The following is a 72,089-nucleotide window of genomic DNA, read 5'->3' as shown; positions in this document are numbered from 1 at the left end:
AGTGGTCTCTTCTCTCTCCCACCTGCCTTTCCCCCAGCACATGGGATTGACTTCCAAGCCATGGAGCGATCCTCCTGGCCATTATCTCTACTATCCTTAGGTGTTATTCTCCTATTATTTTATATTTTATATCCCACAAATGAGTGCAGTCTTTAGCCCACTCTCTTGCTGCCTGTATCAACCTTACCCCTTGTGAGAGCCCATGCAGAACCTTTGTGCTTGCTAGATGGGGCACTACCAGACTCATCACAATCACAAATCACAAATCATCCTGTTAATCGTCGATTGCCTCGAGCAGGGCCCAGTAACGTCGCCTTCATCCTAGCCCTGAGATTATATTCAAGGCTCTTTAGGAGAATGAGACCCATCATTGTTACTGGTATTTGGCATATTGGGTACAACACAGGGAGTTTGCCAGACTCTGCCGTGTGGGCAGGCTGCATTCGGTAGCCTGCCAGTTTGGCAGGCAACCAGACTCATAAAGCTGTTATAATCGCAACCAAGGAGACCTTTGAATTTATTCTGGTACATTTTTTTTTAACACCACCAAGAGAGATATCACTTACCACTGCATTAGAATCTATAGTAGCAAATGATCTTCAATAAATGAATAATACCAAATATTAAAATAATTGTCAAAATTGTACATTATATTTATAATTTGTTTCTGGACTGTACTAATTGTAACAGTATTATTTGATCACCGTAAAATCAATGGATTTCAATAAGCAAAAGATAAGGCAGAATTAGGAATGAATACATGAAAAATGTTGTTAACTCCCTGCATTCTAATTTCTTCTAAGTCCTTTGAATATTGGGACTGGATCATTCTCGATTGTGGGTCACGAATTCTCTACTCAACACTCAAGTTCCAATACTTCTTGGAATCTGTTGAGGATTAGCAGTTATTCTTAGGTATTAACTTCTTTGAAGAGACAAAATTTTTCTTTCTCATTCTGACAGCACACTCCAGAATACTATTGTTACCAGCAAACAATGGGCCTGGCCATTCTTCCTACTGGGTAGAAATTCGGAAAGAATTGAACAGATTAACTTGGATCAAACCAGGCTCTTTATTGTCTGTGCTTATTCATAAAAGGAGACAGTCATGAGACTCGTCTCAAGATGCTACTTAACCAGAGAGTTTTGGGATTTTGCCTTGTAGTAAGTGGGATTCTGAATGTCTGTCAAATGTACCTGTCACTGCACGTACAGCAGAGTCTATCCTGCACAAGGCATACTTTTTGCCTTCATGCCAACACACAGTCTCCTTCCAGGAGCAGATTTTTCAGTATTACTATCATCAGGGTTAGTCACAAGTGTATATGGAGTTGGGAACTCCTTTCAGAAAGAAACAAGTTTTGTAATTTAACCTTCCCTGTGGTGGGTCTCTGTCAGTTGTCAGAAGACACTGGGTAGCGAGCATATCCTGGACATTACCTATCATTATATTTTATTCAAATTATAATTTAAGGATCTTTTTTATGACAAAAGCTACCCTGGATGTTACTGTATACCTCTTTCTGTAAAGGTGTGAGTGTAGGTTGTTTTCAGAGTTTCTGAAACACTTCTGTGGGTTGGGTTTTACAGAATATATTACATGCTCAGGAAAACTTCATTTACTTGACAGTTGAAAAAGATAATAAAATATTTCAATTGATCATTTCAAAAAGTGTGTTAAAAAAGCTGGGGTAGCCATCCTAATATCAGACCACATCGATTTCAGAGTGAAGAAGGTCACAAGAGACAGTAAAGGCCATTTCTTATTGATCAAAGGATCTGTATACAACAGGAAGAACTTACAATACTAAATGTATATGCACCTAATGAGGGACCAGCAAAGTACTTAAAACAACTATTCACAGATTTGGAGAAAGACATCAATAGCAACACAATACTAGTGGGAGACTTCAACACCACTTTATCACCTCTTGATAGATCAACCAGACTCAAGCTTAGCAAGGACATACTTCATCTGAGGGAAACAATGGAAGAAAGGGACTTAGTAGATATATACAGGACACTTCATCCTCAAAAAGCTGAATACACATTCTTCTCAAGCGTACATGGAACATTCTCCAAGATAGACCACATGCTGAGCCACAAAATATACCTCCATAAAATTAAGAAGATAAAGATTGTATCAACAATCTTCTCAGACCATAATGCACTGAAATTAGAAGTAAATCACACACAAAAACAGAAAACTAAATCAAAGACCTGGAAATTAAACAGTGCACTATTGAACAAGGAGTGGCTTAGAAAGGAAATCAAAGAGGAAATCAAAAGATTCCTAGAAACGAATGAAAATGAGGACACGAATTACCAAAACTTATGGGATACAGCAAAAGCTGTGCTAAGAGGAAAGTTTATAGCTCTACAAGCATTCCTCAGGAAGGAGGAGCGAGCACACATAAGTAACCTAACCTCACAGCTTAAGAGCTTGGAGAAGGACCAAAAAAGGAGCACAACCCAACAGGAGGAAGGAAATAATAAAACTCAGAGCAGAGATTAACGAGATGGAAACCCCCCAAAAAATCCAAAAGATCAATGAAACCAAGAGCTGGTTCTTCGAGAAAATTAACAAGATCGATAAGCCTCTAGCAAAACTCACAAAGAAAGGGAGAGAGAAAACCCTAATAAACCGAATCAGAAATGAAAAGGGGGTCATTACAACAGAAACTACAGAAATCCAAAGGATCCTCAGGGAATACTTTGAGAAGCTTTATGCCACGGAACACAAAAACCTCGAGGAAATGGACAAATTCCTAGACTCCTACAGACTCCCAAGGCTGAACCAAGAAGACCTGGAATACCTGAACAGACCTATCACCATCAAGGAAATTGAAATGGTAATAAAAAGTCTCCCCAAGCACAAAAGTCCTGGCCCGGATGGATTCACTAGTGAATTCTTCCCAACCTTTAAAGAGGACTTATGCCCAATCCTCTTAAAGCTTTTCCACGAAATTGAAATATCAAAAACACTTCCGAACAGTTTCTACGAAGCAAATATTACCCTGATACCAAAAGCAGACAGAAATACCACAAAGAAAGAAAATTACAGGCCAATATCCCTGATGAACACAGATGCAAAGATTCTCAACAAACTATTAGCAAATAGAATCCAATGACTCATCAAAAAGATCATACACCATGACCAAGTAGGATTCATCCCAGGGATGCAAGGATGGTTTAACGTTTTGAAATCAATCAACATAATCCATCATATCAACAAAAGGCCCTCCCGTTGATCGTCGATTTGCTCGAGCGGGCCCAGTAACGTCTCCATTGGAGACTTTGTTGTTACTGTGTCTGGCATATCGAATACTCTCGGTAGCTTGCCGGGCTCTCCGAGAGGGGCGGAGGAATCGAACTCGGGTCGGCCATGTTGGCCGCGTGTAAGGCGAACGCCCTACCCGCTGTGCTATCGCTCCAGCCCCATATCAACAAAAGAAAAGATAAAAAGCACATGATTATATCAATAGATGCAGAGAAAGCATTCGACAAGATCCAGCACCCGTTTATCATGAAAACCCTAGCCAAAATGGATACAGAGGGGACTTTCCTCAACATAGTTAAAGCCATCTACCACAAGCCTACAGCAAGCATCATCCCCAATGGGGAAAAACTGAGAGCCTTCCCTCTAAGATCAGGGACGAGACAAGGATGCCCACTCTCTCCACTGTTGTTCAATATAGTACTGGAAGTACTTGCAATAGTGATTAGGCAAGAAAAAGATATTAAGGGCATTCAGGTAGGAAAGGAAGAAATTAAGCTCTCACTATTCGTGGATGATATGATACTATACTTAGAGAACCCTATAACCTCCACCAAGAAACTCCTAGAAACAATAAACCTGTATAGTAAAGTTGCAGGCTATAAAATCAATACTCAAAAGTCCATGGCTTTCCTATATGCAAACAGTGAGAGAGAAGAACGTGACATGAAAAAAAAATCCCATTCACAATTGTGCCCCAGAAAATCAAGTACTTAGGAATCAGTTTAACTAAGGAAGTAAGGACCTGTACAAAGAAAACTACAAAACACTACTTCAGGAAATAAAAGAGGACATGAAAAAATGGAAAGATATCCCTTGCTCAAGGGTTGGAAGAGTTAACGTTGTCAAAATGGCAATACTTCCCAAAGCATTGTGCAAATTCAATGCAATCCCTATAAGGATACCCATGACATTCTTCAAAGAAATGGAGCAAACACTCCTGAAATTCATATGGAACAATAAGCCCCCACGAATAGCTAAAGCAATTCTTGGGAAAAAGAAAATGGTAGGAATAAACCTCCCTAACTTCAAACTCTATTAAAGAGCAGTAATAATTAAAACAGCATGGTACTGGAACAAAGGCAGAGCTGCAGACCTATGGAACAGGGTTGAATACACTGACATCTCCCCTCAATCAGATGATCATCTAATCTTTGATAAAGGTGCAAGAAATGTGAAGCTGAGCAAGGAAATCCTCTTTAACAAATGGTGCTGGCAAAACTGGACGGCTACATGCAAGAAAATGGGCTCAGAACTCTGCCTAACACCATGTACAAAAGTAAGATCAAAATGGATTAAAGACCTCAACATCAGACTGGAAACCATAAGGTACATTGAAGACAAAGTTGGCGAAACCCTCCATGACGTTAAAACTAATGGTATCTTCAAAGATGTCACTCCACTGGCCAAGCAAGTGAAAACAGAGATAGATAAATGGGACTATCTTAAACTAAGAAGCTTCTGCACCTCCAAAGAAACAGTGACCAAAATACAAAGACAGTCTACAGAATGTGAAAGGATATTCGCCGAATACCCATCTGACAAGGGGTTGATATCAAGGATATATAAAGTACTGGTTGAACTCCACAAGAAGAAAACATCCAACCCCATCAAAAAATGGGGCAATGAAATGAACAGAAACTTTCTCAAAGAAGAAATCCGAATGGCAAAAAAGCACATGAGAAAATACTCTACATCGTTAATCATCAGGGAGATGCAGATCAAAACCACAATGTGATACCATCTCACACCTCAGAGACTGGCCCACATCCAAAAGAACAAAAGCAACCAATGCTGGCACGGATATGGCGAGAAAGGGACATTTCTTCACTGTTGTTGGGAATGCCGACTGGTTCAGTCCTTTTGAAAAACAGTATGGACGATTCTCAAAAAAATAGAAATTGAGCTCCCATTTGACCCAACAATTCCACTCCTGGGAATATATCCCAGAGAGGCAAAAATGTATAGTCGAAGTGACATCTGCACTTGTTTGTTCATTGCAGCACTCTTTACAATAGCCAGAATCTGGAAAAACCCTGAGTGCCCAAGAACAGATGACTGGTTAAAGAAACTTTGGTACATCTACACAATGGAGTACTATGTAGCTCTTAGAAAAGATGAAGTCATGAAATTTACATACAAGTGGTACTACATGGAAAGTATCATGCTAAGCAATATGAGTCAGAAAGAGAGGGATAGACATAAAAAGATTGCATTCATCTGAGGGACATAAAGTAACAAAATAGGAGATTAATACCCAAGAATAGCCTAGATCAGTACCAGGAGGATTACTCCATGGCTTAGAGGCCAGCCAGGCATTCTAGGGGAAAGGGCAGCTCAGATAGGGAAGGGAGCACCAAATAAAGGGTGTTTGGAGGATCCTCCCAGGAGGGGAGATGCATGTTGAAAGTAGACTATGGACTGAACATGATTGCCACTCAATGCCTCTTTTTCAGACCACAACACCCAAAAGGAGAGAGAACAAAAGGGAATGCCCTGCCACAGAGGCAGGGTGGGGTGGGGGAATGGGGGGTGGGAGGGATACTGGGATCCATGGTGGTGGACAATGGGCACTGGTGGAGGGATGGGTATTTGATCATTGTATGATCGAAACCCAAGCACAAAAATTTGTAAATCTACAACTGTACCTCATGGTGTTTCACTAATAAAAAAAATGTGTTAAGGGACTTAAAAATTAGCTAAGTTCACATCTGTTCACTGGTGGTTTAAACAAAAAGCAAATGTGTCTCACAAGTATTGACTTAGCTATCATTCTCACATTTTATCCCAGACACACTTCAAAGAACTTTTTCTCTTTACTTCTCTTACTTGGATATTCCAATTTTTATCATATCTTGACAGGGACCAGGGAGAGGATTACAACAAAAACTGCAACGGGACGGAAGTCTGAATTAAGGCATTGTCCTAGTGTTGACAGAACCAAGTTTGCATGCTTGCTGCTCAAAAACCAGTTACTTGAGACAAGCGTTGGCGTGAAAAAAGCAGGTTTATGAATGTGCTAGTAACCCCAGAAGGTGGTGGACATATCTTCAAAACCACCTTACTCCATCTCTCTCTCAGAGTAGGGCTGGTTAGGAAAGTACCTAAGCTATGAAGCAGGAATACTGGTCAGGGAAGGGAAGTCGCTCTGTCTCAAAGCAGGCAACTGTGGTTCACGAACCGCAGAGAATAGTTGTCTGTTCCTTGTAAAACTTTGAGCTCATATGGTTGAACAACAATTATCTCTGGTGCTTACGTCATATTCCACAGCAACCTTCCCAGAAGATCCATTGTTTGCTCTTTCCCTGCTTCATTTGTAACCGGACCTGGTTTAACATTGAACATGCAATGATTGAGAGCATCCTTTTAGCATCGGCAAAGGTCAAGGTGGATTAAGAGGTTATAAGAAGTGAATACGTGGAGAACATCATGGAATCTCTAAAGCTTGCTCATTTATACAAAGGAAGAGTAAGGATTTAGATAAGCTGTTACATTTTCAAAGAGACTAGTTATCTCCCTGAAATGAAATGCATAAAAAAAACCTAAAACTAACTCTACATTAACTTGGTTCCTACAGCACCATGAAGCAAAGACATAAAAAAAAAGAAAGAAAGACATAATATGGTACTCAATCATTGCATGTTTATGCTTAGAGCGCCCTGGCGAAACAAGCACATTTTCAGATTTCTTATCTTCCTCAAATGTCAGTTCAAATGTCTGACTAAAAAATTACGTGTCATTAAAATGATAATATATAAGAGCAGAGAGATAGTGCAGGGGTTAAATCAGTTGCCATCTATGCTGGATTGATCTTCAGCATAGCATACGGTCCCTGAACACAGCTGGGTGTGATTTTCTGAGCACAGAGTCAGGAGTTATCCTTAATCATTGCTAGGTATAGACCCCACACCAGAAAAACAAAATAGAATATATGGAGAAGTTTTTTGGATGATATTTTTCAATAACTAAGATACTATGGGTAAGCTGTGTTTTATTTAAATGCAGCAGATTTAAAAGAAGCAGAATAAAAACGTGACGAGGACTGTGTAGTGATGTCACATGGAATCTTGTTAGTGCCCTGGGTTTGCTGTGCCCTGGTTTTATGAGTCTGTAGAGTTAACACGAGACTCTCATGTAAAGTAGATGGAGGAAAAAAACCTTTTTCATAGTTTGTTGTACAATGTGGTGTCTGTCAAGGAATGATCTCAATAATCTCAGCAAGAGATTATTGAAGATCATTATATTTAACATTTAGCTAATATTATATTAAATTTTATATTGGCTGAGCATTTGCTGTGCAGCACACTCATCTCCAGGGGTTACGACATAGTAGTGAGTGAGTTAACAAGTGCTAAGAATTGCTAAGGTTTGACTACAACTCAGGCAATGACGTGCTAACTGCAGTATATACGGACACTCTTCCAGCCCACAACAATTTATTGGTATAAAAGTATTATCACATTATAGATGAAGAAACTGGGAAAGAGTTCATCATTTATGAGCAGCAGAGACTTTTTGTCTTCTTTATTTTGTACATCACTCCCATGAAATAAGAGCATAAGTAGGAAGAACGAAGGAAAGCAAGGGTGGGGGGGGGGAATAAAGATAATATGAACGGATAGCTCAGCATCTGCTATCTAGGATGCTGTGTACTGTCACATAGAAGCTTTGAATTTGTGAAATTAATCCATTAGAAAACTATATTCAACTCCTTCCCTCCCCACTGGCTAGTAAGAAGTTCAAAGACAAGTTGTAACTCCTTGAAACTCCAGATTCTCATGATTTGAGTCTCAAATTAGACCAGTAATTCTTTTACATGATACCACTCAGTATTTTAAAATGTAGATCTAAATAGAAAATACATCTTAATATAAGAGTACTCTGGTCATTTCCGTATAGTTGCATGTGCAGTACTACCCATACTGATTCCAGAGGACTTTTCATGTCTTTTCAGCTGGCAAGCTCCTTTTTGAACAGGTGTGAAATATACTTCTGAGAGGAGGAAACTTTACAATTCAAGGTGAGATCCCAAGTCTGTATGTGAGGTTATTCTGGGTCCCCAGCTGTAGTTAAGATGTATTATGCAATTAATGGCACCCCAGAGGGAACTAATTATCACTTTGTAAAATTCTGGGAGGAAAAGATGGGTAGATTGTATCCTCCTACACATTTTAAGACCCAGGAAGATTTTAAGACCCAGGAAGACAGAAGTTCAATCATTTTTACAACATTCCTTCCAATATTATCCAATTTAATTCGTTATCTTTCTATATCAGCTTGTTAGAGAGGAAAGAAAATTGTCCTAGACTGTCGCTCTAGACACGCAGGAGTCACTGAGCTGAGCAAAAGAAGAGCTGTAGCAGCTCTCCTCACCCTGTTCATTGCTCACCGTTTCAGAGGAGGCAAGCAGCCTCTGAGAGAGGGTGAGTACACGGAGGCGCAAGAAAGACACGCACCCCGGGAGCACTTCAGAGAGACAGCCTATTTATTGCAAGCAGAATCAACCTTATATACTATAAGGGGCAAGAAACAAACATCTTAGAGGGACCTCCAGAATATACTTGCACAGAGTAAAGGATGCACTTGCGCAAAGTGAAAACAAAGTGAGACAGGATATTGGTTTCTTTTGGCTGGGGTGCTGCGTGCAAGGCAAACACCCTACCACTGTGCTATCGCTCCGATAGCACAGCGGGTAGGGCGTTCGCCTTACAAGCGGCCAACATGGCCGACCCGAGTTCGATTCCTCCGCCCCTCTCGGAGAGCCCGGCAAGCTACCGAGAGTATTCGATATGCCAGACACAGTAACAACAAAGTCTCCAATGGAGACGTTACTGGGCCCGCTCGAGCAAATCAACGATCAACGGGAGGGCCTTTACCTTTACCTTTTACCTTGGCTGGGGTGCCATTGGCTCCACTTTGTCACAAATTGACTTTTACTGAGCTCACATTTACAGGAGGGGAGGGACCACCTAGTCCTTGTCCTATTTGAGTCGAGCCTCAGAAGATAGATCCTCACCCCTCGCTGCCCCATTTTGTATTGTTACGAACAATCCACTGAAAACACAAAAAGTTTCCCTTAGAGGAAAGTGTATGAATATATATAATATTTATGAAGATCGATTGTCTTCTACTTTATTCCTCATCAAATGTAGTGTGATACTCTTGGAATATCAGTGGCATAAAGTATGAGATGTCCACATGCTCCAGGAATTCTAAGGTTTTAAATAGGGTGCAAGAGCTGGAGTTAAATTTTTAACTGGATGGTGATTTTGGGGTCTGGAGGCATCTCTGCAGGGTGTTGCTCTTTTCTGAGATTTATTTTTGAGTCTCTGATCATGGCTGTTAATGCTGAAGTCCGTTTTATCTTCGCTTTAGCTTGCTTTGTCAGTGGCACCGAATCCTTAAAGATGCCTCTATCTTGGATGCCATGGAACGTTCTGCCTATGTTTCACTCAATATAATTAAGTAGTCAGGTCTGTTAGGAAGAGCTTTAATTCATTTTGAATCGACTTTTGTGCCTGGTGTGAGTTAGGAGTCTCAGTCCAATTTTTTACATGTGACTGATGATTTTTTAAAAATTAATTTGCATTTGTACTTGATTTTGTGGTGGGATTATTTTAAGCTAGATTGCTGAAATTAAGCAACCAATATAGTTCATGATATTGGCTCTATATTGTCTATAGAATCATTTAATTACACGAAAATTAAAAGGAAGTAAGCCCTAACTACAAAAAATTAGTAAAGGTAAGGCTGTCTCTAAAGATTTGCTTTGGAATTGGATGTTCTGTGTACCCAGTTTTGTATACTTTAGGTGCTTAAGGTCGTTAAAGCCCATTTTAAACTAAAAACTTCTAACAACGAATGGTAAAATATGCTTCATTTGAAGTTGATTTTATATAGTAATTGTAAGACTGATACCGCACGCACGACTTAATACTCACTTTTGAGCTTTAAGATAAACTTATTAACACTTAAAACAAATCTCATTAAAGCTTAGTAAGTATTCACTGGTACTGCTAAGTGACAGTGAGTGGAAGGCAGTTATGCACGTACAAACTTTTGCTAGCACATGTGAGAGGGGCTATACTGACTCCAAAATTGTCCCCGCAAATCAGCCCGGAGAAGCTTTCGTATCAAGCCGGCAATTCTCCCCACACAGTCTCTGTGAGGAAGGATTGGAGCAGCGTGTGAAGTCCCGATCTCAGCAGTGAGTGACGTCCCGAGTGCTTCTCATTTTGAAAGCCATAGATAAAAGACTTGTTTTGTAGCCGCACAGCAGATAGCTTATTTTTGTTGGTGGAGGTATGGAGAAAACATTCACATATGCAGAAAAAAAAAAAAACAGAAGCATTTCGATGCCAGCGGGAGACCAGAACCAAGACAAATTCCTCGGTCCCGCTGCCTCCCTGCTGCAACTCGGAAGCGATGTGCAGCCCGCGGAGAAAAGCACATATATCTCTCAAACACGCCTCAGTTCCCCATCTAACCCCCTAGCCGGTCCTAAGAGTTTCGTGTCAGCAACAGATTTGTTTATCCAAGGGAGATTTAAGTGCAATTTCCCCGAAGCGCTCAGATCTTCACTGGATCGCTTGATCACTTGACATTCCGTTACTCGTTCCTCATCGATGTACTCAAGCGGGTACCAGTAACATCTCCATTCGTCCCTGCTGCGTGCTAGTGTAGCCCAATGGTGTCTGCTCGCTCCAAGAACACGAAGAGCCTCAAACCGTTCGTTCAGGGTCTTGACGAAGACGTCTGACCATCTTGTAGGTGGGCGACCAAGCGATCTTTTGATGTCCCGTGGAATCCAGTCGGTAACGGCTCTAGTCCAGCGATCGTCTTCAAATCTCATTACGTGTCCAGCGCATCCGATTTTCGATGTCTTGGCGAACGAGACCGCGTCCCTGTTTCTCGATCGTCGACGGAGGTCGAACTCTGAATTCTTTCTCTCACTTGAGTGAAGCATGATACTCCAAGCATAGGTCTTTCGATTCCCGTTTGGGAGACCCGCGTTCTCATCCCGTTTTTGTAGGGCCCGGGTCTCTGAGGCGCATGTTAGTGTAGGTAGAATCGAACAGGTGCACGGAACCGGGGGTTCTTCATCCTCTTAGCTATTCCTTCGATGCTCTAGACCGCCTTCCGGGCCACCCTCTTCCTCCTGTACAGCTCAGGTTCCAGGTCATGAAAAGCAGCTCAGCAAAGGCCCTCCGAGACTTAAAAAACTCCAATATTTGCTAGCCAAACGGGCATCGCGCAAGAGCGGAGGAGGCCCCGCCTTTAGGGGAGGAGCCTCCTGCCAGCCCCGCCCCTAGGAAACGACCCTCCCACCGACACTGCAGAAGCCAGGGGGAGGCCCCGCCCCTAGGAGCGGAGCCCCTGCAGGCTCCGCCTACCAGGGGGCGGAGCCTCCCACAGCCCGGGCAGATGCAGGCGGGAGGCCCCTCCCTGAGGGGGGCAGAGCAGACGCAGGCTGAAGGCCCGGCCCCTGGGGGAGGAGCCGCACGCCGGCCTCGCGGAGAAGCCGGAGGCCCCGTACAGAAAAGGGAGGGAGGCCCCCCACCAGCCCCTTCAGGCTCCGCCTCTTAGGGGAGGAGCCTCCAGTCGGCCAGGCGCCGAAGCAGGGAGAGGCCCCGCCCTGAGGGGAGGAGCTACAGGGCCCCCCGCAGACGCAGGCGGGAGGCCCCGCCCCCGGGGGAGGAGCCGCGCGCCGACCTCGCGGAGAAGCCGGAGGCCCCGCGCAGAAACCGGAGGGAGGCCCCGCCCCTAGAGACCCATCAGGCTCCGCCTCTTAGGGGCGGAGCCTACCGCGGCCCCTTGCAGACGCAGGCGGGAGGCCCCGCCCCGAGGGGAGGAGCCGCGCGCCGGCCTCCAGGAGAAGCCGGAGGCCCCGCGCAGAAACCGGAGGGAGGCCCCGCCCCTAGAGACCCATCAGGCTCCGCCTCTTAGGGGCGGAGCCTCCCGCGGCCCCTTGCGGACGCAGGCGGGAGGCCCCGCCCCGAGGGGAGGAGCCGCGCGCCGGCCTCCAGGAGAAGCCGGAGGCCCCGCGCAGAAACCGGAGCGAGGCCCCGCCCTTTAGGAGTCCCTTTAGGCTCCGCCTCTTAAGGGCGGAACCTCCAGTGGGCCCGGCGCCGAAGCAGGGGGAAGCCCCGCCCTGAAGGGAGGAGCCTCCCGGGGCCCGGCGCAGTCTCAGGCGGGAAGCCCCGCCCCGACGGGGAGGAGCTTCCGTCCGGCCCCGCTCCCCGCGCAGACCCCCAGAACGGAGGCCCCGCCCGTGGGAGGAGCCGCGAGGCCCCGCCCCCGTGACCCCGCCCCCGCGTAACCCGGATACGCACCCACGCTCCCCTTTCACCTCGCGGCCGTCGGCGAGCGTGGAGGCGCGCGGGGGTCCGGGTCCGCGGCGCCCGGGGAGAGCGGGGGGCGCGGCGGGCGGCGGGCGCGGGCGGCGGGCGGGACTCGGGCTTCGGCCGGCGGGCGCCATGGGGCGCGCGGGGCGCGGGGCGCGGGCGCGGGTGTAGCGGCGGCGGGCGCGGGGCGAGCGGGCGGGCGGGCGGGCGGCGCGCGCCATGGCGCCCATGGGCATCCGCCTGTCCCCGCTGGGGGTGGCCGTGTTCTGCCTGCTGGGGCTCGGCGTGCTCTACCACCTCTACTCGGGCTTCCTGGCCGGCCGCTTCGGCCTCTTCGGCCTGGGCGGCGAGGCGGCGGGCGGCGGCGCGGCGGGGCCGGCGGGCGCGGGCGCGGCGGCGGCGGCGGCGGCGGCCGTGGACCTGCGCGAGATGCTGGCCGTGGCCGTGCTGGCGGCCGTGCGCGGCGGCGCCGAGGTGCGGCGCGTCCGCGAGAGCAACGTCCTGCACGAGAAGTCCAAGGGGAAGACGCGCGAGGGCGCCGAGGACAAGATGACCAGCGGCGACGTGCTGTCCAACCGCAAGATGTTCTACCTGCTCAAGACGGCCTTCCCCAGCGTGCAGGTGGGTGCGGGCCGGGGGGCCGCGGGGGACCCTGCGGCCGGGTGCGGGGCACGGGCCCCAGCGTTGCAGGGCTGGGACTGCGGGCCTGCCCCCGTCGGGCCCCGGCCCGGGTGGACCCCCCCCCAGCCCCCGGGGACCCCGCGGCCGGGTGCAGGTAGGTCCCGGCCGGCCCCAGCGTGCAGGGGTGCGGGCACGGGTGGACTCCCCCCGGGACCCCGCGGCCGGGTGCAGGTCTCGGACCCGGGAGTCGGAGGGCCCTGGGCACCGGGCTTGCTTCGGAGTCGCCTTTCTGCCTTCCCGTGGGTCCCGGGCCGGCACCCCCGCTCCCCCGAGTGCATGCATTTGGGGAACCCTTTCTCGGGGCGTGGAAGCCCAGCCAGCCGCAGCATTGTACACACACACACACACACACACACACACACACACACACTTGCCCGGGTCGGGAGTAGGTTGCAGGGAAGGAATCGACATTTTCCCCCGTTAAAAACGTTTATTTTATTTTATTTTTCTGGGGATGGGAGGTGGGTGGGGTACCCAGCTCTGGGACGGCTCCCGGCTCAGTGCTCCGGCCTGCACCCAGGCCTCCTGCACGCGAAGCATGGAGCTGTCTCTCTTCACTCTCTCTCTCTCTCTAGTCCCCGAGTGGACACGTTCTTAAGGACAGTCAGGCGTGTCTTGTCTGATTGTTTTACTTGTGACTGTTAATGCTTGTTTGACTCTTTTGAAGTTCGTGGGCACTTTCTGATGATTCAGGTTTCCTGAACCGCTTTCCCAGTTCCAGAGGAAGAGCTCGGCTGTCGTAGGTCTGGGCTGCTGGATAGAAACATGGGTGCCGGTGGAAGTTTTATTGGTCATTTTAATGAATTATCAACTTATAGAGTGAAATCTAAACCCTGCCTTGTTTGGATCATAGTGGTCTAACCTTTTACTGGTGTGCTTGGGAAAAGTAGAAGAGTATTGCCACTGTAGAACACTGTGTATTGTGTAGCCTCCTTCAGGTCGGCCTTGCTGATTGCTTTGTTTCTTTTCTTGTCCCTCACCTCCCATTCCAACCCCCCCCCCCCTTTTTTTTTTTTGCATCAGGAACACCAGCTTTCATGCTGTGGGTGCGATTTTCCAAAGTCAAGTCAAAGCAGAACATTTCTTTTTCTCTACTCTGCATTGGCATTACAAATATTTATCTTGTATGTGCATCTAAATGTAAGATGTGCTTTAAAAACATCTCACTTCTTTGAATTGCAAGGTCTTAAAGAGTTTGTAGAAGAATCCATGATTTTTATCTTTTTGCAAGAAGTTGAGGTTCTGCCAATAATAGTGGTCATCTATTCTGTGAGTGTGTTCTAGGTGCTCAGATACCACACAGAATTAACTTCATATGGTCACGGTCACGGTCACGGTCCTCCGGTTGTTCATTGATTTGCTTGAGTGGGCCCAGTAACGTCCCATTGTGAGACTTAATTGTTACTGTGTTTGGCATATGAGTACATCACGGGTAACTTGCCAGGCTTTGCCCTGCGGGCGAGATACTCTCGGTAGCTTGCCGGGCTCTCCGAGAGGGGCGGAGGAATCGAACTCCGCCATGCTGGCCATGTTGGCTGCGTGCAAGGCAAACACCTTACCTGCTATGCTATCGCTCCAGCCTAACTTCATATGATTGTCACAAAAACTTGAGGTGAATTTTATTTATGTCCACTTTACAGATGGGAAATCTGACACTCAGGGCACGCAGTTCCTCAATTTCTATGAGTTATCTCAAGTAGCATTTCTCAAACCTGGGGCCATGTGGCCCGCTGAAGCCCCTCAGGACAGCCCAAGAGAGCCATAGGGTGCTAACTAGTAGGACAGGGTCCACAGTTGCAGAAGACCGAGAAATACTCATCTCAAGCTTATTTACTATTTTATAAAGTGACTCAAAACTTCTATCTCGGGGAAAATATTTAATTGCAAAAGTCTAAAAGCATTAATCATGAAATATAGGAAGCAGAGTACAAATGAAAAAAAAATGACAATGTCTTTTTTCGTTGCTGAGTATGTTTGTGTGTGTGTGTGCATGTTTTTACCTCTACCAAGCAGCCTTGGGTAACTTCGATAAGAGTCTGCATTTGTGTTCTCCCTTACTGGCGAAGTGCCAAAGGGAATGCGCTGCATTTTCGGAATTGCAGATGTGGAAGTCTCTGTCCTGGTGGAACAGAGCTGTGCGTGTCTGCGTGTTTACATGTGCTGCTTTAGTGTTCATTTTGGATGGTTGGTTGGGAGGTGGAGGTTATGTTCATTCTCACAGTGTTAAACTGGAGAGTGACCCATGGAGCTGTCTCCCTTTGTCACTGCTAGAAACCAAATGGCGTCACCTAAGTAGAGATTTACATTTAGTGGAACCTCAGTCCGTTGTCTAAGTAGAGACCTAGATGTAGTTCCTCCCCAACCAGTCCCCACAATTCTCCAAAATGATCTTAAATTTCTGGTGGTTTTCAAAGCTTTTAAGTTTTTTGGTAAGAAAAGATCTTATCACACGTAGTGTGTTTTATTTGCTAATTTATTTTTATTTTGGGGCCACACCGGGCACTGTTCAGGGTTTACTCCAGGCTCTGCACTCAGGAATTACTCCTGTGGGGTTCGGGGTACGATATGGATGCCAGGGATCAAACCCAGGTTGGCTGCGTGCAGGGCAAATGCCCTACCCACCGTCCACTTGGTTTACTTTCTTACAGAAAGTTTGTATGACTGAAATCCAATCATGAACGGCTTTGTAATGGTCTCACAGTGGTTCAGTAAAAAAGCTAAAAAAGAAAGAAGAAAGTTTGCATTGAGAAGTTCGTGATGTTTTTGTTTATCTGTGTTCCCTGAGCAAACGGAGAGATGAGAGAAGGTCTCCCTTTCCCCCAGGGCTTCCCTGTCTTAGGGGTAGGGTGCCCAACTCTCCTAGGGGCCTCAGGGTCAGCCTAGAGCCTACCTGCCTAAATAACGTATCATCATCTCAAAATCATAGAAGTGTAAGACAAATCACCTTTAATTTACTATTCACCAATGTTGGATTTGTGTACCCACTTTCTGTATCTCCAGAGTTGCATACAAACTTGATGCGATCGGGGCTGTGGGCGGAAACCTTTGCAGAGGCCCTGGTCTGGGGCAGTGTCTCCTGGCCCAGAGCCCCACGGTATTCCAAGTGGCCACAGGCGAAAATTGCTTCATGGGCGCCACATCATGCGGCCTAACTGGTATGGTAGGACTGGGGGCCCACAGGAGGGGAACGAGGTCAGGAGGCCACAGTTGGGAGAAGGTTGAGAAACCAGGCTGTAGAGAACTACTTTGCTTCCCAAAGAAATCTTACAATGTCTGATTTGATCATGAAGTTGTACGCAGAGGGTAGACTTAGTGTCGTGCATTGGACAGCCAGCCCCCTAGACCAGTGAATTACCAGGCCTAATTTCTTAAATGGTACGCAGGTCGAGAAACCTTATTTTAGGGAAGGGAATGTTGTCCAAACTCAGAGTTGGTACTCTTTTAAAAGAGAAGAGTTTCTACTAGTCTTAGGATGAGTTCTTCCAGATACAAGGAAGAAAGAATCAGATGATGTATATGGAAGAACTGTCTTTAAAAAAGATGAAAATGGGCGCATATGCTGCCTGAGCCCATGTGCTACTTGCGCCCACGTGGCCGAGCACGTGGTTCCCGAGCACATGTGTCGCCCGCATCTCCCCTCTTGAGATGTGTACTTTCATGCTTTCGGGTCTAACTTTACTCTCTCACTCCCTCCCTCCATACCTAAAAATCCTCCAAATAAAATCTATTTACTTCAAAAAAAAAAAAAGATGAAAATAGAAAGATTTAGGGGCTAGCCTGTATGTTAAAGATGCTTGAATTCTAGTTTACTTTTGAGATATAAAAGAAGACCACATTTCCTTGACTTGCCTGCTATATGCTGTTCTGAGAGCTTTTGTCATTTGGCTGTGGATGAGACCAGTAAGAGACTTCGTAAGCATCGAGGCATGAGAGGAGATGAGAACCTGGGTGGGAAAGAGAACACTCGGCTTGTTTCACTATGTAACATTTACTTATTCAGTAAATGACAACTATCCAGTGATGTGCTTTATTGCCAGTATTAATTTACTCTTAATAAGGAGAGATTATTTCGTCCTTTTTTCCAGATCAGTTGAGGCTTAAAAGAGGCTAATTTGCCAGAGGTCGTACAGCCAGAAAAGAATCCTAAACTTTATTCACTTTATGGTCTTAATAGATCTAACATTATTCTTACTCTCTATTTAGAGTGGCGTAGAACATATAATAAAGAATTACCTTAATATACGGTGCTTTGAATGATTGGGAGGGCTCAGAGAAGCTGCTTACAGATTGGGACTTTCTCTGTTGAGGCTATAGTGGTAGAAAAGGTAGCGGGAGGATATGCATTTCCAGAGCGATTTCTCAGTTGACTGCTGTTGCATTTCTGATTTTTCCTTTTGATGATTTGGTGGTGGTAAAGGGGAATAGAGAATAATTAGTATCCAGGGGCAGATGATAAGTGCCATCCTTAGCGTAGGTTATGGTAGAGGTGTGTGTGATAGGACCGAGGGCCATGTTCAGGCCACAGCTGATTTTACGAGTCTGGAGCACTGAAGAAATCTCTAAATTGGAAATAAAGTTTGTGAGTCACCAGCGTTATGATACTAAGTGAAACCATTTGTTCATGGGATTGTTTAGGGAGAGAATATAGTAAGTAAGGGAAGATCAGGGTTTGGATGCAGGGATGATAAGCAGTGAAAATAATCATTGAGAATAATAGCCAGTCTTGTGAAGCACTTACTGTGTGCTCAGCAGTTTTGCCCTTTTGTTTCATTGGGGATAAGTTTATCATTCAATTTCAGAAGGGGAGAATTGCACCTGAGATACTAGATCACTAACTGAGGTAAGTCACATAAATCAAGGTAGAATTGAATTCTGGTAATAAGATTATAGAACACATACTCTTAAAAAAAAAAAAGAAACTTTTTTCCATCAGTGTCCCTGCTTTCTTTCCCACCCACTGCCCAGAGCCCATGCTCTTTTTTTTTTTTTTTTTTTTTTTTTTGTTACACCCAGCGATGCTCGGGTTACTCCTGGCATTATCCTCAGGAATTACTCCTGTCAGTGCTTGGAGAACCATACAGGATGCCAGGAATTGAACCTGGGTCAGCCAACGCCCTACTCAATGTCTCATTGCTCCGGCCCTCAGAGCATATACTCTTTATAATGGTTCTGTCTGTATATCATTGTTGAACTTCATGAGATCTTGCTAGATGGTTTGATCTTGCTAATGGAGGTCAGGAAGCAAAACTGGAAGAGAATGGAAAGACAAGTCTTATAAAAATTGCACATTTAAGGAACACGGGCTGGGCCTCGATCAGAAGGACTTGGGCCCCCAAGCTTGCTACTGAAAGTATCCTGCTCACATGGCAGAGTCTGGCAAACTCTTTGTGGCATATTGAATATGCCAAAAACCAGTAACAATGATGGGTCTCATTCTCCTGACCCTGAAAGAACCTCGAATGTGGCACTTTCTAAAATCTCAGGGCTAGGACGAAGAAGACGTTACTGGTGCCTGCTCGAGGCAGTCGATGAACAACAGGGCGACAGTGATAGCAGTGATAAGGAACATGACTGTGTCGATATATGGGAAAGGTCAATGAATTTGAGGGCTCATGGTTATTACTAAGATGTAACATTGCAATGACATTTTTAAATACTAAATAAAATAGTTTATTTTAGTAAATTCAGAGATGGTAGTTGATAGTAAAAGACATCGGGAATGGTGGGAGTAAGACAAGTATTGTGATGCTTATCCATTTAGAAAACATTAATGAAATGCCTAAAGTGTTAGAGGTTTCCTCTGAGTTATATCCAAAGTTATAGGCCATAGTGAGTTAAGAAAAAGGCAGTGATTGGTACATGGAGGCATTAACCAAAAGCTTTCACCCCATGGTAGCAGTTGTTTTATGATTAGTATTGTCCTTTAGGGTCTTGAATTCCTTGTCAGGGACTGTGAGAGCCAGCGGTGATCAGGGCGGATGGTAGCTTGAGTGAGAAGGTTTATGAGGAAGACAGAAACTACATTGGTGCAGAACAGTTTTAGTGCAGAAGTATTTTATTAGCATCTACTGTGCCGGGCATTGGGAGCACACATCTCCCATCCTGAGCACTCCCTCCAGTGGGCCCTTCTCTATCCCAGCTGCGTTCTTCCACAGCATTTGAGGCAGGCTTCCAACCTGGCCCTTGTCTCTACTGTCCTTGGGTGTTATTTATTTTTTTTATTGCTGTGTCTTTAAGGGTTTTCTAAGTACAGTAACCTGTCATATGAAAGTAGTGATAGTCCAGCTTCTTCTTTTCCATTCTGGATGCCCTTAGTCTCTGTTTTTTTTTTTTTCCTAATTGCTATGGGCAGGGTTTTCAGTACTATATTGAGTAATAGTGGTGAGCATGTACAACCTTGACCTGTGCATGTTCTTAGTGGGAAGGATTTCAATTGGTCTTGTTGAGTAAGATGCTAGCTGTGGGTTTGTGGTAAATGCCTTTAACTGTATTGAGGAAGGTACATTCTATCTCCATTTCATTGAGAGTTTTAATCTTGAATGGATGTTGGGAGTTGTCGAATGCTTTCTCTGCATCTGTTGAAATAATCATGAGATTTTTTTTCCTTTGTATTAATATGCTGCATTATGCCTCTAGACTTTTGTGTATTAAACCATTAAACCATCCTTGCAACTCTGGAATAAATACCATTTAATTTTAATTTAATTTTAATTAAGGCCCTCCCGTTGATCATCGATTTGCTTGAGCGGGCCCAGTAACATTTATTCATGGTATTTTTTTTTTTTTTTGCTTTTTTTGAGTCACACCTGGCGATGCACAGGGGTTACTCCTGGCTCTGCACTCAGGAATCACCCCTGGTGGTGCTCAGGGGACCATATGGGATGCTGGGAATCGAACCTGGGTCGGCCGCGTGCAAGGCAAACGCCCTACCCGCTGTGCTATTGCTCCAGCCCCCATGGTATATGATCTTTTTATATCTTGTTGGCTGAGGATTTATTTGGGATCTTTACATCCATAATCATCAGAAATAACAGGTCTTTTTTTTTTTTTTTTTTTTTTTTTTTTTTTTTTTTTAGTGGTGTGTGTCAGCTTTTGGTTTCATGGTAATTTTTACCTTACAGAAACTCTTTGGGAGGGTGCTTGTTTCTTCAGCTTTCTGGGAAGAATCAGAAGTAGGTCTTTTTTAAAAGGTGTAGAAGTAAATCCACTGTCACAGTCCTCCCGTTGTTCATCAATTTGCTCAAGCAGGCCCAATAACGTCTCCATTGTCACACTTGTTACTGTTTGGCATATTGAATACGTCATGGGGAGCTTGCCAGGCTTTGCCATGCGGGTGAGAGACTCTCGGTAGTTTGCTGGGCTCTCTGAGAGGGGCGGAGGAATCGAATCTGGGTAGGCCAGGTCGGCTGTGTGCAAGGCAGACTCCCTACCTGCTGCGCTGTTGCTCCAACCCGAACACTAGGAAATCCATCTGGGTCCTTACTTTTGTTTTGTGGAAATTTTTGATTAATATTTACAATTTCTTTATAATAATTGATCCATTCTGGAACTGTTTTCTGTTGGTCCAGCCCCAGAAGGTCATTTATTTGTCTCTTGTTCTCTCTCTAGGCAAAAATATTGATCATAAGATGCATCAGTTATCTTAAGACAACATTAACTTTCAACATTACTACAGTAGACCCAGGAACTGCCTTTTATTTTCTGGGTGTCACTTTTTTTGTTTTTGTTTCTGGGTCACAATACAGGCACATAGAAAGAGTCTTCAGTAGAAAGGGAGAAATCGGGAAAAAAGAGCCAACAGAAATTTCAGAGATGAGCCAGAGTGATAGTACAGTGGAGAGGCCATTTGTCTTACACACGGCCCACACCGGTTCAATCCCTGGTACCCTATATGGTCCCGCAAACACCGTCAGTAGTAATTGCTGAGTGCAGAGCCAGTGGTAACTTCTGAGCATCACCAGGTGTGACCCAGAAAGCAAAAAAAAAAAAAAAAAAAAAAAATTGGATATGAAAATTAATTGAATGAAATGAAAAAAAAATACAGTAGAAAATCAACAAAAGAACATGCAGAAGGAAGAACTGAACTTGAGAAACATCATTCTTTAAATTCCTTTAGTTGAGTAAATGGAAAAAAGAATTAAGAATGAGAAAAGTGTGCAAAGGTCTTTACTTTTGAAATAAAATCTAAAGACTTCCGCAGAGAAATGAAATCTCTTAGTTCATCATTTCTAAGACTATTTTTACTAGGACGCCTAAAGATAATTCTGCAAGACAAAAAGACATGAAAGCTTGAAATTTCACTGTTAAAGGGAAAAATATATAGGGTAACTATATAGTAGTGTAACTGTCATGTGAATCACTTAATTGTAATACAAAAGTTAAAAGACGTGTGTTTTAGAAAGCTTATAACAACAAAAACTATTAACGTCTGCATAGCATAAGATTAAAATGTAATGCCAAAAACAAAACTTGGGACAGGAAGTCAAAGAAAGTGAAGTTTTTATATGTGATTATAGTATCAATTTAAAATATACTCTTATATCTAGAGCATATTTTATATCTTGTAACTTCAAAGCGAATTAAATTCTTTTAATCAGAAGACTTTAAAAAAGGTAGAGAAGTAGATAAAGGAGTTAAGACCCATTTATAATGCTCCCTGCAGGAGTCTCACTTCAACTTGAAGACAGAGTTAGAAGGGATGGAAAGCCTGCAAACCTAAAGGCAGAACTGTAACAAGGGGCAAAGGAGGTCATAATCATAAGAAGCATAATCAGTGCATCAGTTCATCAAGAGATTTTAACAGTTACATATAAGCCAGTATTTGAGTGCCAAAATAGTAGATCTGAAGGCCCTTAGTTGTGCAATAATAGTGGAGACTTCCGTATTCCACTTCCACCAATGCATCATGGGGAAGGGGGAAGTGTTTTTTTCTGAAATGTTTTTCACTTTTGTGTTTTTTATTTCTTTTTTGGGGGGGTCACACCCGGCGATGCACAGGGGTTACTCTTGGCTCATGCACTCAGGAATTACTCCTGGAGGTGCTTGGGGGACCATATTGGGAATCGAACCTGGGTCGGCTGCGTGCAAGGCAAACGCCCTACCTGCTGTGCTATTGATCCAGCCCCTTTTGTGTTTTTTCTCAATGCTCAAGTTTTACTCCTGGCTTTGCACCAGGAATTACTCCTGGCAGAGCTTGGGGGATCATATGGGATGCTGGAAATCGAACCCTGGTTGGCCGCATGCAAGGCAAACGCCCTACCCTCTGTACTGTCGCTCTGCTCAGCCTTTTGTGACCTTTTTTTTTAAGGAGCCATTTTTTCTTTCCAGACTTTTAAACTATCATCTATTTTTGATGCAGATAAACACTGAGGAACATGTGGATGCAACTGATCAGGAAGTTATCTCATGGGATCGTAAAATTCCTGAGGACATTCTGAAGGAAGTAACCACCCCCAAAGAGGTACCAGCAGAAAGTGTTACTGTCTGGATTGACCCACTTGATGCTACCCAGGAATATACAGGTAAATTTTAAAATAGATCTCAAATTTTAGATTGCTATTATGTCTCTTAGACCCCAAATGGGACCAGGTGATAGTATGTAGTAGTAGTTATTTTGCTGATCTGAAACAGTCTTTCCAGTTAGGTTTCAAAGCGGACAAAGCTATATATGTGAAGTGTGATAGTTGGACTGGATCAGATACTCTGAACATTTTTAACCTCCCGGAATGCTGTAATATGACATACTTTTATTAGTGATGTGGCTTTTTGCGACTCATTTTTAATGAAGGGCAGATTTTAGTAATAGAAACAACAAAATGGATCATACTGGACACCTGTTTATATACTCATATGTTAAGGTGTGTACATCTGTCACTGGGATTCAAAATTTAGGCGTCCAGAGAGCAAGTGACAAAGCAGAGAATTACTGCATCTGCCCCCCCTCTTTGTGTGTGTGTGTGTGTGTGTGTGTGTGTGTGTTTACGTAGTTGTGGCTTCTCTTCATGCCTTGTTTGTTATGCAGAGATGTTCCTGCTTTTCTCTGTGCTCTTGGTGTATGTGCTAAAGTTGTGGCTTATTTCTTTTTCTCCTAGGTAGTAATGATCCGAATATGGATGCTTCTTTGCAGTGCTTAAGCACTGAACTTGACCCATTATAGATACTCATTGTGGTAACTATTTGGAGAATAGGAGAATACACTATGTGTGTATGTCTAATAGTAACTGAAATTAAAAAAAAATAATATTTTTCAGTAATAGAGAACATAAGTATGGAATACTGAAGGGTTTATTTATATAAAAACGTTTTTCCTAAACTGACAAGCTTCATTTGAAAATAGTGCTCCAATTAATTAGAGCATCCCTTGTACAGGGACTCTACTAAGTAACTTGTTTGGTAAGTTCAGTTCTAAAACTAAATTTTAATTCATGACTAAATATGAGTAGTTAATGTCTGTTTTACAGATGAGGAAACTGAGTTTTAAGTAATGGGATGAGAGAATAGACCAGGTAATTTGTTTATAAACCCAAAATTCAGTTCTTCTCTTAAGTTAGCTCTCATTATTAGGCTTCAGTGATTTGTAATAAGATATTTTATGCACATAAATTTTGTTAGTTGTGTATCATGATCACAATCATCCTGTTGTTCATCGATTGCCTCGAGCAGGTACCAGTAACGTCTCCTTCTTCCTAGCTCTGAGATTTTAAAAGAGCTATAGTCAATGCTCTTTCAGAGTTAGGAGAATGAGACCCATCATTGTTACTGGTATTTGGCATATTGTACTCAACTTCGACACGGGAAGATTGCCAGACTCTGCCGTGTGGGCAGGATACTTACGGTAGCCTGCCAGGTTCTCCAAAGTAAGAACGAGATAGTAAGATGGTAAATATATATATATATATATATATATACTTTTATATACAATTATATGTATATATATATATATACTTTTTTTTCTCTCATAGAGGATCTTCGACAGTATGTTACCACGATGGTGTGTGTTGCAGTAAATGGGAAACCTGTGCTAGGAGTAATCCATAAGCCATTTTCTGAATATACAGGTAAGAAATACCCTAGAATTTTCATGACTTACTAAATCACGGGTGTATACTTGCTGTCCTACGGGAATCTCATCTATAGCACAGTGGTTGTTAAAAGTTAATCCCTTGTCCTCCTTTACCTCTTTACTGAGTACAGTGAGTACGTTATTGTCAGTTCATGTTGTACAAGACCAGACAGCTTCTAAACCTTTAGAGGCTAAGACATTTGAGTACACCCAAGAGCTCTTTGATGTGCTGGGTCTAAAGGCCTCAGCAGCATGTCCGCTGTTTACTCCGTGTCCCGAAGGGGATGAAGCCCAGGAGGTTTGTACCTTTGATATTCTGTGTAGATTTTGAGGTCCAGCAAGGAGTGGTCTTAGCCAGAGTTTTTATCTCACTGTGATAACAGATAGTGACCTAGATGTTGTGATGGAAAAGGATTGCAACCAAACTCAGCTCTTCAGTATGAATGGTAACACTGATCATCTCAGAAATCAAGATCGTCCTTGTATTGTCCTGAATGTGTTATGAGCTCCCTGAGACTCTTGCGTCACAACTATTTTTTTTTAAAAAAAAACCTTAAACAAGTAGTTTATAAAGTTGTTCATAGTCAGTTATTTTGGGCATTTACTGTCCAGTACCAATTTCTCCACCACTGTGACCTTCCTTCCGCCATTGTCCCCAGTTTCCCGCCCACCTCTCAAGACTGCCCCTTGGAAACACAAAATAATTCAGTGTTCATTGTTCGTTACAACAAAATAGTAGTGGAATTATCATAAATAGTTCAGTAAAAGAAAATTTGTGGAAATTGTTATATATCACAGTGGAGTTATTAAAATCATCATGGATTTACCGAGCTTTTCATTGCTAGCTGAGCCTTCGTCTGTGTTTTGCTCATTGAGCTTAGTTGGCTTCTATACTGGTTTCCTGTCTCATTTGCTGTCCTCCTACTGGGCTTTCAGTATTGTAGAATTTGGAAATGTCAGAGCTCCAGGACCTGTAGAACTAGGATGATTTTGGCCTGCCCCCACCTCTCAATGAGGCCCTAGCGTTTTCCACCTGGAGACCAGTGTACCTGGGAGTGGCTTCAGCTTGGTGTCTCTTCTTAGATTGATTGTGAAGTAGTGAAACTGTCACAATTGTGTGGTGGTGTCTGTGGAGTGTGGGTGTGGCTGCTGGCTTTGGCAGGGGTGGGGACTCAGCCTGTTCTCTTCCCACGGGGAGGGACCCAGAGTTTTCTGCCTGAAGACCAGTGTACCCACGAGTAGGCTTGGTTTGGCTTGGCATCTCATCCGACATTAGGCGTGAAGCTGGCATCTGCTTGCTTCTACAATTTTATGCAGTCTTGTTGGTTAACTTTCTCGAGACCGCAGGACAAATCCTTGAGAGTTGTATTGGGAGTGAGACTACGGAAGAGCGTACCACAGAGCTTCCCACTCAGCTCAGGAATGATGGTGCCCCAAAACCTGCCAGTGCTACTGAATACAAGGGTGGTATTTTGGCACCAGGACAATGTGCTGGCTCGGCTCACAGAGTTACTGTCCTAGTCTAGGTGATGGCCACAGGTAATTAACGACACCATGAGTTGTCATGGTGGAGAAATTGAGGAAAGCAATAGCATAATTGATACTGCTGATATCCTGAAGGGAGTTGTCGTAATTATAATCTTAGCTATAATTTTAACTGCCCTCCAAATCAGGGGCCAAGGGCTCCGTGTCACCCCATGTCTCCACTGTTCTCCGAGATGATGAACTCCGTGATGATGTGAGCATCCACTTTGCAGGTGTCTGAAATGAGCCCCGATAACAGATATAGTGAGTTCATTCACGTGCATGCCTGGTAGTTTTTTAGGGTTGCCATTAAAAAAATAGCCCACAGACTAGGTTTTTAACAAATAGGTAATTTTTTCATGATTTAGAAAGTGGAAAGTATGGGGTGATGGTGGCAGAGTGGTGTTTGCTGAAACTGTAAGGGAAAGTCCTTTCAGCTTTTTCTTTTAGCTTCTCATACTTGCACAACAATCCTTGATGTTCCTTGGCTTACAGATACGTCACACTCATCTCTGCCTCTGTGATTATATGGTTTGCTCCTTGTATGACTGCCTGACCTAGTTGGGCATTTGCCTTGCACGCAGCCGACCTGGCCTGCCCGAGTTTGATTGTTCTGCCCCTCTCGGAGAGCCTGGCAAGCTACCGAGAGTATCTCGCCCGCACGGGAAAGCCTGGCAAGCTCCCCGTGATGTATTCGTATTCGTAAGCACAGTAACAAGAAGTCTCACAATGGCGACGTTACTGGGCCCGCTCAAGCAAATCGATGAACGGGAGGACAGTGCCAGAGCTACAGTTAGAGTATATTAACGTGACTGTTAATACAATCCTACTCAGACATGAGCTCATTTTAACTAAGGACATCTCTGGTCTTATTTTGAAACAAGCAGATCTTGAACTTGCAAGAATAAGTGTGTATTTTTTTGGAGGGGTGAATTGTAGTTCAGAAACCTGTAATTGTTTAGAACTTTAGAATGTTAACATTTGGAGCTAAGGTCTTTGCATGTGCAGTTGAGGCAGTTACCAGCATGAGCAGCATGGAGAGACAGTACAGGAGGTCAGGCGCTGGCTTCCAGGTGTTGATCCGTCCGATCCCCTGGACCACTTAGATCTGAGTACCGAGGCACTGGGGATAAAGCAAATAGGAAGGAGAGTGTGGAGATTGGGGTGACACATCCATTCTGCTGAAGAATGCTAGCAGAACCCTGTCAAGATCTTGAATTAGGACTTAGCGGTTCCATACCAAGAAAATGAATTTCTCTTTCTGAGATTGGAGTACTTGGTTCTAGTGAGCAAATCCCCGGAACGTGTGTCTATCCACACAGTACTGTCATTGACTCTGGCCTTTTCTCTCGTCTCAGTGGCGTGGCTAACCCTGCATGAAGAGCCTGTGTGTCAACTGGAGAAAAATTGTGACGAGCTTAATTTTTGACTGCTTTTACTTGATTTAATTTGCCTGATAATCTTGTATGTTAGATTGTAGCTTCTTTTAGATCAGCAAACCATATTTGAACGCTTATGCATTTCAAGGAAATCTACTTTATATCGACTTTTATATCTTTTCATAATTCAGGTATTTTAGTTTTCAAAGTAGACAGCTTATTAGTTACAGTAGATTTATGTCATTACTGTGGCAATGTGCCTTTTGTTATGCAGTTGCTTCATGGTTTCTGGCTGCTTTTTTTATTTTTTTGCTTCACACCCGGTGATGCTCAGGGATTACTCCTGGCTCTACACTCAGGAATTACTCCTGGTGGCGCTCAGGGGACCATATGGGATGCTGGGAACCGAACCCGGGTCAGCCATGTGCAAGGCAAATGCCCTACCCACTGTGCTATCGCTCCAGCCCCTTCTGGCTGCCTTTCACGTATTTCCTTCAATCTTTGCGGAATTTGTTGGGGAGTAGCTTGAGATGCTTACTTATGCAACTGTAATATCCACCACTTGTTTTGTTTTGATTTTTGCTTTTTGGGTCACACCAAGTGATGCTCAGGGCTTACTCCTGGCTCTGCACTCAAGAATTACTCCTGGCGTTGGCTTGGGGGATCATATGGGATGCCAGATTGAACCATGTGCAAGGCAAATGCCCTACTCGCTGTACTATGCTCTGGCCACTGTTTTGCACCACTGTATTGTACTGCATAATTAGCACCTCTTTTAGTTTCAGTTTGTTTATTTTTCCTAGCATCAGTGGCTGCGATGGCTCCCAGGCATGCAGACCACTCACACGGACAGCTTTGTCCTGCTAAAATGACAGTTGCTCTGTTCTGCTGGTCTGGGGCGGGCATTTCCACCCCTGCAGGGGATCAAAGGGATCAAAGGGATCGAGATGGAGGCTTTTCCCAGTGAAGGTTTGACACACAAGTCGCATCCGTTGCTTCTGTTTCTGTTCCAGTGATAACATGCAGCTGGAGCCTTTGAAATGTCTTTTAGTGCCATCCAAATTAAATTCAGGTATTCTGCCTCTGAGAGGAAAGGGGGAAATTGGATACAAGAGTATAATTTAGAAAACTCTTATAGTTTATGAAGGAAGGTCACAATTATTTTCATTTGATATAATAGTAAGTAACACATTTGATAAAATAAGACTCAGAAATTCCTCAGGGTCATACAGATAAATCGGAGAATCAGCTGAGGAGATTATAGACAAAACTATCACCAGTTTCATAATAATAACTTCATGATTTTTAACATAATGTTTTGTCTAAATTTTGCTGTCTGCTGCTCTGTTAAATCATTTGAAACTCTGTGTAACTCTGTCAAGAACAATGTTTATGTGTGTGTGTGTGTATATATATATTATACTTGTTTTTTTCCAAATGAGTAAAACAGCAACTCATACTATAGAAACTATACAGTTCATAAGTTGCTGCAAGTTTTAATGACTTTGTGATAATGTCATATTTATTTCTGCCTCAAAATAACAGGAAAATATGCAGGAATTGCAGTGACTTTTTTTTTAATAAAAAGAGAAATAGCCTATGGGGTTAAATACGGAGATCCAGTTTTTGAAAGCTCTCTTACTCTTTTGAAAACATCCCTCATTACCTTTCTGTGTTAAGATTTATTTAGCACGGTAGCACGATTTGCACGAGTGGGCCCAGTAACGTCTCCATCGTGAGACTTGTTACTGTGTCTGGCATATCGAATATGTTGTTACTGTGTTTGGCATATTGAATATATCACGGGTAGCTTGCGAGGCTTTGCTGTGTGGGCGAGATACTCTCGGCATCTTGTGGGTCTCTCAGAGGGGTGGAGGAATCAAACCCGGCTCTGCAAGGCAAACGCCCTACCCTGTGCTATCTCTGTTTATTTAACTGCACATATGTATCTTTTGTTTGCAGTGGTTAAATAAGGTCTTTAACATTCTCATCTGATAAGACTGGAAGGATGGTGTGGTTCAGTGACTTTATGACGCTATTCAGGACCTTATCTATTTCTTTTATTATGGGACTTTTATTTTTGGCATGTTCACAATGATGGATGCTTTCAGTTACTGGGGCTCCTCCTTAGGAATGCAAGAAGAAATGGGAAAAAGAGGGACAAAAGCTTTATCCCTTATATTCTTAGTGTAAGAAAGAGTAACTTTGAGGTTCTCTGCTTCATTGTATTGGCCAAATGTTTATGTAGTACCTTAGCTGCAAATAGAATTGATTCCAAAGAGAATTACAATTGTAATAAATTAAAAAAAAAAAACACTGCCCTCCTGTTGTTCACCAATTTGCTCGAGGGGGCCCAGTCAACGTCTCCATTGTGAAACTTGCTGTTACTGTGTTTGGCATATGGAATACGTCATGGGGAGCTTGCCAGGCTCTGCCGTGCGGGCGAGATACTCTCGGTAGCTTGCCGGGCTCTCTGAGAGGGGCGGAGGAATCGAACCCGGGCCGGCCGGGCTGGCTGCACTCAAGGCAAACGCCCTACCGCTGTCATAATGCAGAGAAAATTAATATCAGATATGCAACAGTCATCAATTTTGTGCCTTGGTTTCCATACTGCTCAGCTAAGTGGGCAGAATAGGTTAATGAAGTGCTTGTCCAAAAGAAATCTTTATTCCACAAAAATTTGTATCCCCCTCCCCTGAAATAGGGAAGCTATACTCTTTAATAAAAAGAATAAGGTCTGAGCAGTGAGAATCGGCCTTGCTGTGCAAGGAGTCGCCCTTACTAATAAAGACAAAGCTAGGTTGTATACAAAAAAAAATTGAGTTTGTGATAGAATGTCCCATTCTTTGATAGATGCGGGTAACTTCAGGGGAAAGCGTTAATACGAGGTATTTGGTAGTCAGCATTCCAAAACAAGTATTGAGCTCTTTATTAGGTTTATCTTGACTTTCAGTTCTTGAAGGTCATTTGATTTGTGCTCTTTGGATTGCTTTTTCTTACAAATTTATAGACTGTGTTGAAATTGGTGATATATGTTTGCCAGAATTTAACTGCATTTTACTGTCATGGAAGTGAATGTTACAGTTTTGAGCAGCAGTTAGAGCAAAACTAATTAATTCATTGTGTTTGAAATTTTAGAAGCCGAGATACTTGAGTAGAATTTTAGGGTAGTAATGAATAAAGGTTTGAATAAGTGTAGTGTATCTCTTCAGTGGAAATTCAAAGTATTTAAAAATGAATAAAGTCTGAACTCTTGTGTAGTAGAATACTATCCCTTTTATTTCCTACTGGACTTTGTAATAAAATGTTAGCTGCTTTTTACCTATCACTACTATTGCAGCATTATCAATCATGTATATACTTACACACCTTATGGTATTTTTTTTAAGATGCATGAATTATTTTGTTCATGTAAATGTTGTCACATGTATTGAATTTTCATAACATGAACTGTATATTGATATTAGGACTGACAACTAAAATTCCCTGGTGCTATTGTTAACTTTTTTATACAACACTGACCCCTAGAGCTAGAACACTGTGTGACTTCTCTTTTGGTAAAGGTAAAGGTAAAGGTAAAGGCCCTCCCGTTGATCGTCGATTTGCTCGAGCGGGCCCAGTAACGTCTCCATTGGAGACTTTGTTGTTACTGTGTCTGGCATATCGAATACTCTCGGTAGCTTGCCGGGCTCTCCGAGACGGGCGGAGGAATCGAACTCGGGTCGGCCATGTTGGCCGCTTGTAAGGCGAACACCCTACCCGCTGTGCTATCGCTCCCCCCGAGGTGGGATCCCGAGGCCTCTCTCTCTTGGTAAGACTAGAAAAATTCTTCGTAATCTCAAACACAATTGCAGTGAAATTCTGGATGTAACAGTTTAGTATTCTTTGAAGAAATTGCAAGGATCATGACATTTTGTTTTTATACTTAAGTATCCATCTTTAAAAGTGATATTTCTACAAAGAAACAGTACTGTTAATTAATATTAACAATCATTATCTAATGGATCCGTTATAGTACTTTACTCAGCTGTCTCTGACTTGGTTTTTACACTAGTGTTTCTCTAAACCAAGGTCCAGTAAAGTGAAAAGCATTTCTCATGTCTTAAACGTTCCTTACAGACAGAGCTTATCACCGTTTTTCATATCTGAGTCAGCCGTGGTTCTCATTCCTACTTTCATCCCCTCAACTAACCAGCCTTAGTTCTGTTGTCAGTGCTCCCTATTTTATTTTTGTATTTTGCTTGTGTCCTTAGATTGTACTTGTGGGTAAAATCATAAAGTACTTGTCTTTATCCTTCTGTCTTATTTCACTTTGCATCATACTCTCAAGTTCTTCCCATTTGCTGTGAATGGCACAATCTCATCTTAAAAAATCCTTTTTTTTTTTTTTGCATGTGATCGGTTTTGTTAGTTACACTGTCAAATTTTGTTTACCGAAGTTAATTTTATTTTTTTATGTCTGAAAACTTTATTCATAAATCCTGTGATCTTAGACATGGTAATTTTCAAAGTTGTCCATAAACAGGTGTTCTGGGCATTCAGTGTTCCAGCACCCGTCCTGCCACCTGTGTGACCTTCCCTCCACCAGTGACTCCAGTTTCCCACTCACTCCCCAGACCTGCCATCTTGGCAGGCATAAAATAATTCACTTTATACTGCTGGGTACAACATGTATCTTAGTGATGTCATGAAAGTCATTGAGCATTTACTGAGTTATTTAATACCAGTTGAACGTTCTAACTGTTTTTGCTCATTGAGCTACTTAGCTTTCCTGTCTGATTTATTGAGCTCCTACTGGGCTGTCAGTACTGAGAAATGAGGAGGTGTCACAGGGCCGTGTGTGCAGCCGTGGAACTGGCACCGCTCAGCAGCCCCGAGTGTCTTTGAGATTAATTGAGGAGCTGTGAGGCTGGGCCGTTCATCTGCCAGAGGAAGCCGAGTGTCGGTGGGCCAAGGTTCCAGGGACCTCAGCTTGGAGACTGAGCTTACCTGGGATAATTCCATGGGGACGAGGGCAGTTCCACTTGCCCCGTTTGTAGTTAAATCATGTTCTATTGTTTTTTGTTTTTGCTTTTGTTTTTTCTTGGGGTCACACCCGGCGATGCTCAGAGGTTACTCCTGGCTCTGGGGGACCCTATGGGATGTGGGGATTGAACCCAGGTTGGTCTCATGCAAGGCAAACGCCCTCCCCGCTGTACTATCCCTCTGGCCCAATTCATATTCCTTTGTATTGACATACCACGTCTTTATCTAGTCATCTGTGGAGGGGAAGCGTTTAGAGTGCCTCTGGTGTATTTCACTGTCCTAAGGAATGCTATGATTAGCGTGGATGTAACTGTATTTTTTTTAAAAAAACCTTTTTTTTTTTTTTTCAAATTTTCAGATTGATGCCCAAAAGTGGGATTGCTACATCATACAGTAGCTTTAGGTTCAGTTGTTGATGAAACTCAAGTAGTGTTTTGCAGAATGGCTGTACCAGTTTGAATTCCTAGTCAAGAATTATTTTGTTGTTGTTCTAACACATAATTTTCTTAATTTAAATTTGTAGCAAAATTATATTTCATTTAAAAAAGTGGGCTGGAGTGACAGCACAGCCGTAGGGTGTTTGCCTTACAAGCGGCCAACATGGCCGACCCGAGTTCGATTCCTCCGCCCCTCTCGGAGAGCCCGGCAAGCTACCGAGAGTATCTCGCCCGCACGGCAGAGCCTGGCAAGCTCCCCGTGACGTATTCGATATGCCAGACACAGTAACAACAAAGTCTCCAATGGAGACGTTACTGGGCCCGCTCGAGCAAATTGATGAACAACGGGAGGAACATGACCGTGAAATTTAATTGAATTAATAATTATTAATTTAATTTAATTAATATTAATTAAATTAAATTTAAAATACTAAATTTTCTTAATTTAAAACAACCTTCGTCTCCTTTTCCCCGTTTGAAGAGATCACCAGGTAGTTTATGAATGTCCTATTTTGGGGGTTTTCTTGATTATTTTCTCAGGGAGTCATTTGTTTATTTTTGCCTTTTTTCCCTTTAAAGTACAAATTAGTTCTGGTCGGATTAAGATGAAATACATTTTGTCAAGACTGCCATGTAGGTATTCTCCATGTTTTTCTCCCGAACCACATTGCTTAACATAGTGACCCATCTCAAGATGTGAGATGGCTAGGTGCTCGTGACAGATCTTTCAGTTTAAGGTTGTTGGATTCTTTTGCTACCAGCAGTTCATCTGGAGGGAGAATTAAGTACCACTTGAGTATCAGGTGTGATTTAACCTGTCACATAGTAGTTTTAAGATGTCCAAGGTGTGAAAGGGGATTTTCGAATGCTCGTGTGTTCTTTTCATTTGTTTTTGGGTGCGGGGGGGGGGTTCAGCCGGGGCTTCAGCGCCCTGTGACTCCTGCCCTACCCGTCGGTCCCCATCCTGTGCCTCTCATCCTGTTTGTTTTGATGCCTGTGATGGCTGTCACTCTCCCAAAGAGAAGCTTCCCTGTGAGCTGGGCTATTTATCCTGAAATTTCAGCTACTCCCCATGTGTACTAGATAGTTATTAGTTCTTTCGCTTTACCATTTTCTAAGATGGAGTTAGAGTAAACCACCGATGTTACTGTATGTGGGAACAGCAGGCTTTCCCCCTTTATTTAAATAAAGAAAATCCTTGTGATCACATGAATTTCCTAGAAATCACTTGATCGCTTGATCACTTGACATCCCTTATTCATCGATTTGTTCGAGCGGGTGCCAGTAACGTCTCCATTCATCCCTGTTGCATGCTACTGTAGCCCAATGGCATCTGCTCGTTCTAGGAACATGAAGAGCCTCAAACCGATCATTCATGATCTTGATGAAGAAGTGTGACCATCTTGTAGGTGGGCGGCCACGCGGTCTTTTGACGTCCCGTGGAATCCAGTTGGTAACGGCTCTAGTCCAGCGGTCATCTCCAAATCTCACTACGTGTCCAGCCCATCTGATTTTTGACGCCTTGGCAAACGAGACAGCGTCCCTGATTCTTGATCGTCGATGGATGTCGGAACTACGGATTCTTTCTCTCGTTTGAGTGAAACGTGATACTCCAAGCATAGCTCTTTCGATTCCTCTTTGGGAGACTTGAACAGCATTCTCATCCTGTTTTTGTAGGGCCCAGGTCTCTGAGGCGTATGTGGAGAACAGTGGAATGGAAGAGATGTGCCCGGAGCCGGAGGTTCTTCGTCCTCTTAGCTATTTCTTCGACGTTCTTGAAGGCGTTCCAAGCCGCTCTCTTCCTCCTGCGCAGCTCGGGTGCCAGGTCATTTGTCATGTTGACCTCTCGACCTAGGTACACATAGCTGTTGCGTTTGGAGATGGTCGTTCCGCTGAGAGCGAATGGGGCGTCAGGAACGAGACCGTTTCTCATAAACATTGTCTTTGTGAGATTCAGCTCTAGTTTGACCTTTCCACACTCGTGGTGGAAGTCGGCCAGCGTTTGTGCCACTCATTCCTAGAAATACCATGTGAAAAATCAGCTTTGAACTCAGGTCGTCTCTTTAATGTGTTCCCTTTGTCGCGTGCTTTGCTTGGCTGAGGTGGTTGTGTGGGAGCGAGCCCAGGTCAGCATCTGTTGCCGACCAACAGGCAGGTCAGCGGCTGTCGGAGTCGGGAGTGAGCCCGGGCTCACACTTGGTGAGTGTGTGTTCCTGAGCCTCATCTTGCCTCCTCGTCGCCCACCTTTACTGAGCCCTCAGTAGCAGCCTTTTTCCTCACATATGGTTTCTAATCATGCTTCAGGGACATTAAATTAGCTTATTTGCCTCCTTCGTGACCACCTTTCCTTTTTAATCATTTGTTTGTGGACATTGATCTTTCTGCTCTGTTGTTGAGCTCCCGGCAGGCTTCAGGGTTTTCCTGGCTGTGTGGAGCTGTCATGGCAATCCGTATCTTGGTCTTCCGGGCATTCACTGGATTTGTCTCTGAATTTCTTCCTTCTTAGGAGACAGCCGTCTTTGATGTCAGGACCCAGTCTAAATCAGTCTGACCTCCACTTTATTTAACATCTCCAAAGATCATTACATTCTATGTTATGGAAGGATGTGAATTAGGATAGGAGATTATTCAGTTGTCTCTGTGCCCCTTTCTCTTGGCTAACTAGTGACATCTTTTGACCAATATGGTATCTATGTGTGGGCAAACAGATCTTGCTGGCAAAAGCTGTGAATCTGAATTTCTTTTTTTTTTTTTTTTAATGTGATTTGGTCTTTTTGCCTATAGGGCTGTATAACTTTCATCTTTGAAGTTTAATAATAAAACTGTATTATATCTTAGATTGAGAATTGACTTTCTGGGTAAATGTTCCCATGATTTATATCTAAGGGAGGACATTTTAATTTTAATTTCTCTATCGGGGACATTGGCTTGAGTCATAATGGTAAAGTTTAGTTCTTTATTTTGTTTATTTTGGTGAGACTCAGATATAAATCGACTCTTACCGGCTTCCATATCCGTTATTTTCTGGAACTTTTTAGCCTTGTTTTCACTGAAATTTTTGTTTTTTCCTTTCTTTGCCGTGCTTTTGGACAAGTCCTTTACAAGCCCTTGCATGTCAGAAGATGTAGTGCGAACATGTCAGTGCTTTTGACTCCCCTCCACCCCCGCCCCCCACCCCGTGCCGTTTTCCTTCCCTGTGCTGAGTTGCCATTTCATTTCTTTTGTTCGCCGTCTGTGGAGTACGTGGTCCTGTTTGGGGGTGTTCTTGCTGCTTTACTGTTGAAGTTTTCTTTCTGTTTTTGTGGTTTGCTTTTATTCTCCCGTTTCTGATGACAGAAGTTGGGACGATTCTCAGGACAGTTTCTGTCGTTTAAGGAAGAGATTCTCTTTATTCTTAGGTACCTTTTCTTTTTTGTGTTTATTTTTTTCTTCTGTTTCATGCTGTCTTTCTTTGGTGGGACCCTTTTCTTCAACCCTTTCCTGCCCTTTCCCTCTGTTTCTTGCCTTCCAGATTGTCTCTCTATTGAAGAGATATCCCAAAAGATGTCACGTATCGCGTGGTTTGTTCTTGACGTTACACGTTTGGTTCCTCAAGATCTCCTTTCTCCCTGCTCGTCTCTCACTGCTCTGCTCCTTCATTTCAGCACCACCTTCCATAATTCTCTTTTTAGATGGCGCCTTTTCTTGCTGATGTTCTGTGCCTTCTGCAGCTGCCAAGAGGCCCCACTTGGTTGCACTTGTCCGAACACTGGCTGTTGCAGCCCTTCTCTGGCTGATCTTTGGTGTTTTTCTCCCATCTTTCTCATAAATGCGTATGCTAATAGCTATTCTCTGCGCCTTCTTTCGGCATTAAGAGCTTTGTATTTCTTTCCTTGTTTGCTATTGGTGATTTTTAGAAGTGTGGTAAGGCTCCGTGAGCCTGCCATCGCCCTTGGGGAATGCAGAGACCCATTCCTTTAATTCTTCTGATTTTTTTTTTTTCTGCAGCCAGAATAAGTGGTAATGCAGCTGCTTTCACTGCTAGCCATGGGGGACTGTATTTTATGCCATGGTGAGTGCCTGATAGAGCAACAATCTAATTGGGAAAATTTCGAGCAAGTTTGTTTTCTTGTATGGTTTGGTAGTCAGTGAAGAAAAGTTTCTAATCAGGAAAATATTCCATGCCGTCTCTGGGATCTCTTCACCTCCTTTAAAAAACCCGTTCTTACTTTGAAATTTGGAGCATTTTCTCTTTTCCATCTCTGGTGCAATAGATTTGTAAACCCAACTTACTTGCTGCTTTGACTGTTGCATGTTTGCCAAGCACCTTAGGAGACTGAGTTAACATGCAAGTCGTGGAAACCAGGAGTATATGAAAGAAAGAGGTAGTGTGGTAGAAAGATTGGTCTTAAAAATTTGTATTATTCAAGGTTTATTAGTTACGCTCCTAGCCTGTGTCGGGTTGGGAGCAGCAGGAATGCACCGTTGAGATCGCGGAGCAGCGTGTGGGATGTTTGCAGGGTCTGCTCTGAGGACCCCGCTTGGAGGGAGGCGAGGAAGTAGAGAGTCGAGGGAATCGGACAGCTGCGGTGCCAGGTCACCACTCTCGGAAGGGCTCTCAGGCCGCATGGAAGGTTAACGCTCTGGTCTCCAGCCGGACAGAGTCTCGTACTTCTGAAACAAACATAACCATTTTAATGTGAAAATTAGTCTTGTGCTCTAAAAAAAAAGTTTTCTGTTTCAGAAATCAAGGCAAGTACTTTCGTGGTCAAGAGGATCATTAATGTTTTTTTAAAAAATTGTTATGTCACTGTTAGTGCTTTGAGCTTGGTTTTCCGACGTCCAGTGCTGTTTAACGGCTGTTGTGCTTGCTTTCAGCATGGGCGATGGTCGACGGTGGCTCCAACGTGAAGGCCCGTGCTGCCTACAACGAGAAGACCCCCAGGATCGTTGTGTCTCGCTCGCATTCGGGAATGGTCAAACAGGTTGCTCTGCAGACCTTCGGAAACCAGACCACAATTATTCCAGCTGGCGGTGCTGGTACGTTCCTGCTCCCCCTGATACCTCGCAGACATGTCTAGCGTAGGCAGGACTCGGGCCAGGGAGCACCCCACATTTGGTGGAGAAGGAGGGTGGACAGGTGCGCCGTCCGCTTTGGTTGTCTCCGCGCTTCAGCCTCACGTGCCTTCTGAGAACCAGTATCACAGTAGGGGTACTGCTCCGTAAGTGCTACAGAAGGCATCAGCCCATCAGTGGCATACCGGTAGGGTTCTCTATATTATCTGATTTCACAATAATTGTTTTTAAAATATAACTGTAGCAGCGTCAGGGAAAAGAGTAACAACATTAAGAAGCTCCACATAGTAGATAGAGGGTTGTGGAATCATTTTAATACGTTGTCACTTGTTGGCACCTGTAAATACCTCACTTTGCACGTCTGAGTCCAGCCAGAGACGATGGTCACTCAAGTATATTTTGTTCTCTAGTGGTAAGTATTTTTGACCTGTACACATACAGTACCTGTTGCCTGCTATTTTATTTTTGACCACTCTGTAAAATAAAAATTTAGAAAAACTAGAACTAGGCGCCGGAGAGATAGTACAGTGACTAAGGCACTTACCTGCACTTGGCTGACATGGGTTCCGTCCCAGCACCACGTGGTCTCCCAGTCCCGGCCACTAAATATTCAAGTGAAGCATGTACGCCCTGAGCACTAAAACAGTGTGCTACACCAAAACAATGGGTGGAAGCCATTCCTGGATCCAGCTCGTGGGCTATTTGCCACCTTGTTTTGAAGTCCTAAGACAAGTATTTTAATTCAAATAAATAGCAAATTAGGGTTTAAAAAAATTGAGTTAATTAAAAGTCCTTTTATATAGTTGCAAAGAGAAAAGAAATGCTTAAACATACTCAAATTACAAGTATCTTCCTTTTTTTCCCTTTATTTGTTTTTTGCTTGGGGCTCTCCTCTGATGGTGCTCAGGGACTACTCCTGGCTCTGGTGCTCAGATCTGTCCCAGTGCTCAGGACTGTGTGCTGCTAGTGATAGAACTGACAACCCAGCCTGTAAAGCACTTGCTTAGTCTTTTGCGTTATCTTGTGGCTCTATATCTATTTTTCTTAATATAACTTGCTTATTTTCTCACAGATTCTGTTAGGATGGTCACAAAGTAATGCCAGAATAACCCAGGGAAATGAGAGGACCAGAATCTAGCCCTAGTTTCCTCTGTGTTTATTCTTTTACTCTGTAGATTTTGCCTCATTATAATAATAGTAGTATTTTGAATATTTTTCATTTTTTTCTTTTCACATCTGGCCTTTGTAAATATTCAAGTGAAGCATGTAGGTCTTCAGTTTCAGTGTATTCACATATATTTAGTGTATTCGGTGTATATCATGTAAAATAATAGTTATTAAATGTAGTACTCCATAGAAAACAAATTATAGAAATATTTGATTATACTTGATTGAATAACTTATTTGTGCTATTCTTATGTTCATTTAAATTTTATGTCTGGATAAAAAGTATAGAGAGTCAGCACACCCTTTGCAGTTATTTCTATCAGTGTACCAAAACAGCTCTCTCTCTCTTTTTTTTTTTTACCTTTTTCAATAGTAACCTAAATTCTGTGTTTATTTTTCAGGCTATAAAGTTCTCGCACTCTTGGATGTGCCTGACAAGAGTCAAGAAAAAGCTGACCTATATATCCACGTGACGTATATAAAAAAGTGGGATATATGTGCTGGCAATGCCATATTAAAAGCCCTTGGGGGGCATATGACTACCCTGAGTGGGGAGGAGATCAGTTACACGGGCTCTGACGGCATTGAGGGGGGCCTCCTGGCCAGCATCAGGATGAACCACCAGGCCCTGGTCAGGAAGCTCCCGGACCTGGAGAAGACGGGCCATAAGTGACCGGAGCCTTTGCGGGTCGCAGCGTGCCCAGAGCTCGGTAGTCAGCTCGGAACACTGGCAGGACATGGGCGGCGTCCGTGGCTTGGAGACCGCACGGTTACGCCATTCCCAACGGTTTCAAGTATTTATGAAGCGTCAGAGACTTATTTTCCCTGGAGTCAGAGGCCAGATCAGGGGAAGTGGGTAGCTTCATGCCTCAAGTATTGTCTTTATTTTCGAGACTATTTTCGTACAGTTGTCATTCACAAGGCACACACACACTTGTGAACTGAAATCTCTAGCTAAGTCTTCACTGTTAGGCGTCGCTGTTTTCACATGCATCATGAATCTTCACTCTCAGTCTTCGATATGGAATTGGGCTGAAGAAAGAATTGATTTGCGGAGGTGTTTGATACTGCTTTACAAGGACATCTCATTGAAAACAAAGTAATTGGGGGCTTGTACCCCTAGTTCAGATGGGAAGCACAAGAAGCCACAGATTCATTTAATCTTCAACAAATGATCTCTGTCTATGACTGAATATTTCTTAAAGTCGAAAAATCTTACGTTGGTTTTTTCTTTGAAATTTTAATAACAGGTTCACCAGCTAGTAGATAATTTAGATGCATAGTGGTAGCACTGTACTTGTAATTTCTGTGTGTGCGCTTTGTTTTGTTTATAAAGGAGAGTGTTTCTTACCCATGCGTTCATTTCCTCCATCTTGCTGTTGGTTTTCCTGCTCTCGGGACAGTGCATGGTTCCGTACTTTCCCTCTTGACCAACGTTTAGTCTTTAACTTGTTACAGTTTGGACTAAGGATTCAGGGTTAGCACTAGGATTTTGGTACATTTTCTTAGGGATAGAATAAGTTATAAGGCAATTATAGGAAAATTAATGATTCTACTGTTGAAAGTTACTTGACATTACATGTATTGAGCTAGACTTTATTAAATAAAAACTTTTTGATTTCATACTTAAAAAAATCGCCAGGTTTGTACATAGAGATACTCTCATTATCAAGAATGAGTTATGGTTGGTTTTACCATTAATAAATGGATACGATCTAACCAAACTCTTAAGTAGTGACTTTGGAGATGCTTTATATTTTCCCTTCATATTAAAATAGTGAAGGTTGAAGTTGCTTTCTGATGAAATTGTTTTCTACTCAGTACATTGGGTTGGAAGAAAGATGATAGCAGTCTCACTGTAGCATCTTCACTGTAATTACAACCTTGCTTTCTGAACTATACCTTTCCTTGGGTTGTCTGACTTTGCACAATGATATCTGGAAACTTCATGTAAAAATTACCGTTATTTCATGTGACCTTGGTGTTTTTGTATCTTGCTAACATACTGTTGAGGAGAGAAATTTCTCATGATTTCTTCAATTTTTTTTTAACCCTAAAACAACTTTTTGTTTATTTTTACTTTTACTATTTTGTAGGTATAATTGACCAAAGAATGGATGTTTTCAACCTGTTGGAATGTGAAAAAAAAATTACTATAGGTTTGCATTCTATTAAGTAATTGACTTCATTAAGGAATTGACTCTAGTATGATATATGGATTTCCACCCCAGTTGCAAACGGGCCCTAATCTGATAGGGTAATTGGGCTTCAGAAAGTAGTCTTTGGCTTAGTGACAATTCATTCAAGATTAGTCGGTGCACTTGGTATTTCAGTAGACCTTGGAATTTTGAATAGTATGGTAGCGACGTCCTCTGCAACAAAATGAAGAGGTTCACTTCTCTTAGGAAAAACATGGTGCAAAGGCTTATGCTGTTTCCAGAACCCTGTGTTACAAGCATCACAAGCATTTGTTTCACTACAATGTATCAGACGTAGGAAAAAATTTAACTGGTACTGTTTTCGTTATTGAAACTTTCTGATTTAATAGAAATGAATCATATTAGCAAGCATTAATGCCTTGTTTTTATTTTTATCTGCATGTGGATAATAATCCTGTGAAGGATTTGTTTTGCGCAAAGGTTAAGATATTAACTGACAGTTAAATGCATTATTTTTATAATTGTTGGGTATGGTCTAGTTGCTAATGAATTTAAGTTGTGTGTGTGTGTGTGTGTGTGTGTGTGTGTGTGTGTGAGGGGGGAGGTTGCGGGAAGAGATTTGGAGCTCATGAGCTCACAGTGTAAGGCTTGTACAATTGAGCAACATCCCTAACTTCCGAGTGCTTCTACAGAAAGTTCACTTAATATTTTTTTTTTGTTTCTAGAAGTCAATATGCATTACAGAACTAATATCAGTGCAAAGAGCAGTCTGTTTATTTACGTGAGACAATTTCCAGAACATACAGTAAAATGTTGACATGTATTTTTTTATGTAATTCTCCCAGAATTACATAAAATAAAATTATTTCTAAAGTGTAACAAAATCACAGTTTACTCTTGGCGACCCCCCCCCCCCCCCCCCGCAGTTCCCACTCTTTTCTTGCCCTCGTCTGTGCTCTTATTTCGAGAGTAACAGTCCTTCAGATTGATTTTTACGCATCATGTTGAATAAAAGGATTGGCACTAGTACGTAGCACCCATAAGCTATTCCTTTCCTTGCTCCCCTTGAATGCTAAGTTTCGTATACCCAGTTAATTTTTTTTCCCTTTCCTCTCTGCTTCTCTTAACCAGAATAATTAAGAATTCTGAACACTTAGCCCTGAATTCACTCCTAGACCTGTTTCAGATTTAACTGCCGAAATCTTACGATAGAACTGATAACCTCAGAAAGTTCCCAGTGGATAAGGTCAGTTTGGGCAGAATCCTACTTTGCCATTATGTTTATAAACATCTTCAAAAGGTGAAGGAAAATCACTTTAAAAACTGTGCACTATCAACTCTGTTTCAAAACACAGACATTTCCTCTGATCCATGCAGAAAATATAAGAGAATTTGGTACATTACCCTACTAGAGAAAAAAACTGCTTTCTGTATTGTTTTTCAGAACCATTATCCCTCTTTCAGCTGAGACTACAGGGTCCTTCACCTTGGGCCATACAGGTCCTTGGTCTGCAGTTGTGCCCTTCCCAAGTTATGTGTGTTTTTTCCCCTATTTAAAATCAATAACCAACCACATGGTTGACAGCTATATGATGAACAAAAAAAGACGTTTTGGGTTTTGCGTTTTAAGTTAGAGGCCATGTATTTTTCTTGTTTTCTGGACGTGCGGTTTGGAAATGGTCCAAATTGGATTGGTGGAAGTGGTGGCGGTTTTGGATCAGAAGAAGTGATGCCAAGTTTCTAAGAACTCTGGGAAGGAGCATCAAGGGGGGTAGCAGAGGGAGAGTGCAAGCAGCCGCCGTCACCGCTGCCTCCAGAAATGGGACCCTGTGTCAGAGACTGAGTTCCCAAGTCGGATTCCCTTAGGCTTTGCAGGTAAGGACCACGGCCACCTGCTCAAGTGAGGAACTGGAGGACCCGGCGCGCGTCTCCGTGGTAATGTCTTGCTTGTAAAGGCCTGGTAGAGAGAAGCTTCAGTAGGTGCAAAGCCATCTTATGTGAGCTGTAACTACTTAATGTTGATGTGTAACAATTGGTCCAGGATAGAAACAGTGTTTTGTTTATCTTAGATTAAGACATTCGATTATTTTCGGTATTTGCCTACAGCAAAGCTTGTCATGAAATTGTTGTATCAATTACACCTACTGTATGGTTTTACTTAGATCCTAAAAAATGTTGTGCCTTAATGATAGGGCATTGTGTGTCAATAAGGGAAAACAAAAATCATTTTTTAATAGGGCAAATAGAAACTTTTGCCATGAGAATTTAAGTTCTTTTAATGTTTTTAATATTAGAGGTGGGAAAAATTCATTACAGTTAAATAAAATTGATAAAAGTTATTTTTGCATAATCTAGCATATACAACTAAAGTGCATTTTTATAAGAACTGGCATCCTGATGTATATAGGTCTGAGATGATATTTTATCCTTTGACTTTTAATTTAAATTAATATATGACCAGGGTAGAGTACATTAAAATTTTTACATTCATGTCATTTTAGTCTTCTATCATATCTGAATCATTCTTTTTAAATTCACAGTTCATATCAATAATTTATTAATGTTTAAAAAGAGTGTGAGTTTTGTGACATAACAAACTAGAACAGTTCTTAGGGGACAGCAGATTCTGACTAGCAGTTACTGCGAGGGCAAGAAAAGTGGAATTTTTAGCTAAAAAGAGGACTTTGATTTTATGAGATGCTGGTTATATAAGTTGCTGGTTTCATCAAAGCCTGACAAATGTTTGCATTCCAGTTTACCATTGATAAAGTCTTACAAGAATTTTTTTTAAAATTTTTTTAAAGTAAAAAGTTTGGCGATAAATTGATTCTGTGAGAAAGTGAGATTTATAAGTAGTTTCCTTTTGAGATCAGATAAGTCATACTCCCAGAAGTTAAGGATGATGAATAATATTAAAACAATTTGTTACACATTGTGTTTGTAAGGGTTTCCTAAAGTATTTAACAATTTGTCTAATTGCAAAAGCAGAAATTGTGATGTTTGATTTAGTATGTTCCATTAACATTCTTCCTTGAGGTGTATACCTAGTAAATTTTTACTCATGAAAGAGTTGTCCATCACGTTTTTGTTTTGTTTTTGAAGACGTAACATCATTCAAGTCACCATTACATCTGTTTTTCTACAGATCTCTCCCTTCTCCCCAGATGATCTCTTCTGACTTTGCCACATGTTAGGGAGGCGAGTCGAGGGCCTGCTCTGTGTGAGTTGCTGTCCACCCCTCCCGTCCCACTGACGGGCCAGTGCTGGAGCCGTGGTCTCGGTGCGGGCACCCAGTCTCTCCACGTGTGCGTGTACCCATGCACAGGTACTCAGCATGGTCTCCGCATCAGCTAGGAAATACTACTGATCCCCCTTTCCCTTGGAGAAACCAAGTCAGGTCAGCTCTGCTTTCTTTGCTTGGCCTGCTGTTCACAGTAAGCCATCTTCCAGAGGGGAGAGGGGAGCAGGCCGCTCACAGGGAAAGGGTGGGACAGTTGGTCAGCCGCCTTCAGGTCACCTGGACGAGCCGGAAGGAGGAAGAGACTGGAGAGGCTTCCTCCAGGGGGGGCGCAGCTGGCTGGTGGGTGCTGAGGGAGAGGAGGGGTGCAGGCAGGGAGTGGCCTTGGAGTGATGGGGGCCCTGCGCCCATACTGCTGAGACCCCCTGTATAACTGTGACCCCGAGTGCAGGCAGCTGACGGGTGATAGGGCAGGGGTCTGAGCCCAATACAACAGCATTTCACTACCAAAGGTTGCACTTACCATTTTCTTTAAGTGCACTCAGAACTTTTCGTTTTCCTTTTTTCTTTTTTTTGGGGGGGTGGTGGTGGATGGGGGGGGAGTGGTCATTCCCGGCAGTGCAAAGGGTTTAACTCCTGGCTCTCCACTCGGGAATCACTCCTGGTGGTGGAGTACATGGGATGCTGGGGGTCGAACTCAGTTCAGCTGCGTGCAAGGCAAATGCCCTACCTGCTGTGCTATAGTTCCAGCTCCTCAGAACTTTTCAAGAATAGACCTTTCAAAGATAAACTTTAGCATAAAACAAGTAATAAATTTATGAAGACTGGATTTTTTTTTCAGGTCACAGTGCTGTATATAATTCAACTACAAAGAGAAAATTGGAAAAATTCCAAACATGTGGAAACGAAACAGTATGGTTCTCAGCAAACATTGGGCAATTTAGGAAATTGTAATTAAAAAATTCCTGAAGAGGCTTGCTCTGATTCTGGCCCATGTTCTCCTGTGAACACGTATCTCTCTTGCTCATCCCCATGTTTCTTTGCTTATTTCCATTCTGGAGAAGCCTGTGTTCTCTCTTGAACATGTACTTCTCCTTTTCTCTCCCATCACATCTTTCTAAATATGTTTCAAGAAAAACATTTTTGCTGCACATACAAAAAAAATGAAGATGAAAATAAAATGAAAACACAATCAGAAGCTATGAAATGCAGCAAAAGTAGAATAAAAAGGGAAACTGGTAGAGGTACAAACCTTCATAGAGAATAAGAAAGCACCGTAGTACCATCCTCCCATTGTTCATCGATTGCTCGAGCGGGCACCAGTAACGTCTCCATTGTGAGACTTGTTACTGTTTTTGTACTCCTCGAATACACCACGAGGAGCTTGCCAGGCTCTGCCATATGGGCGGGATACTCTCGGTAGCTTGCCAGGTTCTCCAAGAGGGATGGAGGAATCAAACCTGGGTCCACCACATGCAAGGCAAACGCCCTACCTGCTGTGCTATCACTCCAGCCCAGAGAATAAGAAAATATTACAAATTAATAGTTATTAAACAACTGGAAAGAACAAAATTCAAAGTAGAGAAAAATATATACAACCTTTTGGCAGGTTGAATATCTTTTAGATTTACAAAACTGAAATGAAATAACCTGAAATTATCAGTCACAATAATGGAAAGTGAAGCAGTAATTTATAAAATTCTTCCCAAACAGAATTTTAGGACTAGATGGCTTTATCAATGAATATTTATTTTTCATTCTTTTTCAAAGTTAAAACAGTTTTATTTACTCATTTTTAAATACCGTTGTGTTTCCAGGCTATGTTTGAAAAGTTTGGGAATAGTATTAGTGAATTTTAGCAAATCTTGATATTCTTTTTAGGTATTTCTGAACATTTTATAAAGCCTACACTACATAGAAACCAAAGATATCATTATTAAGTAAAACTAGAGACCAGTATCTCTGATGTATAGACATGCAACTATCCTCAAGTACCAGCAAATTAAAGAAGGCCTCAGAAATACATCATGATCAAGAATTTATTACAGATGAGTAAGGGTAATTCAATGTATACAAATCAAATTAATATAATAGGTAAAACAAAATTATGGTGATGTCAACAGATCCGAAGAGAATATTTGAGGGTCAGAGCGACACCATGGGGTGTCGCAGGGAATCAAACCGGGGTTGGCTGCATGCAAGGTAACTACCTCACCGTGCCTGTACCCTTCCCAGCCCTTTTGAAACATATTTCTCTCAGTAATTAAAAGAAATATTCTTAGGAACCAGACAGCACAAGCCGTAAGATGTTTGCTTTACGTTGGGCCAACCCTTCCCTGCTGCTTAGGATTTGGGGCCATACTTGTTTTGTGGTCTCACCCTCACATGACAGAGACAGAAACTCTATCTCCACCACCAATGTCCCCAGTATAACCCTCCCAGTATAAGCCTCCATGGCAGACAATTTTCCCCATACTCTCTCTACTTTGGGGCATTATAGTTTGCAATACAGATACTGAGAGGTTATCTACTCTCAGCACACATCTCCCATCCCGAGCGATCCCTCCAACCATCCTTGACTTAGTGATCCCTTCTCTATCCCAGCTGCCTTCTCCCCCAGCTTATAAGGCAGGCTTCTAACTATGGGGCAATATTCCTTGCCCTGTGTCTACTGTCCTTGGGTGTCAGTCTCACATAATGCTGGAGCGATAGCACAGCAGGGAGGGTGTTTTTTGTCTTGCACACGGCCGACCCGTGTGCAAGACAAAATTCCTCTGCCCCTCTTGGAGAGCCCAGCTAGCTACCAAGAGTATCTCGCCTGCACGACAGAGGCTGGCAAGCTCCTCGTGGCATATTCGATATGCCAAAAACGGTAACAACTAGTCTCACAATGGAGGCATTACTGGTGCCCGTTCAAGCAAATCGATGAACAATGGGCGAACAGTGATATGGTACTCTATTCCACAAATGAGTGTAAATGCAGCTGTTTAGAGAGATGAAATAATGAAACTTGCTTAGACGTGGATGGACACGGAGAGTATCATGCTAAGTGAAATGAGTCAGAAAGGGAGGGACAGAGACGGAAGGGCTCAGGCTCACTCTGGGCAGTGCTTTGGGGACCACATGTGGTGCCGGGGATTGAAACAGACTTGGCCATCTGTAAGGCACGTGCTTTTCTCCTCCACTATCTCTCTGGACCTTACAGTCATTTTAATCAGGGAAAGAAATTAAATAGGGATAAGAGAGATGGTACAGTAGGTTGGGCACTTGCCTTGATCGTAACCGACCCAGGTTCAATCCCTGGCACTCCATATGGTCCCCAGACCCCTGCCAAGGGTGATCCCTGAGAACACAGGAGTAAGTCTTCAGCACCGCTGGGTACGTTCCCCCCCCCCCAATCCTCCCCTGCCCCCAATAATTAATGATTCTACGAGGACTGCAGGACAGATATCCCTTAATCTCTCGCTGAATGAAAAGTGATGGCCAAGACAACTGGGACACTTCAAGGCTGTAGGAGAACATGTTGTTCCCCGCACCGTACTCCTAATCCCAGGGGTTTGTACTCCTAATCCCAGGGGCTCAACGTGGCAAGGTTATAACCACAGTCTTCCGTGAACAAGTCCCGAGAGCAAACCTCATTCTTGGTCACTTTTTTTTTCAGCATCTCAACGTGAAGCTAGATGGGTTTTTTCCTTCAGTCATTATATTGTTTGATTTGGCTGACGCCTGAGCTTCTGCAGGAACCTGCTCAGGTTCTAAGCGTCGCACGAGGAGGACACAGAGTTCTACTGGCAGCAAATGCTCTTCTTGCTGGAGAAGCATGCTGTTCTAGAGCAGGGGCTCAGACACAGTGTAGCCCTTCCACTGACAGCATTGCTTGGAGCCTCCTGGGCGTATAAGCTCCTGGTTTGCACCAAACGTGCTTTGTCAGCAGCTGTAGGACGACCAATCTGTGTGTGATTAGCTTCCCCGGTCATGGCCATGCTGATGTTTTCTCACATTTGAGAACCACTGGGGTCAAATCAAGGCTAACAATAAATCTCTAGGTCATCCTAGTTTTTTTTTTCCTCCTTAGTATAACAGATGTATTGAAGTCTAATTCATATAACATACCAATAATACTTGTAAGTTCATTTCAATATAAATAAGTGCATTTTGGTAGCCGTTGCCACACTCTAAAACTGTTTCTGTCGTATCCAGTAGAAATTGCCACCCAGGGACCCCTCTTGTTTCCCGTTTCACTCATTTACCCTCAGCTCTAAGTGATCATTAATCAATTTGTTTCTGTAGATTTGCCTATACTAAAAGCTTTTGGTCAATGGAATTACAAAATATATAATCTTTTGTTGACGATTTTTTAAAAAAATCAGCATTTTTTCAAGACTCATGGTGTAGATATATTAGAATTTTAATATTCTTTTTTTCCCTTTTGCTTTTTGGGTCACACCTGGCAATGCACAGGGGTTATTCCTGGCTCTGTACTCAGAAATTACTCCTCTTGGCAGTGCTCAGGGGACCATATGGGATGCTGGGAATCGAACTCAGGTCGGCCACGTGCAAGGCAAGCGCCCTACTCACTGTGCTATCGCTCCAGCCCCTAGAATTTTAATATTCTTTATGGATGAATGATATTGAATCATATAGATATACAGCATTAAAAAAATCCATTCATCAGTTGATATACCCTTAGTTTAACTTGGCTTTACTTTGAGTCCAAGCTTCCTTTCTATGAAAAATTTCTACATGTGAAAAATCTACAATGACAATTAATATACTAAACTACTCGTTAGTGCTAAGTATCATAAACATTTATGAAAATTCTAATTGCATCATCTTCCTCTCTGATAAATTGAGGGTTTGTAATTATAATGATAATGTTCAAGTATTCTTGATTCTATTATGACTACACTCAGAAACAGAAATAAATGGAGCATATGGGATTTGACCTGATGCTTGTTGTATAAGGTCTCAACAAGCATCAGCTGGCACTGGAAGTTTCTGGAAAATTGTGGCACCAATGTTGAAATAGTCGGATGAAATTCCCCTATTAGTCCTTTACAAAAGCCCAGTGACAAGGGAGATTTGAAGCTTGGAGGGTGGAGAAGACACATCCTTGCCTTGAGTTCTACCTGTGAGTTGGTGTTCAGTTGTTGCTTAGCCCCGTGTCCCACCCAGTGTGCAGTTGTGGACACTGCACATGTCACCTGTCTGGGCACAGTGATACCTGCCTCTTATGCACTGGAAGTTTCTGGAAAATTGTGGCACCAATGTTGAAATAGTCGGATGAAATTCCCCTATTAGTCCTTTACAAAAGCCCAGTGACAAGGGAGATTTGAAGCTTGGAGGGTGGAGAAGACACATCCTTGCCTTGAGTTCTACACTAGAGGGATGCCAGCTGTCGGGAAGTAAACACTTAGAATACCTTTATCTCAACAATTCATGGCCACTTTATGAAACAGAACGTCAGGAAAATAGCCTAATTAATTTACCTGAATTACCCAACAAAAGAGCTCAATGAAAGTGTTTCTTTAGCAAGAAAAAAATACTTTTAGCAACAGATTATAAAGTTTGCCTCCAAGAATTTATTGGTGATGGACATGAAAATCAGGTTGTTCTGCATTTTGGGGATGATACGTGTTCTTAGAAGTCATCTTAGAGGCAGTTGTCTAGGATATTAAATAAGCCAATTCGTAACTGGAATTTTAAAAAAATGTTTTTTGTTTGCTCATTTTAATAAGAAAGTATTCTATTTTAAATTATCAAATAGAATACATACGATTATTATTATTTTTGCTTTTTGGCTTACACCCAACAATTCGCAGGGTCACTCCTGGCTCTGTCCTCAAGAATTATTCCTGGCAGTCCTCGGGGGACCATATGAGATCCTGGGGAACCCTGGCTGGCTGAATGCAAGGCAAATGACCTCCAGTGCTGTACTACAGCCCTGGCCCCACATACTATTATTTTTAAAATGTACTTCTAGGTTGTAAGTACTTTGTAAAAAAATAAAATTTCCTTGAAATGTGTCAGTATTTTTTTTGGGGGGGGGTCACACCCAGCAATGCACAGGGATTACTCCTGGCTCTGCACTCAAGAAGTACTTCTGGTGGGGCTCAGGGGACCATATGGAATGCTGGGAATCAAACCCTAGTTGGCCGCATGCAAGGCAAATGCCCTACCCACTGTACTATCACTCCAGTGCCCAAAATATGTCAGCTTTTTAATAAACTGGGTTCTTATTTTCTCCCTTTCCATTAATTCTTTTTCTTTGGGGTCACAACGGGCCATGCTTAGGGCTTACTCCTGGCTCTGCATTCAGGAATTACTCCTGGTGGTGCTCAGGGGACCATATTGGGATGCCGAGGATGGAACCATGGTTGATTGCGTGCAAGGCCAACGGCCTACCGCTGTCCTATTTCTCCATTCCCCCTTTCCTTTAAATTTTATATGGGTGGCTCTTATCAGGAAAATGGTTTTAGAATAATTTCTAGAGCGTTTCAGCCCAGGTTCAAGTTTTCTTAAGAGAGCTAGACCTGTGAGTGCCACGTGACATTTCAGAGATATTACCTGACATGTATTTCTTATGCTAATCCCACTTTTTAAAATCTGTTTTGCTGGGCATGGGCACATGAAGATACGACTCGCAGTGAGTCCAGCAGCCGGGCCTAACGCCTCCTGTGGTCTCCGTTTACTTCTTCAAGGGTTTCTTCTTCCTTGGCATCTGCCAGTCCACCGTGCTTTGGAGAAGAAAGCGGCAACAGCAGGAAATAAAGGTTTCCATCACGTTGGGCAGAGCAACACGGTTTCTCCCCAGAGCAGATTTCTGACTGGGAAACAGGATTTCCTCAGCTCTGGTGGGAGCCCTTCCCAGATATGCACCGGGTCAGATCTTGTTTCACAGTAGGAATGCAAACAGCACATTTGTGCAAGTTTATTCTTTCTGTTTTCAGTGGATTTAGTTTGGGAGTTGGATTAAGATCTCTGGTTACATCTAGTCTCCAGCTGGCAGGGGACCAGCCATAATTTTTCAAAGAGAGCATTGTCATGGAAAATATTTTTAACGGTGGGTGCAGCTTTGCCCGAAGCAACTGTTGGTAGGTGTGGAGGAGAGTGCCCGGGGTGGGGGCGGGGAAGGAGGCTGGGAGCTCGAATCGCCTTCTTGTTCTCTTGGGAAAAGATCAAGCATTCTTCAGTGTGTCAAACAGTTGTTTTGGACTGAAAGCCAAACATATCTTGGAAACCTCAGTGGATTAAATATCTCAACGAAAGGAAACATTTAAAGCTGTAAATTCTGTCAGACAACAAAACGATATTGCCACTCACTCAAAAAGAATGGGATTTCCAGGAGTGTTGCAGGCACAGAGATTGGGAGTTGGGGTGCTAAGGGCTCTGGTAATGAGTTTGGGAACTAAAAAACCTAGAGAAAATTACCCAGCGCTGAAGTAGCCCAAAGGCTTGATCCCACTGAGAAGCAAATCCTGAGCTCTTTGGAGATGGAGAAACTGAGGCCCCACCCAGAGAAGGGTTGGCCCTTCTGAAAGGGAGAAGCCACAAGAGCATCTAAAGGTTCTGAAGAGGCTATCGAGGAACCATCTGTGCAAGAGATGAAACTCTGAGAAGACTACCAAGAGTGCAGGGCTTTTCCTGTGCCAATGCCCAGACGAACTTTCATGCATGTCGGAAACTCCAGGTCTAGACAATTGTATACAACCTTCTCCCCAAAACCGTTCTCTGCTTTTCCTGCCCTGGGGAAGCTTGTGTTCTCTCTTGGACACGTAACTTTCTCTCTCTCCTCACATTTCTTTCAATAGAAACTATTTTGCTTCACTATTTCTCCCTCTCCTGAAGTTCTTTTCCTCGAAGAGAGGAAATGGACCTGGGATACTTGTGCCAAAGTAAACTGAATTTAATCTGGATGAGCAACAGCAACAACAACAAATTCAGGCAGGTGTCCTTTATTCTCAGTTACTTAAAGATCACGGTGTTGGCTCATTGCATGAACTCAGTCACTGAAAGTCAGTTTGTACCCACAGCAGCAGGGGGTCTCACTCTGCTCCTGCCATTGAAATGAATGACTGGCACCTGGCTCACTCGACTTGCTCAGCCCTAACAAAACACCACAAACAGTGTCTTTAACAGAAGACATGAGTCTTCTCACTTCTGAAGGTTAAAAGTAAAATATGTCAGCAAAATCGGTTCCTCCTGAGAGCTGATTCAAGCTTGCTCTCTGGTTTCTGGTGTTTGCAGATGACTTTTGTTACTCCTTGACTTGTGCAAGCATCACCCTGACCTCTACACATTGTTCCCTTGTGTGTCCAAATTCCTTCCTTTTTAAGGACATCAGTCACTGCGTTAGGGCCCCATTGTACTGGTATGACCTCATCTTAACTCAGTACACCTGCAAAAACTGTATTTCCAAATAAGGTCACCTTCTGAGATCCTGGGGATTAGAACTTCAACACAGGAACTGAGAGGAGACAATACAACTCACTTGAGGAAAAAAATAGGGCAAGGATAATAAAGAAGTAGAAACTGAGAAAGTAATTTTTAATTCGTGGTTGTAGAATTTTTAGTGCAACTAGAGTATCATAATACTTTGTGGGTGTCTTGTTTGCTTTTTTAAGGGATTAGAGTATTTGAGAGAATGATACTTTTAAAAGTTTATGTTTTCAATTAGCATTTAAATCCATGGAGATACAATTTTTAATGTCAATAGTATCAACATATTTCAGTGAATTAATTTAAAAATAAGAAGTTGATTAGAAACTGATAATCACTGTTCCATAAAAGAAGACCCACAAATCCTACTGAGTCTGTTAGTGGGAAATTGGATACTATTAAAATCCTCAAATATACCTACCCACTTCCAGTGATCCTCAGTATAAAACAAGACAGGCCATCTAGAATTCTAGGACCAATGCTGACCAGACAGGAGACGTGTCTTAGAGATGGATTACAGAAAACCTTGAATGCTAGCTTGGAATGATTTTGAAATAATGCTTAGCTGTTACATCTTTTGTGTTGTATAAACTCAAAGCAACATATTAGAACCAGTATCTCCCTATTGCTAAGAAATGTTTCTTTGCATATTATTCTCATATCTCAGAATCGGTTTCTTTTGACAGGCTCAAAAATCTGAATAAGAGTCAGATTTTTGTGGACCTTTTGTAGACCCCCAGTTCAATCAGAGATGTAGCATTGGGCCCCTGAAATCTGCATTTTAGCAAATTTCAAAGGCTATTTCACATAGCCTTCGACTGGAATGGGAAGGAATGGGAGTGAAGATAGATGGTCGGCAACTACACCACCTCTGCTTTGCTGATGACATTGTTCTAATAACACCAAACATTAGCCAAGTGGCACAAATGCTGAATCTTACGAAGACAATGTTTATGAGAAACAGCCTCGTCCCTGATGCTCCATTCACTCTCAATGGAACGACCATCTCTGAGTGCAACAGTTATGTGTACCTAGGTCTAGAAGTCAACATGACAAATGACCTGGCACCTGAGCTGCGCAGGAGGAAGAGAGCGGCTTGGAATGTCTTCAAGAGCGTCGAAGAAATAGCTAAGAGGATGAAGAACCTCCGGCTCTGGGCACATCTCTTTGATTCCACTGTTCTTCCTGCATTAACATATGCCTCAGAGACCTGGGTCCTATGCAAACAGGATGAGAACGCTATTCGGATCTCCCAAAGAGGAATTGAAAGAGCTATGCTTGGAATATCACATTTCACTCAAATGAGAGAAAGAATCCGGAGTTCCAACCTCCATCGACGATCAAGAATCAGGGATGCTGTCTCGTTTGCCAAGGCATCAAAAATCAGATGGGTTGGTCACGTAATGAGATTTAGAGAGGACCACTGGACTAGAGCCATTACCGACTGGATTCCATGGGATGTCAAAAGACCGCGTGGCCACCCACCTACCAGATGGTCAGACTTCTTCATCAAGATCATGAACGATCGGTTTGAGGCTCTTCGTGTTCCTAGAACGAACAGACGCCATTGGGCTACACTAGCACGCGACAGGGACAAATGGAGACGTTACTGGCGCCTGCTCGAGCAAATAGACGATTAACTGGAAGTCAAGTGATTTCACATTTATACAATGGTTTGAGAATTACTTCTTTTATCTACTATATGCTGTAGGTTTTAACGCAGAATCTCCTGCCCCGGCACCTGGCTGTCCTCACCGGGGCCCCTTGGAGGGAGGCAGGTTGAGTTTCCCTCCCCGCCCTGAGCAGAGCCCCGACAGCTGAAGACCTCCGGGACCCAGCCAAAGCCATGCTGAGACCACTCTCCACACACTTGGACGAGCCTCATGCATGAAGGAACTGGTAGAGGAACCCAGGTGTGCGGGACCCACCCGGAGCTGAGATCTCCAAGCCTGCTCGGTTCAGGACTGGGCCTTCTCCACCCAGATCCCCCGTCTTCCAGTAGCTAAACAGTTACACCCACCAACTGCCCCCAGCACCATGTAATCCCATCAATGGCCAAGATCCAGAGACTCTAAAACCAAGCTCCTGGAAGCACGACCTCTAATTGTCTAGTTCTTGTTTTCAGAGAACCCAGCAGACTACCAAGAGTATCCTGCCCACATGGCAGAGTCTGCAAAGCTCCCTGTGGTGTGTTCAATATGCCAAAACCCAGTAACAATGATGAGTCTCATTCCCTCTCCCTGAAAGAGCCTCCAATGTGGCACTTGCTAAAATGTCAGGGCTAGGACGAATGGAGACGTTACTGGTGCCTGCTCGAGGAAATCGATGAACAATGGGATGACAGTGATACAGTGATGTTGTAGGTTAAATTTGTCTTAGCCCAGATAGACTAAGAATCTGGGTTCAAATCCACTTTCATGGTTTCTTAATTTTTGTACACTGTTAATCTCATTCTGCTTATTTTACTACTTTAAGTATTGTTCATTGAACTATGTTCTCATGTGGGGGCGGGGGGCTTGGTAATGCTAAGTGCTCATTAGATAGTTAACAATATCAATTTTATCACTGCTGATGTTGCGCTATAATTCTTTTGTTTGTTTGTTTTGTTTTTATGCTTTTTTGGGGTCACACCTCGCCATGCTCAGGGGTTCCTCCTGGCTCTGCACTCAGGAGTTACTCCTGGCGGTGCTTCGGGGACCATATGGGATGCCGCGGATTGAAACCGGGTCGACCGCGTGCAAGGCAAAGGGGCAAAATAAACTTGAATAATTATTCTGGAAACCATTTAGCTGCCATCTGAGCTGAGGTATACCAGCTGTGCTATCATCCTTGATGTACTATCATTATCACTTCTGTGCTATGCTGCCTTCTCCTGGGTTGATCTACTTGGCATAGCTCAGGAGAGCTAATAAGCACCACTAAACAAACAACTTGTGACTTCGATTCCTTCTGAAAGCAAGCACACTATCTCTGGAAACCCTTTGCAAATTGCTCCCCACAGTGTGGAGATTTGCCTCTGTCACTATGCACCTGGTGCTCACCACTGAATCACAGCTATTTTCTCTGAAACAATACCTTTCTCCTGGTCTGTGCATCTTGGTTATTTCCATTGCTCTAGTCTAGCGAATAACTCTCAAAGATTTAAGAAAGTGCGTGGAGCCGATTCACTGCAGACTTTGCACTTCTAAGTCCTGGAGAGGAGGTGAGTGAGATGCTGCATTTCTGTGCAGCTTCTGGGAGAGTCCTGTGTGGACAGTCTAGGAAGAGCACTCAAGAATGGAGCATCTTCAAAAAAGTACAGTCGAAATGACACCTGCACTTCAATGTTCATTGCTGCACTATTCACAATAGCCAAAATCTGGAAAAACCCGAGTGCCCAAGAACAGATGACTGGTTAAAGAAACTTTGGTACAGCTACACAATGGAGTGGAGTACTATGCAGCTGCTAGAAAAGATGAAGTCATACAAGTGGTACTATATGGAAAGTATCATGCTAAGCGAAATGAGTCAGAAAGAGAGGTACAGACATAGAAAGATTGCATTCATCTGGGGAACATAAAGTAACAAATTGGGAGACTAACATCCAAGAATAGCTGAGATAAGTACCAGGAGGTTCACTCCATGACTTCGAGGCCAGCAGCACACGCTGAGGGAGAAGGCAGCTCAGATAGAGAGGGGAGCACCAAGTAAAGGGTGTTGGGAGGACCCTCCCAGGATGAGAGATGCATGTTGAAAATAGACTATAGACCGAACATGATAGCCATTCAATGCCTCTTTTGCAAACCTCAGCACCCAAACGGAGAGAGAGAACAAAAGGGAATGCCCTGCCACAGAGGCAGGGTGGGATGGGGGGGATGGGTTGTGAGAGGGATACTGGGATCCGTGGTGGTGGGAAATGGGCACTGGTGGAGGGATGGGTACTCGATCATTGTATAACTGAGACCCAAGCACAAAAACGTACAAGTCCACAACTGTACCTCATGGTGTTTCACTAATAAAAATTAAAAAAAAAAGAACAAATAATGTTTTTTTTTAATAAAAGAATGGGGCCTCTTGCTGCATCCCCACAATAAGTGTTGCCCCTATCATATTGCTTATGACTCAGGTGGGCTAACCCAGGAGACCTCGCTGTCCAGACACAGGTTCATAAAGATGGTAGGAAAGGCTGGTGCTACTTCCCCCGTCCTACTCAGTACTCGCTAGCTTCACTTTTCAGTGCGCTATGGACAGCACTTTCTGGTGACGAGGAACTTCAATTTATTTATATTGGCGTAATAATTTAAATTGTCATTCTTATTGTTTTGTATCTGGAGAGACATGCCAACATATCCAGGAGCATAATGTTTTCTACTTTTACAGTAATGAAAGGTTTTTGTAGTTTAGAAGAAAATTAAGAGAAAGATTCTTCTTTTTTTTTGCTTTTTTGTGTCACACCTGGCGATGCACAGGGGTTATTCCTGGCTCTGCACTCAGGAGTCACCCCTGGCGATGCTCAGGGGACCATATGGGATGCTGGGAATCGAACCCAGGTCGGCTGTGTGCAAGGCAAATGGCCTACCCACTGTGCTATCTCTCCAGCCCCCGAGAAAAATTCTATAAGGATGCTATGCAATATTTTTTGTTTTGTGCTTTGTTCAAACGGTATTTGAGTCATTTACACAACCACGACAAAACTTGATCAAAACATGATTTTATTCTTTTTTTTTTTTTTGGAGTATCAAATTCTACCACATTTGTCATGAAATACCAAATAATGTCACATGGGGGCAGCAGAGCACCAGTCTTTCTACAGTTAACGGTGTGTTGAGCTTGGCTAGAATTGAAGTGAGAATTTCTAAATAATAACTTTTCTCAAGGTGGGTTGACCTCACACAAGTGTAGCTTAAAACTTGATTTGTAGAATCATCTTTGAACTCTTATGAATCTCACCTTTTTTGGTAATTATTCCTAGTTCATCAACAGCGACGAACACATAGGAAGTGTAGCATGAGTGTTGCAGGGGTTAATTTAATGCCAGCCTGGGATATCAGGACGATTATGGATTTCCATAAAAATGCAGGAAGAGGAGATGGGTGGTGGAAAGAAAAGATGCCTCTGAGGGAAGGAAAATGGATTTGGATGGACGCGATATCAAAGGGTTAAAACAGAAGGCAATCTTATTTTAGAATCACTTACAAAATAAACTTGAATAATTATTCTGGAAACCATTTAGCTGCAATCTGAGCTGAGGTCTAGAATACTGATAGGATTTGCTATTATTTTTCATTCGGTGGTGTGAGGTTCTCCCTGGAAGGCACACGGTTCTTGGATAGCCTTCTGTTTTGGTGCAAACTAATAGAATCTTACTTATCTGTGTTCTCAAGTCAAAAGTTAGGCAAGGGAGTAATAACTTAGTAATAACCTTAATACATTAGAAATCATATAACGTATGATCGTATTAATACATATATAAAACATGTACATATAGTTTCAGCATTCTGTCATTCTGCTCTGGTCTCCTCACTCTACACACAATTGGCCAAGGGTTCCTGTTGCATTTGCAATCCTTCTCTTTGTCAAGACTGGAAGGCTGAGCATGAGAGAGGGTTTTCGATCAGATTCTGGTCACTGCATCTCTCAGGAGTCCTTTGGTAGGTTTGTATGGTAGCTCAGGTCAGCACCACTAAGCTAGAACACCTGCCTGACTGACTTTAGGCTGTGGGACGGGAGTGCCACCCTTAGCCTCATACCTCTAATGTGAATAACGAAAGTTTGCTTATGACTAATAGACAGAAGCTGCAGGAGCACGTGGTGGCCAGAAGGCAAATCCAGTCGGTTCATCCACTCCCACACATTGGTATTGGTCCAGTCCTGCCTTTGCTTCTGGGCTCACTTAGGCTCGATGAGACCTCTGTGGAAGTGTCTCTTTCCACTGCATTCTTCCTAAGTGTTCGCCACTGTGAAAGGCACACAGTGGTTCTTCTGCTTCCTGCTCTCTCTCCTCATCCCCACGTGTAAGTAACTGTTAACATCTTTTGTTTCCAAAGGTCTCTTGACTTCTCTTCAAAAGGTCTCTTCACTTCTCTCCATTTCCACTATCACCAAGAACAATGAACTTCATCGAGATGCTGCAGACCCTTTTGTGACTATCCTCTCTACTTCCTCCCATCCCAGAAATGTTCCATCTAGAACTATGAACAATCCATGGTGGTGCAAACCAGATCTTACTTTAGATCTGTGGCAGGTCCTTGCATAACTCTGCTTCATTTAATGCTTCCCAGTTATGCAATAAAGAACAAGAATCAAATCCAATCAAATTACTGGGATAAATGTTTTGTTATCCATTATCTCTCTTGTGTAATCTCCAAGAACATGCCTTTCGGGTTTAGTGAGGACTCACTGTACCTACTGTACTCCCAGCCATGACTCTTCTAACACCAGTGCCTTGGTATAATAGCCTCTAGAGATCAGGTCTAGAGATTTTCTGGAGTTAGTACTGAAAGTCTTGTATTCAAGAAAATGCTTCGTACCCAGACACAGGGACCATTGGCCTTTCAAAGTCCTGATGAATCCATTTCCAACCTGCTTCACCAACTGCAATGCATGTTGCATACTCACTAGGATTGAGACGTCTATACTGGCTTTGACATGATCCCTTCAGTAGACTTAGGTCTTCTTCCCTCAGGCCTCTATCCTTATTTTTTTTCTGGGTGACTCCCCTCACTTTTGGTCCTTACAGGCAGGCTGCAGCACACCCCAGGACACATTATCGAGGCCTTTCTGCATGGAACCACAGTCTCCACTTTCCGCCCAATCAGCTGATCTAATGTCTAGGTAACAGTCATGGTGGTCTTGATAGCTTTGCAGATGGAGGAAGGGGGCACAAGCCAAGGGATGAATCCGACTCTAGGAGCGGAACAATTTAAGGCAATCACGTCTCCCCAGAGCCTTTAGAAAGGAACACAGTTCTGACAACACCTCTGCATGCAGTGAGATTAGGACGGTGAGGTTTGTCGGACTTCCGGATGTGAAATACTCAGATAGTTATTCACGTTGATTGAGCCAGCAAGTTTGTGGCAATTTTCTAGAGCAGCAATGCAAAATTAATATGGAGAGTTTATCTGAGAGACATACAGAAAGTAGAACTGAAAAACGAGTTTGAGTTTATTTTCCAATCTTCAGTTCTAAAGGTCAGAGCTCATGAGAGCCTCCTTGGTTTCCCCAAGTCCACTATGTTGGAGCATGGGGCTTGGGCCAGACCTGATGGTATTTGGGGCTACTCCAAGACTGTGCTTGGGGGTCACTCCAGTAGTGCTAGGAGGGATATTTGATGCCGGGGATCAAATTCAGTCTACAATGCAAAGCCTGCACTCAGCCCTTTTTTTGAGGGGGGCACAGCCAGTGATGCTCAGTGTTTACTCTTGGCTCTGCACTCAGGAATTACTCCTGGTGGTGCTTTGGGGGGCCATATGGGATGCTGGGGATCAAATCCGGGTTGGCTGTGCAAGGTCAATGCCCTCCCCACTGTGCTATCTCTCTGGCCCCTGCACTCAGCCCTTTGAGCTCTCTCTCGGGACCCCTGATTGTTAATGGCAGGAAGGATTAGTAGGACGGGGTAACAAGAGGGGGCTTTGGGGTGACTTGTGCTGCTGATCCACAGCTTTCCTGGGTAAGAGGGAGCCTGGTTTTCAACTGCCTGAGTCATGAGTAGTTGCTTGCCTGGAGGCACTGAGCCTCCTGGGTCTTGGTTGAACCGTAAACGAGGACATCTTGTAAAATGCGACACTGTAAAGTTGGGGCTACTACAACGAATGAATTTTGCCACACTGCGTGAGGTCAATCAATTCCGATTTATTTCTTCAGAGTTTTGAAGGATGTTGGACCAGGAGTCTAAGGTCAGCATGCCACCCAGGCCCACACTCTCCGTGGAGACCCTAAAGAAAATCTGCTCTCCCTCTTCCGGTGTTTGGAGGCCACTATTCGGTGGCTGTCTCCGCCGTGTGGTCAATGCCTAACCCTCTTCCAGATTGCAATAGTTCCCTGCCTCGCTCTTGCTTGGCCCCAGATGTGGGCTCAATCTGATCATCTGGGGTGATTCTTCCAAAGAAAGTCCTTAATGAAACCACATTAAGTTGTTCTGCTGTAGAAGATAGGACTGGTTACTCTTGGACTGGAGTGATAGCACAGCGGGTAGGGCATTTGCCTTGCACGTGGCTGACCCGGGTTCGATTCCTCCGTCCCTCTTGGAGAGCCTGGTAAGCTACCAAGAGTATCCCGCCTGCATGGCAGAGCCTGGCAAGCTCCCGTGGTGTATTCAATATGCCAAAAACAGTAACAACAAGTCTCACAATGGAGACATTACTGGTGCCCGCTCAAGCAAATCGATGAACAACGGGAGGACAGTGCGACAGTGCTATGGTACTATAGAAGATAAGAGTCCTTCTTTTTATCTTTCTTTCACGTGGTGGACAGCCACAGCTCTGGGGTCTGGGACACAAGCCTGTTCAGTGGGAGAAAGGCCACTCCAGCCACCATGGGCGGGTGGCGACACTCAGAACAGCTCATACCCCAGAGCCCTAAGCCCTGGTATCAACAGTTCATGATTTGGTTCACATTGTGGGAAACTCGACTATTTAAGATAAATTCAACATAATGGATAGAATAAATATTTTAAGTGTTTTTTTTTTCCCCTCCAGGGTCTCATCCAGCAATGCTGTGTGTCTTGCTATTATTTCCAGACTATTATAGACTAATGGTGGACCTAACAGTTTGGTACTCAGGTTCAGCACTGTGTAGGGCTTGGAGACTGGGGTGGGGGTGTCCAGGACACAAAATCAGGCCCTCACACACGTCTGGCATGTACACCACCACTTTAAGTCATATTCCCAAGCCCGAAACAAGCACTTCTTTTTTAAAAAAACAAGAATACCTATACCCAACTTAATTCAAGTTCTGGAAGACTGCCACATTTCTTACTGTGGCTGGGGCCGGCAGTGGAATTCTTGGGCAAAGCTACACATGTTCACATACTCACTTGGCTTTATTTATCTTCCTGTGGCCTCTGCAAGTCCTCTGCAAATCGGAAGCCATCTGTGTTATAAGGAAAAGAATTATTTTCAAAACAGTAGCACTGCACTGCACTGTCCTCCCCATTGTTCATCGATTTGCTCGAGCGGGCACCAGTAATGTCTCCATTGTGAGACTTGTTGTTACTGTTTTTGGCATATTGAATACGTCACGGGGAGCTTGCCGTGGGGGCAGGATATTCTCAGTAGCTTGCCGGGATCTCTGAGAGGGGCGGAGGAATCGAACCCGGGTTGTCCACGTGCAAGGCAAACACCCTACCTGCTGTGCTATTGCTCCAGCCCTTCAGAATAGTAAGGCATTTTATTCTATTTCTTTGAAATACATTAAGTAAACTCTGTGAAGATGCTAAGTCAAGGCTTCAATATGTGGATTATTTACGAGTAGGAGTAGAGTCAGTATTTAGGAACAAAATTTACATATAAAGTGGTTTTCTAAACTGCCTTAAATAGGCAGTTTAGAGACTCAGTTTACTGACTCAGTTCTGAGTCTTTAGCACTTCGTTTGACTTTTAAAAGATTGTTTTATAAGTTCTTATTTCACAGAGAGTACAAAGGTGCACTTTAGCCCTCTTCGAACCTGCTTTAAATTTCAAATTCTGCTTTAGGATTCTCAAACAAATGAGATTTCCTTAAGCTTTCTGCCATCCTTATAAGAAGCAAAGTTTCATTTTTATTTGGACTTTGCATCAAATCAGAAGGACTTTATTTTCTCATCTTCAAAGACCCTATTCTTATTTTGGGTGTGTTGAGAATATATAAATTTTTAAGATTAAACTTCATTTAGCCTGCCTTCCTTTTTGCTAAAAATTTCTCAAGAAAAGTGCAGAAAAACGTTTAAACAGTTTAAGAGTTTCCAAGCACCTCGCAGCACACAGTTAATAAGTGCTTGTTTATGACAGGCAAGGACACGGCAAACTCTCCACCAGCATTTTTGACAACTTTCCAACTGGTCTTTATTTTAGAAACTGGATGTTTCTGTCCACCGTGTTCCCAATAATTGGAATCTTTACTCTGTAGGAAATGAGGAAAACAAACCTTAAGAGTCTCAAAACTCCTTCCAGGAGAAGAAGTAATTTGAAATCTTAAAAATACTTGGGAGGGGGGGATGGAGGGGGGAACCACACAAGATGATTTTTATGTATTTTTTCAATATCAGTTGCAGTTAATGAATTGTTCCTTATATAAAACTCATTTTAGAAAACAAATCAAGTTTGCAAGTTTGGTTTGTAAGTGTGATCCGGGCCCTGCTGACCTAACCAGATTCTTGGTCCTCTTTACCCTCTCACCCTCCACAGATTCACCTAGTCCGAGTTGTGTTTTCTGGGCTCAGTCTGGTATCTGTCATGCTCCTTACTAACTCTCACTCCAGCCTCTGCTTTTTCCTTTTCTTGACTCTCCGTGGTTCTGTGGTTGTACATACCAAATCTTTGGAATGTGTCTCCTCTGCTCTTTCAATGTTTGGATGACTACTCGTCTTTTTCTTTATCCTTTTCCTCTGTTTTCTCCTTCTTCTTCTCCTCCTCTTTCTTCTTTCAACTCAGTTTAAATGATACCCATTCTTTCTCATGCCTTCTCTGCATAGCATCTTTTCCCATGGGGATTAAATCTCTGTGTGTGTGTGTGTGTGTGTGTGTGTGTGTATGTGAGAGAGAGAGAGAAAGAGGAGTATGTGTACTAGTGTATATATGTTTACAAGTGTGCCCGTGTATATGAGGGTGTGTAAGTGTATGTGAATGTGTGACTGTGTTTGGGTGTGTATGTAGGTGTGTATGTATGTATGTGCGTATGTGTGTGAGTGTGACTATGTACGAGTGTGTTTGAGTGTATATATGAGTGAGTGTGTGACTGTGTGTGTGACTGTGTTTGACGCGTATGTGTGAGTTTGTGTTTGTGTATGTGTACTCTAGCAGCAGTCTCTCCCGTAAGAAATATGTACTGTTTACTTTTCTCCCAATGTTATTTCACTTTTTTTTTTTTTTTGCTTTTTGGATCACACCCGGCGATGCACAGGGGTTGCTCCTGGCTCTGCACTCAGGAGTTACTCCTGCCGGTGCTCAGGGGACCATATGGGATGCTGGGAATCGAACCTGGGTTGGCTGCATGCACGGCAAACGCCCTACCCGCTGTGCTATCTCTCCAGCCCCTCACTATTTTTTTTAATGTAGGAGTACTGCTTTTTATTGAGCCATTGATTATGCTGATTGAATTGGGCATGAATTCCACATTATTTTATTTTATTTTTAATTTATTTATTTTCACATTATTTTTTTTAATTAAAAAATTTATATGGAATATCCAAAGTAGACCATGACAAAACTGTTCATATTTGGGTTTCAGTCATACAGTGATACAGCACCATCCCTCTACCAGTGTAAACTTCCCACCATCAATGTCCTCTGTATCCCTACCACTACCCCCCAACAACCTCCTCCCCAGCCTCCCTCTATGGGAGGCACATTTCTTCTTGCTCTCTCTCTCTTTTTCCTTTTGTGTGTTATGGCTTACAATACAGATACCAAGAGATCATGGTGTTTGTTCAGGACATCCAGTATTCTTATCAGGACAATAAGACTGGAGTACCTTTTCAATTGGGTGGCAGTTTTGGGGTGTGGATGTGATTGTTGAGGCTTCTGGAAGTACAGGGAGGTGGGGGGATGTAGTCCATCCTGACCTGGAGAGAGCCTGGGGATTTGAGTCAAAAGACCTACATACCACGTTTTCAGCAGATTATATCTTGGTGGGGGCAGGTGTAATCCCATCAGCGGCCAAGACTCAGAGACTATAAAAACCAGCTCCCGGAACCGTGCGGCCGCATTCGCGTCCGCGCGACATCCTATTATGACATCTTATTATCTCATTCCTACTTTGGACAAACTGGCAGGCTACCGAATGTAGCCTGCCCACACGGCAAAGTCTGGCAAACTCCCTGTGTTGTACCCAATATGCCAAATACCAGTAACAATGATGGGTCTCATTCTCCTAAAGAGCCTTGAATGTAATCTCAGGGCTAGGATGAAGGAGATGTTACTGGGGCCTGCTCGAGGCAATCGACGATTAACAGGATGATCTGTGATTTGTGATTGTGATATCTTGGTGAGGTTCGTTCTGAGACGGTAGAGTCAGGCTGGGGTTACAGAGGTGATTTTTGGATCAAGCAGTGGAAACAAGCAGTGGTGGGGGCTCTGCTTGGGTGAGCACCAGTCAAACCCATCCCCCCCCCCTCGATTTACCCCTGTCTGTTCAGCCATGCACAGGTACAAGTTTAACTGCGGCTTTTGATCTCGTTTAAGATTTATCTATGGGTCTCTGAAATAAGGCCAATAGCTGAGCTGGAGGTAGTTTGTGGAAGTGACTCCCACATACCTAGCTTTTGGCTGTTTAAATTTTTTGGTAAACTTGGCCCCAAATTCTTGGGGTCTGGCCAAAGGCACAGTGGCAATTTTGGGGTATCAGGAAGTCTCTGAAGGCACCAGCAGGCTGTTGATGCGTTTGCCCCACGGGTATAGGTTGACCTGCTGGTGGCACCATACCCCTGATTATTTCACTAGTGTTTTTGAAGATTAGTTTGATATCATAAAAAATTATGATATTTGTTATCTTCTCAATACATATTCTTTGAGTAAGGAAATGAAGGAACTCTTTGAGGTTCGCTAGGTGGTTTGGTTAGCTAGAAAGACTATGAAATCAGTTTTTATTAAAGGAAGAGTTTTGTTATCTGGTGAAGTCAGTATAAGTCACAGTATTTTGGTTGTTTCATTTCTTTTTCTCCATCAGCATTTTAGCCCAGAAACCCCCATTTTCTTTCAGAGCTGAAAAAGAGGTGCAGGTCAGGCCCAGCGGTTCTGGGGGGCACCAGAGCCACGGCAAGAGCTGCTAGATGGTACCGTGCTGGGAATTCAATTTGGCATCTCGGGACATCTCCTTGGACTCAAGCACTGTTCTTAAAAATATAGATTCAGGTCACATTCACTTGGCAATTAATTTGGAAAAAGGGGGAGCGTGTTAGTCTAATTTGTCACTTATGGATGTAAGAATCATTCTTGCTGAACATCAATAGGTTTAAGTGCTTATTTATTTAATAAGCAAGTCAGTAATTGAGAACAGAATGCCAATTGTTCAGTGTAGACAAAGAGACCGCCTTAGAAGGGGCTGGAGCCGCACGCCATTGGCCAGTGGCAGTGTGTATGCAGCACTGTGCAGTGAGCATACACACTGAGTTCAGACTCTTCAATTCCCAAGTTTCTCATGGTAGTAAATTAGCTGCAGAAAGCTAGGCTTTTCCTCATGAAAGAACTGCTAATGTCCTTTTATGCTGATTCTTTGAAGAATTGTATGAAATTGCCAAACTATCTCACATGCCAAGAAGAGTGGTGTAACCCTGAGATTCCTCCTGAACCACAGAGGTTCAGTGTGTGTGTGTGTGTGTGTGTGTGTCTGTGTGTCTGTGTATGTATGTGTGTGTATGTGTGTGTACATATATCCACTGTTGATCTCCTTAGAAAGATAAAAATGTTTCAAAATGTTTCACAGGACCAATTGGATAAAATGAAGCAAGGCCTACGGAACTTTTTGCCATAATAATAGACAGATTTTTTTAAGAGTCGAATGGGGAGTTAAATAGAAAATATATGTTTATATTTATGTATATATGAATATATAATTTTACTTTTTATTTATTTATTTATTTTGCTTTTCGGGTCACACCCGGCCATGCACAGGGGTTACTCCTGGCTCTTCACTCAGGAATTACTCCTGGTGGTGCCTGGGGGATCATATGGGATGCTGGGAATCGAACCCGGGTTGTCCAGGTGCAAGGCAAACACCTTACCCACTGTACTATTGCTCCAGCCCTTATTTTTACTTTTTAAGAACAAATTGGGGGCCACACCTGGCAATGCTCAGGGATTTCTTCCTGCTCTGCACTCAGAAATTAATCCTGGCGGTGCTTGGGGGACCATATGGGATGATGGGGATTGACAGTGGGTCGACTATGTGCTAGGCAAACGCTCTCCCCGCCTATGCTATCACTCAGGCCCCTAAATATGAACTTTAAGGAAATGAAGGGGATGGTCCTTCACTTCCACCCCCACCCCATCAGAATAAGCTCCTGAGGTAGCCCTGGACTCAGAATGTGTGGGAATCCTCTGTCAAAATCACATGAAAAAGTTTGCATGACTGGGTTTCAATGTTTGGTCAAAGCTCAGTTTCAGGCTAGGGAATGTGTGAGTTACTATTTATGACTTGCTTAAAGTTTTCCTGAGAGAGAACAAATATCTGGAATTCATGTGCAAACTGGTCAAGGAAAGTAATTGATTTCAACACGTGGGAAAAAAAGCAAATGTACTAGTGAACATAAAGGAGAACATTTGCTCTTGGCTCTTGGGCCCCCTTGACAGTGCTCGGGGCTACATCCTGCCCAGTGCTCTGTGAACTCGCCAGCGGTGCTCAGGGAACCATGTGATGCTGGGGAACCAAACACGGCTCCCTGCATGTAAAGCACGTGTTCAGCCCCTTGGCCCATTTATCTGGCTCCGAAAGAGAAAGCCTGAATGAATGCAATGTACACATTAGTTACCTGAATGTGACAACTTAATTCTACAAAGGTCTTATTCTGAATCCACTTTAGTAAACATATTCGATTCTTATTGTATTAAATTCTACAATAAAATTAGGTCGGAATATAAGATTGGTTATAAGGTGAGTCTGAAAGGAAACAGCCCACAATATTAAAGAACGAAATCAGTTAAAGAACCATTTTCATTATTAAAAAATAATATGTAATCTATTGCATAAATTATATAAATATTTATCTATTTATGTATATTATAGCTATATATATTTATTTAGTATATAAATTCATTTATTGTATTTACATTAAATTCATGTATATATTTATATTTATTAAATATTTATATTCTTATATAAATAAACAAACATATGTATATATACACACATATATATACATATATATATTTGTATATATACATACACACCCTGAGGGACTGGAATAGCCCAATAGGTAGGGTACTTGTCTTGCATGTAGCTGATCTGGATTTCATCCCTACACCACACAGGGTCCCCTAAACCTGCCAGGAGTGGTCCCTAGTGCAGAGCCAGGAGTAAGCCCAGAGCCCAGCTGGGTATTGTCAAAACCCCAAAACAAACAAACAAAAAAAATAGAACCCCCCCTATAGTATACAAAAATAACAGAGAAGTGGGACAGATCTGAAATTTGAATAGAGTCAAACATAAAATCTGATAAGTTGGCCTTTCAAATTAGTAATAAAAATTTAATAATGTTGAAAAATTGGCAAATATTTTGTGAAAAAAGTTAAGAGTTTAAGTTTTTAATATAAAAAGTTTTTAAAATGTAGGTATATTAATATTAAATAAATATAAATAAATAACACCAGAGGATAAGCTTCTAAAAATGGACAAATATAAAATAGTATAAAACAAACTCTTTTTTTCTATATGAAAAAGCATCATCTACAGTTGATCCTTGATGACAAATCAGATATCAGATACAACATTCATAACATAAAGGACAGATATGAATATAACATCCCAGATAAGCTAACTAGAAGGACTAGGAAATATTATCAAGGAAAAATAGTATTTTGAATAATTAAAATATATAGCTTTAGATAAAACAAAATACATAATTACATTTTGTCAAAACTTGTCAAAAATTTTGTCACAAATAGGTAAGCCATAAAAATATATTCACCTTGGAGGTTGGAGTGATAGCACAGTGGGTAGGGGGTTTGCCTTGCATGCGGCCAACCCGGTTCGATTCCCAGCATCCCATATGGTCCCCTGAGCCTGCCAGCAGTGATTCCTGAGTGCAGAGCCAGGAGTCACCCCTGAGCATCGCTGGGTGTGACCCCCTCAAAAGAGAAAAAAAATATATATTCACCTTCTTCTCCCCTTTCAGTCGTTGTCACCACGATAAAGGGTGGCACACTTCAGCTGTGATGTCCACACACACTTGGTTGTCCATCCTCTGACACCCTGTACTTCATTGTGGCCCTGGGTTGGCAAAGGGCAATGCCATTGACCTCATCTTGGCACGTGTGGGGGATGGAATTGGAGGCCGGTTGCTTTAGCGATAGAGCTCTTTTCAGGTCCTTAGATAATCCACTTTTAAAATAAAATATTTGATAGGAAAAAAAAGTAGGAAACATAGTTATCATTAACATGAGATTAGTCTAATACTAAACCAGAAAATGAAAGGATACTATTTATATAAACTGATATCACATAAAAATATAGACATAAGACCTTAAATTACACAATTAGTCAAACCTATCAGTATTTATGTGTGTATCATCAGTCTAAGCTTTATACATTTAAAGTAGATAAATACTTAGAACTATAGTAGTAATTTAAAAATATTTGGAACTAAAGGAATAATATAATTCCCTTTAAGAAGGATGAAGGTGATGTTTTCAGAGTTGAATTTTGAAAATCAAGAATAACCTTACCAACTGAAAAAGTCAAAATTTTACACAAAGTCTACCAAAAAAAATGCAGTTAGTGGCTAAATATATTAAGTAACTCATTTATACTTAAAAATATGTTTCTATTAAGTACAGGTAAGATTGTGAGAATGTAAATACATGTATAAAATATCAATCTAATATAAGATGTTTTGAAGTATTCGTCCCTATTAAGATTACATTTTCTACATCACTATCACTGTATCACTGTCATCCTATTGTTCTTCGATTTATTCAAGTGGGCACCAGTAACGTCTCTATCGTTTCTAGCCCTGAAATTTTATTTTTTAAAATTTTTTTAACATTTAATTCTTTATTTATTTATTTATTTTTGTTTTTATTTTCAAGATGTATCTTTATTTTCTTTTCTTTTTTTTTTTATTAGTGAAACACCATGAGGTACAGTTGTAGATTTACAATTTTTTGTGCTTGGGTTTCGATTATACAATGATCAGATACCCATCCCTCCACCAGTGCCCATTTTCCACCACCATGGATAATATCCCCCCCACACCCATCCCCCCATCCCCCCTTGCCTCTGTGTCAGGGCAATCCCCTGTGTTCTCTCTCTCCTTTTGGGTGTTGTGGTCTGCAAAAGAGGCATTGAGTGGCAAACATGTTCAGTCCATAGTCTACTTTCGACATACATCTCCCCTCCTGGGAGGATCCTCCAAACACCCTTTATTTGGTGCTCCCTTCTCTATCTGAGCTTCCCTTTCCTCTAGAATGCCCGGCTGGCCACTAAGCTATGGAGTAATCCTTCTGGTGCTGATCTCAGCTATTCTTGGGTATTAATCTCATACTTTGTTACTTTATATCCCCCAGATGAATGTAATCTTTCTATGTCTATCCCTCTCTTTCTGACTCATTTTGCTTAGCATGATACTTTCCATGTTGTACCACTTGTATGTAAATTTCATAACTTCATCTTTTCTAACAGCTACATAGTACTCCATTGTGTAGATGTACCAAAGTTTCTTTAACCAGTCATCTGTTCTTGGGCACTCAGGTTTCTTCCAGTTTATGGCTATTGTAAAGAGTGCTGCAATGAACAAACAAGTGCAGATGTCACTTCGACTATACATTTTTGCCTCTCTGGGATATATTCCCAGGAGTGGTATTGCTGGGTCAAATGGGAGCTCAATTTCTAATTTTTTGAGAATCGTCCATACTGTTTTCCAGAAGGGCTGAACCAGTCGACATTCCCACCAACAGTGAAGGAGTGTCCCTTTCTCGCCACATCCACGCCAGCATCGGTTGCTTTTGTTCTTTTGAATGTGGGCCAGTCTCTGAGGTGTGAGATGGTATCTCATTGTGGTTTTGATCTGCATCTCCCTGATGATTAATGATGTAGAGCATTTTCTCATGTGCTTTTTTGCCATTCGGATTTCTTCTTTGAGAAAGTTTCTGTTCATTTCATTGCCCCATTTTTGGATGGGGTTGGATGTTTTCTTCTTGTGGAGTTTAACCAGTATTCTGTATATCCTGGATATCAACCCCTTGTCAGATGTGTATTCGGTGAATATCCTTTCCCATTCTGTAGACTGTCTTTGTATTTTGGTCACTGTTTCTTTGGAGGTGCAGAAGCTTCTTAGTTTAAGATAGTCCCATTTATCTATCTCTGTTTTTACTTGCTCGGCCAGTGGCGTTGCATCTTTGAAGATACCATTAGCTTCACTGTCATGGAGGGTTTTGCCAACTTTGTCTTCAATGTACCTTATGGTTTCTGGTCTGATGTTGAGGTCTTTAATCCATTTTGATCTTACTTTTGTACATGGTGTTAGGCAGAGTTCTGAGCCCATATTTTTGCATGTAGCCGTCCAGTGATGCCAGCACACTTTGTTAAAGAGGCTTTCCTTACTCCACTTCACGTTAAAAGTAAGTTAATTAAAGGCCCTCCTGTTGATCATCGATTTGCTCAAGCAGGCCCCGTAACGTCTCCATTGGAGACTTTGTTGTTACTGTGTTTGGCATGTCGAATACATCATGGGTAGCTTGCCAGGCTCTGCCGTGCGGGCGAGATACTCTGGGTAGCTTGCCGGGCTCTCCGAGAGGGGCGGAGGAATCGAACTCGGGTCGGCCATGTTGGCTGTGTGCAAGGCAAACGCCCTACTGCTGTGCTATCGCTTCAGCCCATTTGCACCTTTATCAAAGATTAGATGATTATATGATTGAGGGGAGATATCAGTGTATTCAACCCTATTCCACTGATCTTCAGTTCTGCCTTTGTTCCAGTACCATGCTGTTTTAATTATTACTGCTTTGTAGTACAGTTTCAAGTTAGGGAGGTTGATTCCTCCCATTTTCTTTTTCCCAAGAATTGCTTTAGCTATTCGTGGGGACTTATTGTTCCATATAAATTTCAGGAGTGTTTGCTCCATTTCTTTGAAGAATGTCATGGGTATCCTTATAGGGATTGCATTGAATTTATACAATGCTTTCGGTAGTATTGCCATTTTGACAATGTTAAGTCTCCCGACCCATGAGCAGGGGATATTTTTCCATTTCCTAATGTCCTCTTTTATTTCCTGAAGTAGTGTTTTGTAGTTTTCTTTGTACAGGTCCTTTACTTCCTTAGTTAAGCTGATTCCTAGGTACTTGATTTTCTGGGGCACAATTGTGAACGGGATTGTTTTTTTCATGTCGCTTTCTTCTCTCTCACTGTTTGCGTATAGGAAAGCCATGGACTTTTGGGTATTGATTTTGTAGCCTGCAAATTTACTATACAAGTCTAT

The 72,089-nt window shown here is 42.9% G+C and overlaps 1 protein-coding gene across 1 annotated transcript; it reads left to right on the top strand.

Annotated features, from left to right (window-relative positions):
* Window positions 1-12,811: 12,811 nt before the first annotated feature.
* On the top strand, window positions 12,812-41,521 carry BPNT2 (3'(2'), 5'-bisphosphate nucleotidase 2). Its single transcript, XM_056134848.1, has 5 exons — window positions 12,812-13,242; window positions 22,661-22,823; window positions 24,264-24,359; window positions 37,587-37,748; window positions 39,353-41,521. The coding sequence occupies exons 1-5, from the start codon at window positions 12,841-12,843 to the stop codon at window positions 39,622-39,624; spliced, it is 1,095 nt and encodes a 364-aa protein (XP_055990823.1). The 5' UTR covers window positions 12,812-12,840; the 3' UTR covers window positions 39,625-41,521.
* The last annotated feature ends 30,568 nt before the right edge of the window (window positions 41,522-72,089 follow it).

Source organism: Sorex fumeus, unplaced genomic scaffold (assembly GCF_029834395.1).
Source record: "Sorex fumeus unplaced genomic scaffold, SorFum_2.1 ptg000002l, whole genome shotgun sequence".
Taxonomy (NCBI): Eukaryota; Metazoa; Chordata; class Mammalia; order Eulipotyphla; family Soricidae; genus Sorex; species Sorex fumeus.
The sequence above is the reverse complement of the archived record's forward strand: the minus strand, read 5'-3'. Positions and strand labels throughout refer to the sequence as shown.

Excerpts from the sequence above, each read along its gene's own strand:
- BPNT2 (XM_056134848.1), top strand. The coding sequence starts at position 12,841 with ATGGCGCCCATGGGCATCCGCCTGTCCCCGCTGGGGGTGGCCGTGTTC. Across the intron at positions 13,243-22,660 it reads CGGCCTTCCCCAGCGTGCAG|ATAAACACTGAGGAACATGT; the intron begins GTGGGTGCGGGC and ends TTTTTGATGCAG. Across the intron at positions 22,824-24,263 it reads TGCTACCCAGGAATATACAG|AGGATCTTCGACAGTATGTT; the intron begins GTAAATTTTAAA and ends TTTCTCTCATAG.